The 72,089-nt window shown below is 36.7% G+C and overlaps 1 protein-coding gene across 2 annotated transcripts; it reads left to right on the forward strand.

Moving 5' to 3' along the window:
* The first annotated feature begins 6,336 nt into the window (after positions 1–6,336).
* mei-P26 (meiotic P26) lies at positions 6,337–44,248 on the forward strand. 2 transcript variants are annotated; one of them, XM_071597097.1, is made up of 15 exons: positions 6,337–6,420; positions 7,085–7,281; positions 7,380–7,524; positions 20,899–21,078; positions 22,365–22,505; positions 24,815–25,042; positions 25,133–25,233; positions 25,445–25,649; positions 26,524–27,118; positions 28,610–28,798; positions 30,619–30,863; positions 33,442–33,635; positions 34,307–34,470; positions 34,779–35,011; positions 37,718–44,248. In XM_071597097.1, the coding sequence occupies exons 2-15, from the start codon at positions 7,169–7,171 to the stop codon at positions 37,820–37,822; spliced, it is 2,838 nt and encodes a 945-aa protein (XP_071453198.1). In that variant the 5' UTR covers positions 6,337–6,420; positions 7,085–7,168; the 3' UTR covers positions 37,823–44,248. The 2 variants fall into 2 exon arrangements, with proteins under 2 accessions (XP_071453198.1, XP_071453197.1); XM_071597096.1 differs by lacking the exon at positions 6,337–6,420 and adding an exon at positions 6,621–6,783.
* Positions 44,249–72,089: the final 27,841 nt, after the last annotated feature.

Below are 72,089 nucleotides of genomic sequence, written 5' to 3' on the forward strand. Positions count from 1 at the left end.
TAAAATATTAAATTTAAAAAACACGATAGTACAACCAAATATTAGTTTTAAAAAATTTACGACTCATTTCAAACACGTACAACTTATCTAACTTTCAAATGCTTCTTTTGGACTTTTCCGAAATAATATTTTATATTCCTTTGCTTGGATGCCTTCCCTCGCTTTCTTGCGGTTATTTTCCGAAGGTGCCTTTGTGAGATGAGATCAGGAAGTTGTGTCTTCAAGCTGTTTGACATATTAAAGGGCTGTTTCAATACCTTTTACACCTTCCGTTTGAGATATTTCGTATATGTATACTTCGTCGTCTCTACCATCACTTTCATCTCTCCCTTGATTCAATAATATCGCTAACATAACATTGCTTTCAGGTGCCATATCGTTCGTATATTATTATGCAGTATAAAGTAAGGTATGTAGAAATGCATTTTATGTTCCTTTCACTCTCCAACATTTCAAGATAACCGTTGTTTACCGGAGGCTATGTACCTATTGGTGTAGTCCTCACTACCTCTAGATTTCCCTTGCCAGCAGAGTCAAAATTACTCTCGTCTCAAAATATTCGTGATCATCACAACTCATTGCAAGTTCAACAATTTTTTTAATTTTCTTTCTATTATTGATATTTTGATATGTTAGTGCCCTGCAAGCCACCGTTATGGTGTATGGCAGGGAGTGAATATAAACCAGACTAATTTTGACCCGAATATGGCCCTACCGCGGTCGGACAGTGCTATTCTGATCCCTTATCGTTCGTGGTAAAAATGACATCTGAAATCTATCTGTTCTACTCTTGATCTCTAATTTTATTGACATGATCTCTCCAGACATTTTATTAACATGATTTTCCACTGATTTTGGAGTCAACCCACGAACCCTTTACCTGATAGACGAATGCTTGAAATGCTATTTTACCGGGACAATTTTATTCCAGGCAATATTTACAGTATGAATAAACATAATAACCTGTATTAATAAACATAATAATCAACCCGAAGGTCGATTTGGTAGGCAATGGTAAAATTCACCCAGGACTAAGACCGACGGCGTGTGAAATTCACACATCAGGGTAGGGGGGCCAGTTCCTTTCCCTGTGCCGGTTATGGTATCCCAGGAACTTCTAGTATCCGAAAAATCACACAGCTTGGGTAAAGCTGAAGGCACCCGGGGGGGTTTGTCCGTCCTCCGGTCAGTAGTCCAACGCTCTACCCTTGTACTGCCGCGACCCATCAAGGCAAAATTAAATGGGGTTAATAAATTTCGCCAAAGATGTTTTTTTCCGATTGTTAACGCAAACTTAGTTTTCTTTAATTAAAAAAAAACATTTTCAGCCAGAAGTGGCGATAATTGAATAAAAAATATGCATAAACTCCCTTCCAAATTTTAGACTCTATGCATATTTTTAGTAGAAACTTTAAAACCAAATTTTTAGGGGCAATCGACCTCAGTCATAATATAAAAATTAGAACACAAAAAAACGTATTAAAAAATTTTCATTCTTAAACAATATTATTGTGGAATGGGACCAACTACCTGGAGAGTTGTTTGAGCTCTTTCCAACAAATGTTAGGAGTTTTAAGAATAGGAGTCAAGTAGCCATTAGGGAAAGGACCGAGTGATAAAGTCTACAGAGGCTAAGTGCGATATTTTTGTGCAAGTGATGTGGACGAAGTGAGAAGTTGGACTGTAAGATTGGATTGTATTTGACGATGAGTGATTTTGGACGGGGTGTGATGTTGGTCTGCATGATTTTGACCGAGAGGTAATGTAGGGCAGTGCATTATATTGAATGGGATCTTATACTGGACCACTTGTGGTGTTACTTTGCAGCGTCCTTGATTTCTTTCCTTTGTAGGGTTTTAGTTTTGATTTTTTGATGATTGTGTGAATGGTTGCTTTTTTAATGATCGCTTTTGTTATTGACTGTGTAAAATAAATAACAATTTCAGGGAAATGTGTGCTACCTGACCAGTCTTATATGTATCTACTTTATATAATAATAATAAATCAACATTTTTCAATGTCATAATTGGGTCACTCTATTCTAACTGGCTCTTGAATGATGTGCAAAAATTTTATCATTATAATGATACGTTGCGAGGTTCTTGTATTTATCCTCTCATAAAATAAATAGATATATTTATTCTGCAAACACATGAGGACGATTAATTGATTAAGTAAGTACCCAACCCGCATAAAAGGTTTTAATTTTACCGCGAAAGCCAGTCTGATAGTTCAAGTATTTCCCGCAAGTGTCGCATATGATCAACGACAACCATAGTTGGCATTTGCGGGTAATATTCGAAAATGTGTGCTAACATATTATTGTCCTCATAAAACGTATATGTATATATATACACCCATATCATATGCAAATACAGTTAAATATTGAGGTAACTCTTGCATGACTTGACTGCATGTGAATTTTCAATAGCATTAATTCCCATCCCAAAAGTTTCACGAGACTCATGCTATCTTATGATCTTGTTTCAAATATTTTGAATTCTTCAAATTCAAATCCCCCATGAAAAAGGCATAAAAATTAGACCTAGAATGCCCGTTAGATATGTGGAGGTATGCATGCTGACATAACTTTATGAGGCCATTGCCTCCAAGACAACTGTAGCCTAACCACCGTCAATTAGTTTGTCCTAACTCTACAGTATAAAATTCTGCTCCTCTTCCTTCATGTATGCTTCGAGGCGAAACAAATTGGCCACCCAATGAGGTATTTGTAAATATACGAGCCAAGGCAGAGAATATCCATTTCAGAGTCAAATACTCTATCTTAATGGAAATATGGATAGGTAAAGCGCGTGAAGTACGTGAAATCAAATTCAATTCGCCAATTTAAACCGTGGTATTTAAAATAACAACTCTGATAAGCTGTTACGAATCACAATTAGAATATTACCATTGTCAATATTACTAACGTAGCGTTAACACGTATAACTACAGTTTACATGTACGTGTATATCCCCCATGACGTCCACTTTCTCTTTGACTAGGTCGACCAAAAGGCTGATTTTAAGTTACTTCGGGAAATCTTCCTTCTCTACCATATTTTATCCGTACATACCTTTCCCTGGTATCTTTGACCTCGGTCATATCATCTTACCTTAAACAAAAGTTGCCGAATTTCCTAAATTTTGCTCATCATCCATCTAAATTTTTCACAAACACTGGCTAAAAACATTTGTGCATTATATTTATGTATGCTAAGTGTTGCACGAGCTTTATAATTCAAGCATGGACTTTTGTAAGAGGTGCATAGGTAATTATTATTGTAGCAATAAATAATATTATACCTACAAGTAATTCAAATATGTGTTTCACAGACTTACGAGAATTCCCAAAATGTTAGTTAATTGAAATTTTCTACGGAGACAGAGAAAGGACGAATGATGATCGACGACGGTATTAACTAACACACGACTACACATGTGTTTTCTAACCAATTCTGCTTCAATGCGGAATTAACATTGTTGCGTCATTAACAAATTATTGATGTGAAGAAACAATGTTTCCCAACATCCTGAGTCATTAAGTTAACTATTGTAATTTTATAGGAACAATTGACGTTCTCCTTAAATCAAGATTCTATTCCAGAGCATATGTGGTAAACATTCTCTTCTGGATCGAAATGGGTTTCTGCATTGAAGCGGTGCTCCATTTTCACTATTTTGAAATTCTTTGAATATATCTAATAACACAGGTATGTACGCCATGAGATCCCAACGATTTTGTGTGTTGGATGTTTTTACCATAGCAATAAAGCCAACTAAATTGGCTTTGGAAATCAATTTTCAAATGGAGCAACCATTACTTTCTTTTCGGCTAGGATGGTCGATGCCAGTCCAGTGAAATATGTTTTTCTAGTTATAAGGGTGAGATGACTTTAGAGTCCAAATTACATTTATAAAATTAAAAGCATATTTCGTTCATATGAGGAATTGTTTTCCATTATCCATGAAAATAGAGCTAACAGCACAGGCTATATCGTAAATGCATATTGAATTCTGTTTCTTAAAATATTAGCTGAAGTCAGCATGAAAATGTTCTAGGTAATCATTTGTCGATTCACGCACGAATTCCACAAATTTTAATGGTTTCAAAAATTGCCTGTCTTGTATAGCTCCTTTAACACGTTAAATTAATACAGCATTCAAGATTTTTCAATGATTCAGTGACTGATAAAATATTGAATCATGGTTTTTCTTTCACCTGACTAGCTTTGCACTTGTGTACGAGTAGCACTAACAACCTTGCCTGAGTGCCAACGGAGTGGGAGAACTATGTTGAATTTCACCTTCGCTGTTCTCGACCTTACAGATATGAGAATGGTAAAATGAATTGTCATTGGTAAATATTAATATTTTTCTATTCATTATGCATGCTTATATCTTTCGTGACTTTAATTTAAAATTGCTAGGTCAAATAGATATGTATATATTAATATACAATTGCTTATATCTAGGTGTTTTTCAAAACGGCTTGCGGTTCAAAACCAAATAATAGCACTTTGCCGCAGATTTATTTGTAACGTATGACGCGTTTCAGTTCATCGATCCATCTTCAGGTACAAAACAAGTCTTGTACGTGAATATGGTTCGATGAACTGAAACGCCTAGGACGTCACAAATAAATCTGTGGAAAAGTGCAAATTTTGTTTTTCTCATACTGACGAACTTCCACTACATCTCGCCCAAATGTGTTCAACAAATAATAGCCTTTTTTGACAAGATAAAAATTACACTTTCTTCAGGCAGACGAGTATAAATGCCTTCTTGCATGCCTTTTATTGGAGAGATGGAAGGAAACAGGGTTGGATCGTTGAGGTGTAATTGTGGTAGGAAGTAGGGATGGGTGTGAGTGCGTTTGAAAACTGGCCGGAAAAACATTTATTCGTTGGAAAATCCAGTTTGGTCATTTTGCTCCTATTCAAACATATCACGCTTGAAACTAATTAAATCATAGCTTGTAGTTTAGTACATGTTTTACGTTATAGTAGTTGCCCCGAGGGATCCGGGACGGTTTCCATACATTCAATAAAAGAACGTATGATTGGTAAGAATTATTAACACAAGCAAATAAGTTTTATACAATTTTTTGAACTATCGCAAAACGTTGTTTTGGTTAAAAAACATAAAAACAGTAATTAACTCGAAGGTCGGTTTGATACATGATAGTAGCGTTCACCTAGTGCCAAGCCCGACGGTGTGTGAAATTCAAACGTAAGATTAGGGGAGCCAGTTTATTTCCCTGTGCCATTTATGATTTCCCAGGAATATCTGGTACTCGAAAAATCATTTCGCTTGGGTGGTTCTGTAGGTGCCCGGGAATCGAACCCGGGCCCTCCTGTCAGGAGCACAACGCTCTACCCCTGGACTACCGCCAATAAATACTTATATAAATTGAAGATACGACCGAATGTATATTTACTCAAGAAACAGGAATCCAACAAGAAAACGTATAATACAAGCTAATTGAGGGTCCTTGCCTCCGTCATCGACATTGGAAAAGCTGCGAATCATACGGATTTTTTTTAAATTGAAAACACATTCGTTACTAAGTATATAAGTCAGTCATTCCCTTTATTTTCATTAATTCTCATATCTTCAATTATTTATTCAAATTAAAGTATAAGAGCTGCCACCTTGCCATGCATGCTGCCTGCTGTCAATTACCATGTTAATGAATTACATTTTCAAGCCAAACCTTCCAAAGAGATTTGAATGGAAGCGCCAATTTGTCGTATGATGTAAGGCTCTCTGGTATTGGTTATTCTGCCATTTCGGATTCTTACTTTTCCTTGTTATACAATCAGTTAAATAATTAAAATGGTTCCTTTATTGGAACAAATTATTACCAGTAGCTATTTTTAAATTTTATTTGAGAAATTCAGTCCGTTCTGCCCTCATTTCTTGCTAAACCATCGTCATATAATTTTTGATGGTGATCGATATGTCAACTAGCGTACCTCCTGGGTTCAATCGGCAGCTCTAAAAACTTTCATTGTCTAAGCGATGGTTATTGCAATATTTGATACATTTGTAATAAAATTCATTTGTTTTTCTAATTAAATAAGATAATAATTTTACTTTTGTAACACACTATGCAATAAAATCCCTAGATCGACATTTTTGTAGTCATGCAGCCTCCACAGCTTACGCCATCTTTTGATGAATATTTTGTACTATCTGAAAGTAGGCTTTTGCTGAAGATTAAGCTGCTGTTGTAACTTTACAGAAAATCATATTTCTCCCTGATGATGGACCATGAATTTTTATTAGTGTATTATTCTTTTGATTAAATGCCTTTTTGAACGTCAAACAGTGCCGTAAGGCATGAAAATTGAAAACCAACGATAAATTGTATATTTGATATATTCCCGCCATTTTATTTGCGTTCAACATGGCCGAGGTGAGTGAGGATGAGCTCCAGATGTATCACCTGAACTAATTAATGATTTTATTCTTGGTTTTTGTTGTTTCAGAGTATTTGTTTTTTATTTGTGCTCTATGTGTTTGCATTTATAATGATGGAATATTTTAGGCGATTCATTAGACTGAGTACGACATTCGATGGAATAAGTGCTCGGATGCCTAATATGTCAACAACAGCGTAACTTCACCGTAATGCTAGGCTTAGCCCACAACCTTTAAAATCAACGGTTCGCTGTGTATAGTGGTTAATTTCGAACTTGGAATGTGCATGTCTTTATAAAATTTGTGTTACTGCATCCACGTTCTATAATACTGCATTGCGGCGGTGTAATTGTGTAATGTAAGTGAAGTCCAAGGACGTTTTTCCAGGACTAATTTGTGTCACATTTAGATTATAAAATTCTGTTGAAATATTGATGCTGAATTCCTTATTGTATTTTTGGATGCTATTTGATGTCGTAATTACGCATTATCAGTTAAAGATCATTCAGTCTTTAATAGATGTTTCGCATCATCACAGAAGCACTACAGCACGACTATTCGCCGATGTATAAACCGATCTTACATCATTGTGCTTGGCATGTGCAAGCATCTGAATTATTTCTGGTTATGCAATTGAATATATATTTCTTTATTTTAAGGTTGAATGTTGGAAAATTGAGACTGAAGTTGTGACTTAAGGAGTTCTGTGGAGTAAATTCCTACTTCAAGCATTTTTGGCCAACATGGCTTCAAGTGATGAAACTGAGCTCTTTGGTGAAGGTTTTAAAGGGCGTAGTCCTTGCCCTTTAGAAGAATCTAGTCCTGCCGAGCAAGAGTACGTGTGCAATCTATGCAGGTTAGTATTGAAGTTCTTATTATTTTGTCAGATCAATTCTATGAAAGATGTAAATTAAGCTTTCACATTGAAACTCTGAAATCTTTGAAATTTTTTAGCAACAAATACACTGAACCCAGAGTGCTGTCTTGCTTGCACGTATATTGCGAAGCTTGTCTTGAGAAGCTCGTCGTCAACGAAGCTGGAGACACAGGGGGCCGTAATACAGTCATCGTGTGCCCCGATTGTAAACAGGAGACTAAGGTATTTTAATTACTGTACTCCTTAATTAAGTACACTCGTTAAATGAATGCAAATGGTTTTATTTAATTCACGATCTTAGAATTAGTGTGTGAAAGGTTAATATAGTAGGGAAGGAAGCATTTTAAACTGATAACCATCAACTATTGAATATTTCCATTTTTTTGGAAAGTATTACTCCCTTAATTAAAAATCTTAACCAAATCATAGGTGAATTCAGGTTACAAACCAGTGTCTTTTGGTAAACTATATTATTGTAATGTGCAAGTGGTACTTCGATTGAACAATATTGGAATTTGCCCAAACGTGCATGCATGCCATTTTCTGTGCATTAATTACCAACTATGATAGTTGATTTTGTTTACCTATGTACCAAAGGTTGAGAGTGAAATAGACAACTTCAAAAATAAAAGAAGCTGGTTTTTTTCAGGTTCTCCTCCAGCTGAAAATGTTGTTTTTGCTTTAAAAATAAATTGGTATGTTATAGTTTACCCAGTTCAGGAATTTTATCTATCAGTAATATGCTATTGAGTAAGTTTTTTGTGTTTCCTGAGCCAAATCTAATTTTGATGTACAGATATAAAGTGATGAAATTTCTCTAAATCTGCAGGCATCCTTTTTTTTAATTTGCCACTGATATTTAAACACATGTTAAAAAAATAACTGCTATTCCATGCAAAAATATGGCTTAACTCTCTTTTAACACTATTCTTGGTTAATTCATGACATTGCGATATAAGTATAGATATGAACCATTTTTCATTTTGTGGGATGTAAGAACTTTATCACCACATTTGTTCAATGCTGCCAAATTAAATTTTATAATGTGTTTTAAATACTTCCTGAAACAAAAGCTAAAAATTATATTTTTCCTTGTGACAAAGAATAAGTAAAAAAACAATTATTCTGCCTTTATAGTCCAATGAAATTTCATGTTAACTTTGAATGTTCCTTCACAAAATGTCAAATACCTTTCCTTGGAATTTCTTTGGTTTGTATAGACCCATGTTCGTACACCAAGAGAGATTCATAACTTGCGTTACTTTGGAGGGAGTTCCATTTCAATGGTTTGAAAAATATTGGTTTGCAGAAGAAATTGCAAGTGTTGAGTGATTAAATATAATGGTGATTATTGCTCAGTTGAATGTTAGTAATTGTTTTTTGCTACTGTTGGATGATAGATAGCTATTTTATTGTAAATTTAATTGCATTGCTCCAAATATCAAATGATTGTAAATAAGCCAGATTTTTTTAGGCAGTTAATGGTGAGTGTCACATTTTAATTGCCTATTGCAAAATCTACTTGTCGGTTCGCTTAGTTTTGGGTGGACTAGTGGGTATGAGTGGTATTGCCTGAACTATCCCTCTTCATGCTTTTGTTATATGATAAGCAAAGAATAGAGAGAAATAGCATGCAGGTGAGACCAGTTAATGTGTTGACAGATGAAAACTAAGTCAAAAATAGAATTCACTGGAAGAATTTTGAATATGGCTATAATTGATGTATTTGCCTAATCTGCCAAAGCATTAAAGATATTCCTGGTTTGCCTTTTGATTTATTGCTGAAAGTCTTAAAATTTTCGTAACTAATTGTATTGATGATGATTTGCTTTAAGTTAATGATTGTAATAAGAATTTCCTTGCACATCAGCTGGTGGGGAAATGTGTATTATAAGTTAGCCTTTCAACAGTTTAAAGGTTTATCATAATGACCTACATTCTTTTTAATCCACTAATTTTAGTTGGAAGTGTTATGTTTTACTATGATACAGTATCATTAGAGCCATGTGATATTCCTTTTTGAAATTTAATTTTGATTACTCAAGGCAAGCCCTTTTGCACATTAACTTGCAATAGGATGGCAATAACTATCAAAAGTACAAAATTGATCTCGCATTCATTGTTCATTTCAATTCATTTTAATAAGGCCAATTATTTTGATGAAAGTTTCACCTAAAAAACAAATATAAAATCAAAAGGTGAGGCAAAATAGTTCTACCTTATTTTTATGATTATATAGGAGAAATTAGGTTAGACATTTGTATTTTAAATTATTTGGATTATGGTTGGGGCAGTGCAGTAATAGCTCCCACTACCCTCAAGATATGCCCCTTAGCAAAAGATTCTAAGTGTCATATTTCCAGTGTAAAACAGCATTGTTGTGTAATGCTGCAGAATAGTGAGTTACATGGTGACATGGTTGACCAGTGTGCTTCCACCTGAATTCCTCTTCCCCATCCCTTCCTCTTCCAGATTGATTCATGCGGTACCTTATTTCGATATTCCTTGTTTTGGGTTTCTAATCATTTAGAATGGTTTGGAATCAAAATGCCTATTTTGAACTTGTATGAAAGTATCATCTAGCAGGAACTTGTGAATTTAGAGGAAAAAAGTGTCTAAAATTTGAGTCCTTACCAAGGTTATTGCTTCTGGAAAGATTCAAAAAGGGGTCGTGAAAAGTGAAATTAGAACTGCATTACTAAGTTCAATGCTTTGTTGAACTCCATTAGAAATTCTGGCTGTTAGGCTAAATGTTACCGTTAATTCTCATTATAAGTATCCATCTCTGTTAATTAATCATTTCAAAATGTCTGCTTCATTGGGTATTGATTATTTGAGCATTGATTTTATTATTCCTTATTTAAGCTGGATGGGCTTTTGATAATTTGAATTGTCTTATCCTTTGGAATTTAACTCACTTGTTTGGAAAGAAAACACCATTATCCTTTTCTAATTAATATCTCTTGTTTATAAGGTAGAGGTTTGCCTGATAAGACAACAATGGGTTCTGTATTTACCTTATAATGTCTTTTGCGAATCACAGAATCTTATGATTTGATTGTGCTATTTGGTAATTAAATTGTTCCTACCTGTTTCAATGGAGAGTAAGATGTGATTATTTCTGAAATTTAAAGCTTGTAGTTTTTGTATTAACTAATTTATGCAAATATTGCTTTGCATTATGTATTTTTGAATCAAGAAACAGTTTTTTGGAGCAGACGTATGTCCAGGTGTTTTTTACCTACAGGAATTGGATTATCCCCTTAACATCTTGTAATTGGTGTAGGAGAAGGCCACTATTGACAAAATCAGCTAGATTATGAGCTGACTTTATATGGCACTTTGTAGATAATGTTGGAAAATCATGAATCATGGAGACCCTATTTGCTACAGCAATTTTCAACTTATATCAGAGTCCGTAAGGAATAAACCAAAGCTGGTGGTATTTGCCCATTTCAGAAGGAAGATCTGAAGACACCTAAGTGGGTGAAAGGGTGGGTTTATGTTTTTGTGGATCCCTTTTTGGTAAAAAGTTTGTCTGAGGCCATCTTGGAAGTATTGCTTAAGAGTCATAGGAATTGGGGGAAGCAACCAATGCAAGAATTAGGCAGGGATGTGAACCAAAATTGCGAGAAGTTCACAGGCATGTGACCCAGCAAGGTTTTCTCTGATTGTACCTTTGCTGGTTGTTTGCCCTTAACTTCTCTAATCCGTGCCTCTCAATGCCTTGTTCACCTGTTTTCCATTCTCCTTAGCCGATCAGAGTGCAAAAGGTATGATTTCACCTTATTTTTGTTATTCCTTTTCTTAATATTTAAAAGCCTTTGGTCATGATTTGCTTATGTGTTAAACCAGTTTTTGGGACAAAATATATAAGCCTCCCTTAAGGTGCCTCCTATCAATTACAAAATAAATTGTAAGCAATGCCCCCCTCTTTTCTTATTATATATTTATATATATATATATATATATACATTCAAACACGAAATCCCGCCAAACGGCGAATAAATACTCATATATACAGAAACAGATATAAGGAAAAGGGATAGGAACACATATAAAGGACGAACACAATAGAGGTGGGGAAGGCGGAATCGAACGGATCACAAGAGTAAAAATATCTCCTCAACCGGGACTCGAACACCGGATCTTTCCACTTGCCGGGCGGATGCTCTTAACCACTTGAGCTATCGAGGATATGTAATTTACCCTGAGATCCGTGGGTCTTATATGTCGCCAAGCGCCCCGATTCTTTCAGCCAAGAGATGGCGTCAGGGGGCAGTTTCACCCACCAAAGGAGAAATAGACAATACACAAGGAAAGGAAAGGACAGTGGGTTAGAATTCATACAACATCATACAGGAAAGGAACAGTGCGTTTCGTGGCACGCATAGCCAGAAGAAAGAGATGAGCCACATTGGCCAAATACACATTCAAACACGAAATCCCGCCAAACGGCGAATAAATACTCATATATACAGAAACAGATATAAGGAAAAGGGATAGGAACACATATAAAGGACGAACACAATAGAGGTGGGGAAGGCGGAATCGAACGGATCACAAGAGTAAAAATATCTCTTTCTTCTGGCTATGCGTGCCACGAAACGCACTGTTCCTTTCCTGTATGATGTTGTATGAATTCTAACCCACTGTCCTTTCCTTTCCTTGTGTATTGTCTATTTCTCCTTTGGTGGGTGAAACTGCCCCCTGACGCCATCTCTTGGCTGAAAGAATCAGGGCGCTTGGCGACATATAAGACCCACGGATCTCAGGGTAAATTACATATCCTCGATAGCTCAAGTGGTTAAGAGCATCCGCCCGGCAAGTGGAAAGATCCGGTGTTCGAGTCCCGGTTGAGGAGATATTTTTACTCTTGTGATCCGTTCGATTCCGCCTTCCCCACCTCTATTGTGTTCGTCCTTTATATGTGTTCCTATCCCTTTTCCTTATATCTGTTTCTGTATATATGAGTATATATATATATATATATATATATATATATATATATATATATATATATATATATATATATATATATATATATATATATGTATGTATTTATATAAATGCTCTCACAATTTTAACTCGACCAAGTAGTAGTTGACGTCTTTCTGTGCCAAATAAGTGTTTACATGTGCAATAAACCCCTCATTCAATGAAAATCTCTGTTTTCCAAGAGAAACCTAGACATTAAGAAACAGGAAAAAGTTACTAGGGCTTAGGAGATCTGGTGGAAACTGTGTTTGGTCAATCAATTTGGAGTGCAATTTGTGAATTTTAACATTTTTAGAATTATTTGTAATTTCTGCCTTCAGCTTGTCAAGTAATGATGCACTCCCATAGTTGTTTTCCCTTTTTGAAGATAATAAATGAGCACCATACCATGACTATCCCAAAAAACAGTTTACATCACTTTCCTGGCCAATTAAACCATGTTCATCTTTTTCAGAACAGGTTCACCCTTTGCAGTGCACTGATTTGACTTCTTTTATTTAAGTAGTGTGGTGGTGGATCTAAGTTTCATCTACAGTTATGAATGATTGCAAAATATATGACTCACTTGCCATAGACTGCTCCAGCAGGGCCGTAGAAATGTTCATTAGACTTATGTTTTTGGTCCAAAGCGAGCAAGCACAGAACTAAATGTATGGATAGATTACCCATATCCAATTCTTCAGTCAATAAATGACTGCATTCTTTCGATATGCCCATAGCTCTGGTATCTCTATGACATTAATTTGACGGTCATTCAGTAGCATTTGGTGACCTTTTTTGATGTTATCAGTGGTTGTCACAGTTTTTGGCTGTACTGAAGGCTCATCATCAGCCAAGCTGGTAGAGCCACATTTAAATTCAACTTCCCAAAATTTCAGTCTTAAATGATGCTGCAAAGTCACCATGCAAAGCGTCCAACTCCTCTTGGTGATTGTGTAGGAGTATTGTCTTTCCAAAACAAGTATTCAATAGCAGCTCAATACTCAAATTTTTTCCATTTTCACGAAAAGCCTCACAATGACTCACTCAAGTGATTGTCAAACAATAACTGAGTATTCAAAATGGCTGACATTTTGGTGAGTACCTTACAATGCATGCGCTAGAATTCCCCATCTTTTGTTGAAGAGTGCTGCCATCTTCATGTTGAGGTCAGAAACTTTTCAGGCAGCCCTTGTGTATCTTTTTGAACTGGTTAATTAATTTGTGCATTTTCTGAACCAGTGATAACGTACCAGTGATACCATACTAGGCATGCAGAGCCCAACCTCTTGCGCAAACCTCCATGGAAGACAAAGACTTCATTAGAAGAAATAAATATGGTCTCCATGCATTTTGACTCCCTTTTCATGGAACCTCCCCAAAGTGAATATCACTTTTGAATGAAATGATTTTCATCCTAAACATGATTCTTAATCTCATATGAAAGTTAAATAGTTTGGCATTGCATCTGAATCCCCAGTTTTTTGGTATAACAGTCGTATAAAAAACATTTTTGTAATTGGTGTAATCTATTGATCAGTTCTCAATGTGGCGCATTGTATTAATTACTGATATTACATAATTGATCACTTTGGATTTTCAAGCAATTTATAAAGAGGTTTCATTCTTTCATTTGGTCATGTTTCCTTTTGTGACTTACCGTGGTCACATGTTTTAGAGTACCTCTTAGAATCACAAATGTTTTCCTGGTCCCAAGGATTTTGTTATAGAGAGGTTTTATGATTATTTGTTTCATTGAATATGGTAGTTGGAATGTTATGGGAAAACTAAATTCTTTATCATTCATTAATTTACTGAGTACAAAAGATGATAGAGACTTGAATATGTGATTTTATTTCCAGTTGATATAATATGTAATGTATTAAATTTTTCTTTTAAAATAATCAAAATTTCCTTGTTTTGTTAGAAATGATATGAACAATTATTATTTTGAAATGGCCCAAGGACCAGTGCAATACAATTTAAATCACTGATATAAGAATGCCCCTTTTCTAAATTTGTTCTCATTGCAGTAATTTATAAAAGGCACAGTAAAATGGTAAAAAAATGAAAATGATTTAAGCTTTATCTTTTGATAATTATGTATGGTTTTGGTGATGATTCATTTCCAATGGTCATTCTTCTCAAGGAGAAAATTTCAATTCTGTGCTTCCTTGACAATTATTTATCTTGTACAGTATATTACCTCGTACAATTTCTCATACTTTCCAGAATAGGATTATCTATTTACATTAATTTGTGTTTTTTTAATCAACTAATAATAAAACCTATGATTGGTGAAAACTACTTATTATGATTTAAAAATTATTTCTATGTGCTGACATTTTCATTTGCAAATTAAGTTTTGGTAGTACTGAATAATATGGCAAGTTCTTTCCATGCTTTGTTACATTTCATTTGAAACAATTTTTCTTACTTTCGATAATATGATAGTAATCACTGATCAGAAGTATCAATCTAAACTTTTTAAAGCTTAGTGTTTTTTACACATTGTTGAAACTCCATTAACGACAGGTAAGTAAATACATAATGGTTGCATTATTTTGACCACCAGTGAGAAGTGAAGTTTGCAAAACCATGGAAGTCAATTACAGTACACCATAACCAATTTACTGATCAAAGCAAGACTGGTGAAACAGAGCATGTTGTACTACCCTCATGTGAAATGCTGTGTGATTGTGCCTTATGCCATATCTGCTCAAATCAAAGCAGGCCCTCAAAAATCTCGCAACATTTATGATAAAAGTAATATTTAAAGATTTACGCTGAAGCATTCCAGACATGCTTTAGCAGCCTATGATACCTTATTCTTTGTTAAAGCAAGAATAGTGATATTATTATCTGATCTGAGCGTATAGATTAATTTTTAAAATATTTTCTTTCCTTACACTTACTGGGACTATCCAAACTTGTAGTCAGCAGGTAGGGTCTGCCAGTTTGTTTTCAATAATATTGTAATGAATTGCTTTAAGGTGCACAATATTTTAATTAGCCTCCTAGACTGCTGTACTTGGAGAGGTACATACTTTTTGGAAGCAATTCAAAAACAGAAGGGAATTTGTCCTGAGTATGTTGGATGTGTCATGGTTTCCCATCGCCACCTTGATTTTGATTCAGGAGCATCTTTTCTACCTTTGAAAATATCGAAGGGCACTCTTTATTTGGTAAATAAATGGCTTTACTTCATGCTGTCCTCTATCCATCATTGAGATTCATGATATATGATATCCTACTCCAGGAATTGGTTGTGTTAAGTCAAATATAATGCAAGCAAATACATTCTCAATGCTCTTTGCTTTTTAAAATGTAGTTTTGTCACCACTTTTCAATCACCCCTTCTATAATTTACCAAATGCATTGCCTGAAATTTTTTCCGCTCCATATCAAATGATTAATATGCACCATTTTTCATGAAATTGTTGGAAAATGTAACTCTTGATGTGTTTTATGGTATATGTTCCAAAATGATTAGTTAACATGCCGAATTTTAATACAGCTTGGGACAATATTTTTTATTATCATTAAAATACATTTTAAATGAAGTATAGAAAATGGAGCTGGTCTTGAATAATTCACTGAATATCACGGAGCACGATAACAATGACTGAAATGAGTGTCATGGTATCAGTTCATTTAATTGTGCTTAATTGTTTCCATTTTTGAAATAGCAGAATTTTATATCCGCTGGAATATGTTAAACTGATTTGAAGTAATTATTCAAAGTTATCAATTATTTGTTTATGTTTACCATTCATAATATGCACTCACTTTGCCTTACTAGGTCCTTATGTTAAGTTTAATATTATAAAAAAAAGTTTAATTTGGCAAATGAAGAAAGTAACTCCAGTAATGGTCACGCTTAAACCAACTTTCCCCCCAAATTGATCTAGGATTTAGGCAGAGCCATTCTTTGAAGAGAGACTTGTGTGCAAGTGCCACCAATTTTATTATCCCTGTGCAGTAATTTTTAAATTTAACAATGAGGATAAGCTAAAAGTAATATATAATGAGTGAGTTCCACCCTTTCATAAAGGTCTGCCTTTGAGAAAAGTGCTTACACCTAAACAGCCGTAAATTTTGAAAGATAGTGTGAAAAGCCATAGCATTAGGTTCCCACATTGATGTGTCCCGAAATGATTGCCAATACCCTCTAAAGTGCACTGCCTTTTTGTGGACAATGTGCATGCTTACCTCCCATTTCCGTTTCACATTCACACAGCATAAGTCAGGTATTTAGAATTTCATAGGATTTATTATTCAATTAAAGGTTTTGGAATTGTGCCCTAATGATGTAATTGTAAGGGTTATAATATGTATTCGCATGTTTAATTCCTGTGCACTTCCAGTTACTTTTAACCAGGAAAAGTTTCTTCTTCACCTTCATGGTAATGGTCTTCGTTGATTTTGAGGCCTATGACCATGTTTTGGTGACTTAGAAATTTTAGCAATGCTGTATGACTGGGATTTCAAGGGTGGTCCTACCATTTTCATTTAGAATCTTCGGCAGATTGTGTTTTTAAGTATAGGAAATAGAATTACCAGATTATCTAAGTACTTAGGAATGGAAAATTGTTTCTCATGGCTGTTTTGATTGCAACATACTAAGCCATTTCTGTTAGTGATGTCAAAATATGGATTCAAGCTCTTGTAATTGGTTCCGTCCATGGCTATTTTTGTCATGACTCTTGATGTGGCAAAGCAAGTTGGACCTTTGAGCAAACCAGGTTAGAAGTTAAGACTAAATGGCTTTTGTTTCTCCTCTCAGATACCAAGTATATATGCGGATTGTGGCAATCTGCCTTTGATCACCTGGCACCCAATACTGTGTACAGTTAATGCACAACTTTTCTCTTTTCCTCAAATTAAGAGAATTTCCCTGTTTAGGAAGGAAATTGCTGTGTTCTTAATGTGGATTCATGGACACAAAGATTTTAGACTTCAGTTAAGTGGCATAGTTCCAATGTACTGAGCGAGGGGTAGTCCTCATCTATGCTGGGCCAGCTCAAAATGTAATATTTTTATTGGAGAAATAGCTAGTAATCTATATAATGAATATCGATGTGCCCTTATAAAGAAAAAACTGCATCCTATGAAATTGGATACATAGCATGGTCCTCTGGAGTTGTATCTTGATGGGGTATTATGTGTACCAGGTTTAGTGGAAGAGGCAAAATGTTAGGAGATAACTAGGTGAAATTCTAGGTCCTGACAAAAAATCTCTGACAAATGATGTGGGCTGTTCAATACCCTATGATGATCAGATGTAATTTTTTTGGAAACAGTAATTATTCATGTTTTTCATTACTTATTGCTAGTGCATCTCCCTTAGAGTTGATATGGATTATGCATGGTGAAAATGGCCCGTCATTGACACACCCAATAAAGCCCAAAATTACGACTAATTTGTAATAATTTTGGATAACAATGGGAATAGAATAAGGTATTATCTAGAAATGCAGGTTCTCATTTTCATCCTGCTTAATTATGTATTATGTCTGCAGAAGAAGATACATACTTTGTCAAATAATGTATTTTTGTGATATTTAATGAATGTCATCTATGAAATCATTCCTTCAAGAATAAACTGTTAAATGTTAGGAAAAATTCTGTTGTATACATGGTCATATATTGACCAAAATATTTTGTTTAAGAGCCATTTTAGAATCAAAAGTTAGGCTAAGCTTATCTCATAGTTGAAGGATTTCCTTCTGGGACTTAAATCACCATTTTCAATTCATCAGTGAATAAAAATAGTGATGATTGGTTGAAGGTCTGCAAACTTAATAATCATTATATTAAATTTATGCCTTCTGTTAGAATGGTTTGTCAGGCAGTTCAGAATTTGCAGAGTGACCATTAGTGGTGCCGATCATTCTTGGTACCCTTTTGAGGTCATTAATGCGAAAATAGTTGTTACAATGCAATAATTTTAGAGTAAAAATCATTCACCTTGACTGGCATTCGAACCTTGATCCCTCGATGTCCGGCCAAGTGCTTTAGCCAGTTAAACTATCGAGGAGTCCTCTTAAACTCTGAAATTTTAGAGACTTTAAAGGAACAAGATGTTAAATAGTATGGTAGTTCACCAAAAACATCTTGTTCCTTAAAACCCCCCAAAATTTCCCAGTTTAAGAGGACACCTCGATAGCTTAACTGGCTAAAGCACTTAGCCGGATATTTAGGGATCAGAATTTGAATTCCAGTCAAGGTGAATGATTTTTAATTTGAAATTGTTGCATTGTGATACATATTTTCAGATGACTCCATCAAAAGTTACTGTCGCAGAATTTCCCGCAGTTTCTTGGAATTTCTGAAACAGTTAAATCAATGGTGTGGTGATGAATGGTACATGAAGTGAAGGTTACATTAGTTTGCTAATGCTTAAGGGATCTCAAGTGATTAGATGCATAATATTTTGCATCAGCACTTGGAAAGGAGGAAACTATCCACAAAATGGATTCTACTGTTGTTCACAGATGGCCAAAAACAACATCGTGTGTGGCATGTTTCCAGTCAGGTTTGCAGCTATTTTTAGTGAAATGCGCAGGACTTCAGGTATTGTTTTGTCACGGGAATGCAACATTTATGAAAGAGAGGGTAGTTTACAAAGTTCTCGGAATGGAATAGAATAAAACAACTTAATCTCTGTGAAGTTTTTTTTATTTTTCAGTGTAGTCTCCCTTTACACTAATGCACTTGGTCTGGCGATGTTCGAATGTCTTTATCCCATCTCAAAAATAAGATTCTTTCAGGCCTGAAAAATATCAGTATACCTAGGCTGTTAATTCTTAGTTTGAAGAGAATCTCCATCCTACGAGGAACATGTTGAGCTTGGGGAAGATGTGGAAATCTGATGGAGCCAGGTCAGGCAAATAAAGAGAGTGTGGTAGCAATTCGTATCTCAGTTCACGTATTTATGCAATGGTAAGGACGCTAGTGTGTGGGCGTGAATTGCCTTGATGAAAGATGATTTTCTTCTTTGCCAAACCTTGTCTTTTTTCGTGTATCTTTTGTTGTAGTTGGTCCAGGAGGTTAGTGTAGTATTGCCTAGTAATTGTTTAACCAGTGGAAGATAATCTACTTGCAAAATCCCTTCTGCATCCCAGAAAGCAGCAGTCTTTTTCAGGCTGACAGTAATGTCTCTGCTTTTTTTGATGTCACTACTTTGTCTTGACCATTTAATGCACTTCTGCAATAATTTCTGAAGTAGTGGCGCATTATGGCCAACCACTATGTTGATCATAATTTAAGTTCTCACAACGAAACTTAGGCTCATTAGTCCACTTGGCAACAGTTTGATATGAAGGAGCAGAGTTACCCAGTGTGTTCTGAAAGTCAGTAAAAATTTCCTTTGCTTTCATGCCTCTCTTTACTAAGTATTTAATCATCACTTGAATCTCAATTTTTTCAATCTTCACAAATCAATGCACAGGTACAAAAACAGAGAAGAAGCCACACCATAGATTATCCTCCTTGAGTACTAATACATTCTATGTTTACTCGTAAAGGATTACCTATTACTATGCGGTAAACTCCTTGCGCTAGTGCTGACCTCTGGTTGTGATTCCAAGAACGTTTCTAACTACCCTCATACTACTGTATTTCTAATACCAAGGAACAGTCCAAGAAATTAGTTGCTAGTGGGTAAAATAATCTGCATCAAGAAAGGTAAAGACAATCCTTCATCAAAGAAGGTAACTGTGAATGCTTATTAAAGATTTGCCCGGAATAATCATCATTGGCCATTAGAAAATGTTTCAAACTATTGCAGGTGCATTTTATGAACCTGTAAATTTTATGACTATTTCAAAGCAAGTGGGGTTTTTGTTACTAGTTAAAAATGTCTTAGAATGATTCTTTTGGTGCATTAAATTATAAGTAGCTGCAGAGAAGTGTGTTGGAGTAGTATTGTGGGTGGGTTTACCCTTGCTTCCAGAATCATTCGTTGAGCAGGAAATGTCTGTTCTAATCCTCTAACCCTTGGATATGTTTGACAAACCATTGATATTAACCAAAGTTTAATAACCATCAATGTTTATGACATCATTAAATTGAAAGTCTAATAGTTTTTAATATTCATTAGGACGGTTCTTTCCTATGAGATGTGATGTGATTATCATTGTTGCCACAATGTAGAATTGCAGGATATATTGTTTTTAAATTATGGTATATTTTAACCTGGCTCAATTTGATGTAGGCTCTCCGGAAGGATTAGCCCTAATAATCTTTGTTGCTATTTTTTTATGATTATCATACCTTAAGTAAAAGTAGGGGTGTGGTAGTCCAGTGGGTTGTAGACCTCAGGGTTATTAACGATTAGATGTGATTTCATTGTGCCATTTTTTGATAGGGACATGGTAGTCCAGTGGGTAGAGTGATTGGCTTCAGGCCAATTCCTTGGGTTTCTTCGGGCATCCTAAGTTTTAGTATGTGGTTTTTTGGGTACCAAATCTTCTTGAAAAATCACAGGTGGCTCAGGGAAAGTATTTGGCCCCCTTTCCTAGATATGTGAATGTCACATGCTGTTGGGCTTAGTATTGAATGAGCCATATGCTCACTTATTTAACCACTCTTTGGGTTTCATCACTTTTTTGACAGGTTGGTGTTCGTGGGATATCATCTCTTCCCAGCGACCATGTTGCTGCCAACATTTTGGACATGGCTGCCATTGAGAGCACCGCTGTTCTCTGCACAAGCTGTAAGACCAAGGAAAAAGCAGTTGCTCGCTGCTCAGACTGTGCCCACTTCCTTTGCCCCAACTGTAATTCTGCTCATCAGGTTAGTCTCAATTAATCAATTTTATTTGGGCTTCCCTTTGAAAACAATAAGCTTTTGTTTCATTCAAAATTTCATGTTGTACAAATATGAGAAATGTTTATGTCCTCAAAATTGAATTGGCATGAAATAATACTTCACTTTTTGCAGTTATTTTCACCTAAACATGTTTCAATTTATTTAATTTCCTGGGATTTCTTGATCGACTACTTTCTCAATATGAGGAAGTTGCAATATGATGCAAAAATGTGTGCAAAGTTATGACTTGAAAATGCTCTTGTGATCATCTCAGATATGTAATGAAAATATTAAAATTCCTCACAAGTTGCCTGCATTCAAATAATGTATTTCAGAATTTTCTGACTCTGCTTGAATTTAGAAAAAAATTCAATTTTGATACTTTACTATGGAATATGATGCTACTTTCCTAAAGAAATTATATTGAACTGCACTGACATGAGATTCATGCATACTCTATAAAGAGAGCAAGTGGCTATCATTATACATGGTAAAAGGAGGAAACCATAATTAAGGAAGAATCAAAGCAAGGTTGATCCTTATCACCCTTTATATTTTATGTGTAACTACGAAGACAATTAATGAGGCAATGAAAAAAGGTGAAGAGGTGGCATACAAATACTCCCAGAAAGGATATGCATGCTGCAATTTGTAGGCAACATGATTCTGCTCGCAGAGAAGAAAGAAGGCATTACAGGAGTGCTTTTATTGTCAACCATAAAGATGGCTTGATAGGTGATGGTAGAGAGTTCACCCAATAATAAGCACACTATTTTGAGATTGTATTAGATTTATTACACAATCAATACAGAAATATTTACTGTTGTTGAGAGAATTGTCAGGTTTAATAGAAGGTGAATGGAGTAATGTGAGGTCTGAAGCATTAAAAAATTTCCAATATGAAATTTTATCCAGGCTATGAGATACACATTGTTATTTCTATGCATGTTTATGCATTTTTGTTTGCTGTTTTGCTTTTATATACAATAAAATAAATGGGAACCAAAACCATGGTTTATGGAATTGTTCAATCATAGTTGCATCATTTTGAATAATAAGATGAATACAATCATGCATCTTTGTGCAAAACATGCCTTTGAGCTTTGCTTGAAAACTTAATCAAAATCAAATTTTTCTTGAAATCAGTCTACATAAAATTAAAATTCCTCAGTATTAAGTTCTTTAAAATGAATATAATCAATCGACATTTTATCCAGCCATACTGATTCATTTCGTAGCTAGATACTAATTGTTTAAAACTCTATTTTTAGTTCATGCGCTGCTTCGAAAACCATCAGGTGGTTGCATTTGAAGAACTGAAGAAATCTGGTGAGGCAGTTCCAATTCATAAGCCAATTTTCTGCATCACTCATCCCTCAGAGAATGTGCAGTACTATTGTGAACCATGCCAGGTAAATGAATCTTGTGATTTTTGTCATTTGTTCTTGGTAATCATGGCTAATTAGGAAAGTTTTTTGTTCACATATTATATATTTTCTTATTAGAATGAGAACTGTTGGTGATACTTATATTGGAAAATTAAAAATAAAATTCATTCTATACCTACATGGTAGGCCACCTACAATCAATAATTTAGCAGCTTTAAAAAAAGTAATTTTTTTATACATACATTATTCATAATATAACATAAGAAGTTCAACATCTAGTAATTTTAAGTCTTTGCATGCAGGCCAAAATTCTGCAGCAGATAATTTTTTTAAGTAAGTAATCTACCAGTTAAGGTAGGTTTTTGGATGGACACAACTGCCAAATAAATGTTTTGTGACTCTTAACAAAACAAAATCCGGCAACCTCTTCTACATCAGGTCCTTTTATCTCCGAGTACTTCCTTCCTCCCTTCATCCCATCTAACATCCCTATCCTGTTCCTGCCCTTTCCTCATTTGCCTAACATTCTCTCTATTACAGTCTTCAACATCCCACTGCCAGTCAGTATGCCCTTCATCCATTTTTCCTGCCTCCATAGGATTGCTGCCAACCAACCCCTCTCTTCTCCCACAATGCCAAGCACTTCCTCTTTCGTTTTCCTTTTGGTCTATTTCACCTTCTTCATTCTTCTCCAAACCCGTATTTCAAAAGCCTCCCATCTAAGTCTATCCTCCAGCTTCAATGACCACGTTTCCGCGCCGTACATAGCTATGCTCCATATTAAAGTTTTTACCAGTCTTTTCTTAATATCCTTGCTCAACGTCCCTGTCATCAACTCCCACCTCCTCGTGAAAGCCTTTTTGTCTTGCGCAATTCTTCTCCTTACGTCCCTACTACTTTGACCGTGTTGTTCCAAAACACTTCCAAGATGCGTAAATTGTTCTACCTGCTCTAGTTTTTGCCCTCCTGTTTTAATGTTTAGCTTAAGCCTTTTTTTTCTTGAAAGTCGTGTAACCTTTGTTTTATTAATATTGATTCTCATCCCATATATGTCGCATTGATTTCCAATTCACTCAGCAATGCTTGCAACCCCTTGTCTGATTGACTAACTAAAGCTTGGTCATCAGCAAACCTAACTGATTTTTTAGACAGCAGATGTAAGTAATCTATATTGCCATAGCACAGTAAGATTATGCCTTAGATGTATTAGTTGATCTCCATGAAATTTATTTGTAGTAGGGTCTTAAATTCATGGTTCTGAAAGGTCAAAATTCTTCAGTGAAGTAAGAAGAATTTTTTTTCTCATGCATATGTTCTAAGAACCTAATCAGGAAGCTTTTTGAGACCATTTATTTAGTAGTTAACTCATAAGTTAAAATCCAATCATTGTTATCTGAACCTTTGCAAAGGATTTAAACATTTAAAAATTAGATGTTGAAAAAGTCTGGTATCACACTGAATGAAAACTAAAAATGACTTGCCAGTATAGCAAAAAAGTTATTGCTGAAAACTTAACAGTAAAAACATTCTTTAAGGGTTAGGTAATTTTTAATGTAAAATATGCTTCCTAATAACAGAGACGAAAGCTCTTGCAATTTTCGACCCATTAAAGATCTATTATCGACTTGTTTCAATGTACTACATCAGAGTTTAATATAGTAATAGTTTTTTCATCCCTGTCATTATGGAACGGTTCCATCACATTACACCTAAATTGTAATTTGTGTGTGCTCCCTGTTTTTCAGCGCTGAAATGAAGGAAAAGTTGGAAATTCTGCAAAATTGACAAATGATTTTAATGAAAGTAAAAACATTTGTTTTTTTTATGGTTTGAATAGAAGTTTCTTTGACACTTGTAAACAAATGGCTGACAAAATAGCAAAATCATTGTCATCCAGAAAATGTCAAGTCACTGCCATTTTTGTTGATATTACGTAACCTCATTGTCATCTATTACTCCTTTATGTATCCTCAGTCATTGTTCAAGGGTGGTATTACCCACAGATTTCCCCTTAAAGCGTCTTCTGCCCTAATTAGTTCTAAGAAACTCAAACATGTCCTACACCGTGATCCTTGCACAAGATTACAGCACATTGTACATTATACTTTTATACTGCTGATGGATTTCCTATTTCATCAGTGGCTGTCATTCATTTTCATTTTTCATTAGCCGTAAAATAGCTTACCTTTTGCATCAACTCATCATAAAATTTATACTGAACTACAGTATACTGTATACTTAATCTATTTCACCAGAAATTCATTTTCATGTATTTTATTATGGTACAATATGTGTATTCATGTACTGTGTAATGACTGAGGCATCTGTAACAGGTACTGATGTGTAAGGAGTGTGTAGTGGAGCACAGTGGGTCATCACATGACTGGGAGAAGGCTAGTGAAGTGGAAGGTCGCCTCCGAGAGGAGCTGGTCTCCTTAATGGCTCAGAGCAAGGCACAGGTGGGACTCTGTGAAGAGGCATCCACACTGCTGGAGAATGCTCTTGGGGAACTCCAGTTACAACATGATAATGCACGTGCATTCATTCAAGAGACTTTTCAGGTAATATCGATGTTTGCATTATATCACTTCCCTGTTGAGAGGAAAAAAATGATCAATTCTGTTAATAATTTTTTTTCATTCACTTTTCAGAGTTATAAAGCCATTTTGGAGAATTGCCGGGATAAAGTTTTAAATGATTTAGAGTCTCTACACTCCAAAAGCGAGCTGAAAATAATGGATACATTTCACAAGTAAGGGGTTATGCATGCATTATTACTATTTTTGATAAATAGTCTTCTTTATTTTAATATTTTTGCTGTTATATGCAGTATCTCAATTAATAAGGTCAATTTTAATTTGAGGATGATTAATAATTAGCCTTTGAAACGTGTCAATATCATGTGATATAATGTTTCAAAAGTGTATTTGAATGACTAGTAATGAGTGTATATGTTTACTCAGTGTGGAAAAGACCATGGATAAAATTGAAGATGCTTGTAAGTTCACATCAAGACTTTTGGAGCATGGAAATTCAGTGGAAATCCTATCCCTGAAAGGAGTGGTTGGAGCACAGCTGAATAATTTAATCAACAACACACCTAAACCAGATGTCAGTGTTTCTTTAGAATTTGAGACAGACATAAAGAAGTTTGAAGCTGCAGCTAAGGTAAGTATACATATTGCTCGTAAAAACTTCCTAACCTAGAAAATAAGAATAAATCATTATGGCTCAAAAAGAAATTAAGAAGTTGGCTTTACATTTTAATTGTTTCATTTCATGATTGCCTCTGTATTTCAGCTACAGGGAAGTTAGTTGTATCTTTAACTTTCAACAAGTTTGTGAAATTGTCCATGTAAGTCAAACAGTTATGGTGTTAATTGGTAAAGAAAGAAATTAAAATTCGGAAAATTTTAGCATTTTAAAAGGACTCAGTAAAGCTAATGTATGGTCAGAGAATTCAGTCTTATCAAATGCATGAATACCAAGGGCTTGAAGGGATATACTACAGAGTGGAATGGGATGGCAATGAAAAACTATTTTTGAATGTCACATTAAGACCACAGACATGATGCAAGAGGACCTGCACATCCAATGAGGGAGTTAAGACACCCTTCATGTGATGATGTTTTGCAAAAATTTAAAAGCAACTGCCATTGACATAGTGCCATATGATTTTCCGTATTTATAATATTCAATATCTAGTATTTCTCTTCAAATTTTGTAATGCTAGCTAATTGTGGTAAAACTCATTGAATGCTATCAACTGTGTTTGTTCCATCGTACTTTTGATTTATATTTAGAGATATCATGAACTTTTAAATTGGTCAAAATTACAGTTAAGAACAGTAAGGCAGAGATCATTACTGTGCATTAGTAGAGTGGAAAAAGTGATCTTGAACTGGTGAAAAGTTAAGTTTGTTCACTGAGTTTCGTACTCTCTGGTTTTGCATGATAAGAGCCGCTGTTAATTTAAATGAAGCCACAAATCATATATCTGTCTATTTATGTAACTTTCTGACTGCTGCCTCTTGTTTTGCAGGCCACATTTGGGAACCTGAAACGTGAGGTACCAGGGACGCCTAAGGGAGTGAGCCCACCTCCTTCACTCTCCGACCAACAGTCCCCACCCAACCCTAGTCCAGCCTCCCTTCCAACCTCCACGCAGTCCTCATTTGAAGGTGAGCCTCCATTCCCACCAATTGCCCCTCCTCAACCCCCTCTTGCCCCTCCACTACCACCTCCACCCTCCACAGCACTGCCACCACCCCCTACCCAAACCGCGGCTCCCCTAAGCACCCCTCCTCCTCCACCCTCATCATCCGGACCCCTCTCTCCCCCTGGGACTGTTGCTCCCCCTCCCCTCCAGCTCACCAGTATCCAGGAGTACAACCTCCAGCAACTGGCTTCACTGGCCGAGACAGTGGAAAGGGAACAGGCTGCAGCAGTTCGTGCCGCAGCCCGTTCTTCTGTTCCCCCGGTCCAACCCCCCACTGCCCCCAGTTCTAATCCCAGCCCCACACCATCATCCTTCTCTCTTGCAGACCTCCTCTCTGGAGACCTAAATTCTACCAGCAATGCCATCAACAATCTGCATGCGCTTGCCAAGCTGGGAAGCGTGTCACTGGGTACCCCAGGTTAGTTTGGAAGTCGGTGGAATGACAGGCACTTAATCATTGGTATTTGCTTATTTATGTGATAATTTTCACTTTGGTTTAGCCCAGTATATAATTCCTGCACTTAAATACCCAAAATCTAGAGGTTTCATTCTTAATTGTGTCATAAAGATAGGGTTCATCACCTGCAATTTGGCTAATAATATTCTAAGAGGCCTTAGAGCTGGCTAAGCTTTTTAGCATTCCAATTAGTGTCATGGAATATTCAGTCAACATCATAATATCTCTTGAAACTGTTTTTTGTTAGACTAAAAAAATGTTGCATTAGTTAACCATGTTTATTTGTGGGGAAGGTTTCCTTGATGAGGTAAGAACACTATCCTCAAGGACATGCTTAATACCCTTACCTTCGAGTATGCCATATATTTTTCCTGTAATTACTTCAAAGGTATACAGGAAGGGGTGCTTGAGTAAAATCACTAACTTGGTAATTTCAGTCCTTAAACCAAGAGGATAAGAGTACTGTTAACTGTGGACTGTCATTAGGACTCTCCTTGGTAGTCCATTTTCCTTGTTACTACACCTGTTCCCTCAGGTCCTGGTGCTAATCCATAATTATTTTATCTCATTTTGGTGACATCTTTTGTATGTCATGATGAAAGACCACAATTCAAATTTCTTTATGCATAAGTAGACTACCCAAAGGCAAATTAACGAAACATAAAGATTGTTTCTTGTTTATAAAGATCAAAACCTCTTCTTATAATTTGTTTTTGTGAATAGATGAAAAAATTGTCTTAGTTGGTGATTAAGAAGAAATAATCATGAAGATATGAATGCTCTTTTTATTTTTTGTGATGCCATCTCAACATGTTTATTTATGGCCATTGTGGTTTGTTTTAAAAATTTTCGTGGCAATGTTATGAAAATGGCACAACCACAAGTAATTTGGATTGTTAATAGATAAGTTTATGGAGAAGATAAGGAGATACACGCTAGAATATCAGCTGTGGAGAAACATTGCCAAAAGCCAAATGGTGACTGAAGAAATATTGAATGTCTCCAAAGAGTTGACTAAAATCCTCTGATGAAACATGTAGAATTAGCAGTGGTTCAGTATTAGCTCTTCCTGCCAAGAACATTCAAATGTCTCTGGCATTATTATACAATACAGGGTAGGTAATGGAAAGTAATGGAGCTGTTTTTGGGGTGAAAAAATGTGTCAGAACTATGATGCAAACCATGGATCAACTTCTTCAGAAGGGTGAATAATTTTAACTTTAACAACAATAGGAATGCCTGCAGAGTAGTGTTAACTCATGTTCATTCTTGTTACACTTCAATGATTGAATTTTTTGTAGATTTCAAGTATAAATTCGTATCTACTCTATATATGAATCGTATATAATCCATCTGCTCTTTGCCAATCAGAATGAGACTAGTATGTGTTCCAGTGATTCAGAAGATTTTATATATTTGGTACTAGGAGTTACCTTATTTATTACTCTTTAGATGTGGCCAATGGAACCCTCAATGGAGGCCCTGCAAGGGCTGCCTTGGCCCTTGGGCGTGTGTCCTCTCCAACATTGGACTCAGGCCCTTCAGCTCTTCTGGCCAATGCGCATTCCTCCATGAGCTCCCTCAATGGTGCAGCATTTCAACCCATATCATCCTCTACGTCGCCAATACTTTCTCAACCAGGTATTGCACCCAGCATTCTTGAGATACACATTTATAATTAATGGCATGTATTTACTTTTATGAGATAAAAAATTTTGAGCAGCCATATCAGCTGAAATTAGCATTTAAAACAATAGAAATCGCATGATTTTCTACATTCAGTGTGATTTGTCTAATATAGATTTTGTTGTGGTACAGCATGATCTTAAAGGTGAGCCTTGACGGTTAATATACAATAAAACCTCTATGCAACAACGTCACGGGACCAAAGAATGGGTGTTCATTGTTCGGAGGTTAAGGTTTGGCTAATCATAGGAGCGGCCCATCCATGTGCAAGTGAGGCAATTAATTATCAGGATTATGTAATGTCGTATATCCAGTGCAGTAAATAAATGTGCAAGTTTCAGCATGAAAAGATGGTCAGTAAGCATTATTCTCGTCATGTCTGTAATGCATGCTTTCAAACATTGCTAAACAGCATCACCCATTGAATTAAATTTGAGCTTTTAAAAAAATTCTTTTCCAAGCTCTCTTCCAAAAAGCTAAAATATTTTCATCCTCTGAAATAAACATCGGTAGCAGTTCACAAGTCTGTAGATTTTTTTCATAGACACAATCACTTCTTGATCCATTGGTTGAAGAATAGTAGTCACAATTGGCTGCAAAAAAGTGATGAAATATCTCCATCATTTCTGATACTGAAATGATCTCAACAGGGTGAGTAAGGGCATTATATTACAAATTGATGACTGTCTTGAACCTGTCTTTAAAGAAATCAAAATTAATCCAAGTGCTTCCAGGTGCACTTTAATTGTGAACTTTCCTATTCTTTAAGATGCATAGTTTTTATGCTCCTTTCCTATCATTAGATATTACATTCTTTTACCTCCTGAATCAGTGCTAACACACAGAATTGTAACTTCTCTTTATTTATCTTGTGCCCAGGAACAAATTTTTCATTTTCTGCTGTGAGGAAATGTTATGAGAGGCCCTTCCAATACAGGCTGGATTCATTGGTATTAGAGATTACATATGGAAGTAGATTTTTTCTTGTATTAACTCTGAAATTGTCAAAAATGTCATTTACTTTCGTAAAAACAATGTAATGCTTCCTTCAGGGATCAAAATAATGTAACATAAATTTGTTAAATCCCATTTTTGTAATTTCAAATGATTATTCCATGAGAATACTTTAGAAATCAGCTATGACAGCTCATTCTCTTGCATGTAATGAAATTTTTTGCAGGATGTATTAAATCAAAGTTCTATTGGTTATGCGACCCAATTGTAATTAATTTATATCCATGTCTCATGCAATTTGTTTCAATTTGACAGATTAATTACTATGCCCATACTTCTTTGCGACCTTGCAATGATGTTTAATTGCTGAAGTTTGCAATCTAAAAATTTGTTTTAGCAATAAAACCAGATATTATATAAGACCATTAAATCTTGTGAAAGTGGGTTGGGAAAGATAAACCATGTCTTCATAAAATCACTGAATTGCATAATTGTATTGCACATGATGATACAGTGTGGCGAAACTAGTCGTCAATAATAAATTCTTACCTGTGGAAACGCAGAGTTTCTGATTCTTTTTTGGTGCTTTGCAAATGGATTTTCACTAAGTGCTTTAGCTATTTCTCAAGTATAAATTTGCGTATGTGATGATTTAATATGAAGATGCTCAATGACATATTGAAGTAATTTATTACAATTGAATTAATGAGCGGTATATTGTTCTTTTTTAATATAAAAAGAATAATTAAAAAACTATTATTAAAGTAGTAGTTGCAATTTGAATGTGACCTAACTAGTGATGTTTTATTCTTGTGGAACAGATGAGATTCTGGGAGATGGAAGCACAGTAGGGCAAGGGGTTGCTGGTGCTGGTGGCAGTAGCACTGGGAGCGGTGGTGCTTACCCTCAGCCTCGGTCAGCAACAACTAAGTTGGCTCCGATGCAGATCCGCTGCAAGTTTGGACAGTTGGGACCTGGTAAAGGCCAGTTCAACTCCCCCCACGGCTTTTGCCTGGGAATAGAGGAGGACATTATTGTGGCAGACACCAACAATCACAGAATTCAAGTGCGTATTTAGGCCAGAGTGCTATTTCAGTTAAAATGGGAGTATTTTCCTGTTTAGACAATTGCCTGTAATGGTTTGAAAGTGTCGGAATTGAATCGTGTGTTTTCACAATTGTGTTCAGTATGGAGGCCTGTAATTTTATGTTTCACCAGATACATCATGAGAATCAACTTGTTTCAGAATTTTTATTATGCCCTCGAAATTGTTTTTTGCCTTGTATTTCGATTGTTAAGTAGAATAAAATTTACATTCCCAAGTAATTGCAGAGAACTTAGCCCATGAGGGTCTGAGCTTCCTTGCCCTTCTATTTGTGCAAACAGTTGTCCAATTTCAAAATTGTTTGAAGAAAATATAATTATATTTGATTCAGGGTAGTTTTGATGCGATCAATCAAGTTTCAATAACTTTTTAATATCTAGGATTTCATCATATCATATCATCAGGATTCGATCATATTCCATATCTGTTACATCAAGGCAGTGCAAATTGTCTCAAATGTCAGTCACCAGTTCTTGCATTTTTTTTGCGTTTCATCATGTTTGGGTCAAAGTCATTTTAATCCCTCATAATTTCAGCTTATTGCAATTATTAAACTTTTAGATATAACAAAAACTAACCTTGAACTTAAAATTAAACCACTTGGCTTTTCCACTTAGAAAAAGTTTATTTACTACCTAGGTTTCGTTATGGTATAATCAGGTAAAAATATTATTTTTATTACTTGTTATTTACCCAGAGATTCCAATACAAAAATACCAGGTGGCTGGTGTATGTCCATGATATAAGGCATGTCAAAAAGGATCAAAGACGCGGGCTCAATTAAGATGCATAAAAGAAATGATAGTCATAGTTACATAAAAGTTTGGCACAAACCGATGAACATAGGCTGTAACATGCACATGCAATATCAAATTCAGAAAACTCATTGATCACCAACATGAATCAGATCGTGAACATTGCTAGAAACTAAAACTATGAACTTACTGGTCGGGAATATTGTTAAGATATTCATCAACCAAGTAGAACATATATATTTAGAAAACCAGGATCTTCAAAGGTCACTAAATGTATTGCATCAAGTTCTGCAAAGATACAACATGAACATAAACAAGGCGAAGACTAAAATTCTAGTGCATGGAAGAGAGAAGTGGAATACAGTAGTCACACTGAAAGGACAAATATTGGAGCGAGTAGATTCCTTTGCCTCTCTCGGAAGTACCATCACATGGGACGGAAGAAGTACTATAGAAATCAAGTGAAGAATAGCTCAAGCTGAGAGAGCATTCGCAATGAAAAGACAACTGCTGTGTTCAAAGAAGATAGAATTACAGATGAGGAAACAATGCGTGAAAACATTTGCATGGGGCGTGGCACTCTATGGATCAGAAGCATGGGTCACCAGAAAATTAGACCAAAAAAGACTAGAAACATAAGAAACTTGGTGCTAGAGGAGGAGGCTTAAGATCAAATGGACGAATAAAGTAAGAAATTAAGAAATGTCCAGATGAGTAGACGAAGAACAGACCTCATGAAACACCATAGAGAAAAGAACTAGATGGATTGGCCACACCCTGAGGCACAATGGATTCGTGAAGAATATAAAAGAAGGACAAATAAAGGGAAAAGTCCCTAGAGGAAGGCCAAGGGATAAATATGTACATTGGGCAAATGAAAAAGAAAGTGCATTGCAAAAAATACCAGGAAGTAAGCCAATTAGCTTCAGAAGGGTAGGTTGGAGGGCTGCAGTCAACCAATCTTAGGATTAAAAGACCAATGATGATGATGATGATAAAAAACAATAATGCCTGTGAAATCTCAATGTGTTCACCAATGATCGGTGTCTCCCTTATTTGGATTCTTAAATTACAACTGTTGATTGATTGCTTGATACCTAAATCAATCAGAAGAATAGGAACCAAAGCTACCAACATGTCCAGCACTAGGACTAAAAGAAAGTGAAAGTGGCCTATCATTAAATTCAGTCCAACCCCATATTTGCATTATCAGAATATTTTAATTGCAATTTACTACATTTTTATCGTGTCCAGTACAATTTTCTATTTTTCGAACATTTGTGGATCCAATATTTACATTCTCAGTTTCAGTTCAGATTTCATTTTCAGTTTTAATCGTGGTAATTCTTTTTTCCTGCCATTTGCATTATCCCCCATTTTACACTTTTCCTGGGGTCCCGTGAAGTGTGCAAATAAAGGCTTTTCTTGTGTTATGTTAAGCAAAATTAGACACCATTTAAAAATCCACTATGTGTACGCCAGGAAACTTGACAATTCACTAAATACTATCTCAAAGTTTCTTTTTATCATTGCCTGCATATAGCAGAAAAAATTGAATTTTTTGATGTTTCACAGATTCAATGTCAAATTGCTCAGTAGCCCTTACATAAGTCTATTGTCAGTCATATTTTTTTTCCTGTCTTGTCCAAAGCAATAATTATTACTTTCAACTGCTAATATATTGTTAATTTCAAATTTTGCAATGCATCTACACCAAAGCATTTAAAATCGGCAGGTGACTGGCTGCTTTTAATGCAATAACTAATTTGTCTTTTTTATTGCAGGTATTTGAAAAGACTGGCACGTTCAAGTTTCAATTTGGAATACCTGGGAAGGAAGAAGGACAGCTGTGGTATCCTCGTAAAGTTGCAGTGATGAGGAATTCTGGGAAGTTTGTGGTGTGCGATCGAGGGAATGAGAGGTCCCGCATGCAGATATTCACCAAAAATGGCCATTTCATCAAAAAAATTGCCATAAGGTGATAGCAGAAATATTAATACACCCAGCTTATTTAAATTATTCATCCTTTAATAACTAATTTTAAGTACCTTTTGCATAGGAATGAATGAGTTTGTTGAGAAGGTGAGCATGATGTAAATTCGGAATCACAGGTGAAAATCTTTCGTATGATATAGTCTTCAAAATTTTCTTGTTAATCAAAACCATTTCTCTGACTTAAGGTAACCAATAATTTAGTGGGTATTATACTTATTATAAAGTGCTTAAAATTTTGGTTATCATTCATGCCACTCTGGGAATAAATATGTTCTCATGATGAACCAAGGGAGACAGACCACTTGATGACTTAGATGGTTTGAGGCTCCACTATTTTAGGAGGCTCTTTAATTTTAACTTCAATGTCTTAAAAATCATTCATTTTTAAGACAATTTAAAATTTAGATTAATGCTTGTAGTAATTATGGTTGGTGTTTGTATCATAAATCAGTTTCTCACGTGCTGTGGTATGTTAGTTTATCTCATTCACGACTATATAAAAAATATACCCACCTACAAAATGGACAAAAAGCAAAGGAGAAACTTGTTCCATGTGCTCTTGCAAGTCCTCTTTTAAGAGGAGCTAGTTTTTATGTATTGGAATCTAAAGCTACTATATTCAATTATTTTTTCTCCTATATAAACTTGAAACAGATACATCGACATAGTGGCTGGGCTGGCAGTTACTACCCAGGGTCACATTGTGGCAGTTGACAGTGTGTCACCTACTGTCTTTGTGATATCAGAAAGTGGGGACCTGGTGCGTTGGCTTGACTGCAGTGACTTTATGAGAGAACCTTCAGACATTGCCATCAGTGGTGAGAAATTTTTTATCTTTAATTTTTGCTCGATGAGAATTTTTCCTGCTGAGTGACATTCCACTTTCAGTGAAATTGAGAGTGACAAAGAGGCAGAATTTTTCCTTGCCTACTTTCAAAGTTCTTTGTAAAATAAAAAGAGAGATCTTAACTAGCATGCTAATGAAATTATTTTTTATGAACAATTTCGAATTTATCCAATTTTTCCTTCTGTAATTCATGACTTGATTTTATGCATCCTTGAGTTTTTAGTATTTCTCTTAAATTGGAAATAATTCCTACTTATTCATTCCTATCTTCTCATTCAGGAAAGGAGTATTTTGTGTGCGACTTCAAGGGGCATTGCGTTGTTGTATTCAACGAAGAAGGTCGCTTTCTGCGTAGGATAGGCTGTGAAAACATCACTAATTTCCCCAATGGCATTGATATTTCTGATGCTGGGGATGTTTTGGTGGGCGATTCACATGGCAACAGATTCCATGTTGCCGTTTTCTCCCGTGTAGGATCATTGCTTTCAGAGTTCGAATGCCCATATGTAAAGGTATGTTTTTTCTTTTCCTTCTTTTTTTGGTAATATCTTGCCTCATGTTAAGGATAAGTTTGTTTGGAGAAATGGTGAATGCAATACTTTGTGATTTAATTATCTTTAGATATCATCCTTGAAAGGAATTTTAGTTTTATGGTGAAACATGTACCATGTTATTAATTTATTTCATGCTTATTTAAAATTATTTTTTCTTTTGGTAATGTTCCTAAGTAAATATTATTACCTAATTTTATGCTTAAATTTTGTGAATATTGAAATTTTAAAGTTTGAATTATTTAAATTTGAACTTTTCACCATAAGCCATTATTATTTCCCACCCATTTTGATCTATTAAATTATATTTCACTCCTTGCATTTTAATTGAGAATGCTCCCATCAGTAATCAGAAATTTAAATGGCATTTAATGAAACCTCTCAGACATGTAAACTATACTCCATTGCATGCAAAAGAATAATTTAAAGTTTTTTCACTAAAAATGTTTATTTAAGAGGATGAACTATTTATAATGTGAGAATTTATGTAGATGTTTTCATTCTTGATTAGTGTATTTACTTAAAACATTGCATGGGTTTGTAATTCTGAATCTGGCTTGCTGAGTAAATAAAAAATACTGGGGATATTAATTATGGTTGCCACCTGTTGGGAAAACTGAAAAATCTGCAAAAGTCAAGAAGTAGTCACTTGGAACTGTAAAAGTTGGGGAATTTGCAGATTTTTACAGGATGTTTTATTACTAATAAAAAAAGACAATTGTAAGCAGAATTTATATGGGATTGTAGAATTAATATTCTTTCCACAGTGAGAAAAGAAGGTACTGGTTTACCAGGCTTGCAAAATTGATATATTTAAACCCCTTTCAATTCTTGGGTATTACTCTGTTCACATTTTACCTTTGAATAGAATTTACCATTGAATAAAATCTCCTGTCCTTTATTAAGAAGTGAGAATTTTAGATAAATTCATATCCTAAATAAGTTTGCCGGCAAATATGGCCCAGTTAAATTTTTAAATTGAGTAGTCAATTGAATGAGCTCAGTCATTTTTATTTTATTTATCTATTGATAAGAAAAATCCTTTTTGTTCAGATAAATGTAATCTTTGAAAGGAGAATGTTGTTAATGAATTGCTTGAGTTCTGATGAGCAATCATTTATGGCATTGATACTTTTCATTGGTTCTGTTCACTTAAAGTGTCACAATTTAAATATTTTGTATCTGTGAGGTAAACTTCAGAAAGAGCATGTAAAATAAAAAATTTTTCCTTACATCGCATATAATCTTTATCTCCTTAGATTCTGTTGTTACTTTCCTATTTTTATCTGTAATCTCTTAATGCTTGCTTGCTTTTTTGATGCTTTTACCAGTCTTCGCATCTTATATGCATATGTATCCTCCAAATTCCTGACCATATTCGATCCACAATTTGATATTAGCCTTTTATTCCTTGTACATCCCGCTGAGTCTTCATTCATCACCCTTCTCATATTAATCAGCTGCTTGTGCTACCTTCTCGCATGTTCTGTACTTTCATGTATCTACCCTCTTTCCCTCCAATTGTCTTTTTCCTAACAACCATTCTTTCTTTTTCATTCTTCTCTCTAGCCATACTAACTTCTATTATCTCTGTAATGCTGCTTTTTATATCTTTCCGTTCCTTACTAAGGTTTAAATGTTTTTCCTATGACTAGTGGAATTTTATTGCCTAGAATTACCTGGATGTCTGTTATCATATTACTATTACTTTCATTGCCATTAATAATATTGCAGCTTTCAACTACATAGGAATGAAATTAAAAAATTATGATTCACAACTATTACGCATTAAAGCAAAGATATCAGCTATTGTATCATAATAAATTAATGCACTTTGTAGCTTCTGCACGAATATATATTTGTAACGACCATGGTTTCGTTGCCAGGCAACATCTTCAGGTGACAAGTAGGAATACAGAACAAGTATATATGTATATCAATCACTGGAGGGGGATGAGGGATAGATAGGGAAAGACCCCGCTCATCCCCCTCCAGTGATTGATGCATATACTTGTTCTGTATTGTTACTTGTCACCTGAAGATGTTGCCTGCCGATTAAACCATGGTCGTGCCAAATAGATATTCATGTGGAAGCTGCAAAGTGCATTAATTTATTATGAAAGACTTCCACCGAGTCACGCCTGAGATTGTGTAAGCTATTGTATCATTTCTTTTATTAGATTAGATATGATTAGGCGTATTATAATTATGACCATTATTATTTTTATAGTTTTTATAGATATTTATGGTTATGTAGATTATTCAATTGATATGAATTGTAATAATTATATATTCTCCAAAATATGAAGACCAGAGTGATATTGTGCAGTGAAGAATAAAGGAAGACATAAAATAGGTAAAATGGAGGATTTAGGAAACCACCAAGCTGGAAAAATGGTTTTATCCACTAAGTTATTAAGTATATTTCTTGATAAGGACCATCATTGCAAAACCAATTAAGGTAGTTAACGTGGATTAATTTTTAACCTAATTTTCTGAATTTATGATTTGAACTCATAAAATTGATAAGGTAAAAGCAATCAACTAGAGTGAATAAATCTGTCTCAATAGTGGCCAAATTTCTGCGTACTGATTGCTCATCATTATTGCTCTTTATTTGTCACGTTTTTTAAAAAGTATAATAATTTTCTTTTTGCCTGTTTTTAGGTGTCACGATGCTGTGGACTGAAGATAACCTCAGAAGGTTATGTCGTGACTCTGGCCAAAAACAACCACCATGTGCTGGTTTTAAATACACTCTACATAGTCTAAGGCGCAGTAGGCAAATATTTTTTTGATCTCGGTACTGGTGTGACTTCAAATGCTTCAACTAGTTGAAGAAAGTATTTCTTCAATTCACAAGCAGAAGTTACGTCATGAGTACATTTGCCCACATCAAAGTAACAAATAGGTTTAAAAAACTAGTAGCATGCACTAAATTATTGGTTGGCACATGGTTCCTAATGTGGAGGAAATGCTTTTGGGGTGATACAGACTGCGTTGTTGCTTGAGTCTGTGTAAATGTTGTTGAAATTGACGTGCGTTCGATTGGCGACTGAGACACAGGGTAAGAGCGTATGCATGTGATGAGTGAATGGAGAAGGGTACGTTGTTACGTGTTTCCCAAATGGATTAAATGGTAATTTTAAATATAATTCTAATTACAATACTTACTCAGGTTGGATTATTTTTCTTTATATAAATATATATATATAGCATTATTGCAATTATTTACTCTGCAAAGCAATGAGCTCTTGATATTGTACATGCTGAATATTCCAAGATTTAAGAGACAGAAAGCGTGTAATCTATGAATATATTCCCAGTGCCATTAATGTAAAGTTAATTTTGGCTTGTCTCATGATTGCAGAAGCCTGTAGAACAGGAATTATTTTGCCAGGACTTGTTAATTTTTTCAGTCAGTGTAATGCCTTCTTGTAGTGTAATTTACTGACTTGTTGCATTTTATTGTAAAAATTTTAGCAAAAAAAACACAAAAAGAAAAGGAAAATGTTAAATTTATATATACATTAACTTCATGAGGCAAGTTAGATAAAAGTGTATTATTATTACTAAACCAGGGTGCTGTAATTTGCACAATGGCCATGTTCATCTCATTTCAAGTGCCTGTATGGTAGTAACTGTTCTGGTCAGTGTGCCAACCAGCTTTGGTTTGACTCCTCCCTTTTTATCAGAAGTAAAGAGAGCTTTAGGCCAGTGGCCAATCTTTTGAAAAAGGTGGCTTCTAATCGGACTGGTGTGTGGCACGTCGCTCGGTGGGGCAATGTTAGTTTCAAGGAAAGCTTGCCATCCACAAAAAAATAAGAAACCTCGTACTTGCCTTGTGGAAACCCATTCATTTTGGATAGGTTACACTCTGTTCCTGCTATTAGGATGAAAAGAGCAGTCACAGATTTTAAAGCCGGGTTAATTCTCGACTTGCGTGGAGCTGTGAACATTGTTTATCCATTTCTTCTTGGTAAACTACCATTGGAAAATGCCTGTGATAATAGTATCTTCAGGATGAGTTGTGACCTTATTCTCTGTTGTTATTTTATGTACAATGTTAGGGCTGTCTATTATCAGCAAAATTTAGAGAGTAAGGTTTAGCATAAATTTCTACAAGACAAAATTCTTGCATGTTATTCAAAGGCCAGATACATCTATTGTACTCACTTCACGACTGGTTTTAGAGTCTCTCTACTGAGACATGAAATTGTATGTTGCATGGGCTGCGTCTCAAAGAAAATGAAAAAAAAATAGTTTTTCATGGGAAGTTTTTTCATCTGTTTTGGGTTTGTTTGAAAAAAAACAGGATGATTTAAACCATATATTTTTGTTATTGCCTTGAGTGATGATGCAAAATTTTACACATACTTATATCTGCTCACATTGAAACATACTTATACAAGTTTTGAGTAAAAATATATATACATATATACATATATTTACACAACTTTTTACCCCAGGGTGGGTGTGATGGCCCCACTATCCCCTCTTGGCCTGACCCCTGACTGCAGTTACTTCCTCCAGTGGTGACTGTGGTGTTAGGTGGAAGGTACCTGGGGCTATGCCTCCCACCCCTTTTACCCACTTTGATTTACCTCGATAGAATATTGTGGTAATTGTGATAGAATTTTTGATGATTTTTACAATCACCATTCTTGCATGTGTACAAAATCGTTCTAGGAAATGTGTACTAGTAATCATTTTCATACCCCCAATTACAAAAAAAAATTTTACTAAGACCTCTGCTAATGTGGGAGCACTGTTGAAGTTTTTGGGAGCATAGGGATCACATCATCGTATGCGACTGGTTTTTTCCCACCTCTTATTATTCACTAGCAATAAGTGTTGTTAGTTTTGTCAGTATTGAAACATCAAAACGCTCCCGTCACCAAGTTTATCTCTGTGCGTGAGCGTCTTTTGGAATAACTGTCGTGTATCATTCCATCCAAAGAGGGAATTAGCTGCGAGGGATGCTTGTTTTGGGAATCCATTTATTTCACATTTGTATGTTGTGATTTTATCCAGCCGTTTTGTAGGAGCATCCCAACTCACTCTCGACTTCCCTCGCACCTACTTCCTTGCAGCCCATCACTTTTGAAGCGAGAAACACCCAAGACTGGCTCGGTATGTTTTGACGAGCCTGCCTTAGATGCTTCTCCTTTTCTTCCCTTGATTTAGTACGCTTAACAAGGTGTATTGCCTTGCTCTTGCATCCCTGTGCTATTGCACTGGGATGTGTTAACCAAACCCCAAAATCTTTGGTGAATGAAGAAGCTATCTAGCAGTTGCAAGGGCAACTTCATGTCTTCCTAGTTGCTGTAGGTTTTGTTTGCTGTTGCGGAAAGAAATGTCATCTCAATGGACACCTCTGTTTTAGGGGTTGTTAATTTTCTCTTGTAGGTTTAGTAGTGAGTTGCAAACTCAGTTCTTGTTTGCATTTCTTGTTTGGTATTCATTATTATTTTTTAAAAGTATTTACTTTTAATTAAATTTTTCATATTACTATATTTAATATTTTTCTTTGTTATTTTATGTAAGCATTACATTCTACTCTTTTTTTTTGGGGAGATAAAGAGAACCAGTCATAATATGTGCCATGTTTCTTAGGAGGTGACCTGCGAGTTTTTCAGACCCTTTTAAGGAATTACAATCAGAATACTCTTTTTCATCTATTGAAATTATAATGAAAAATGTGAACCATAAGTGCACACTAGTAGGTCATTTCCAATGAAGCAGGGGCACAACTCTCCTCCCCGGCACCTTATGCAATTTCTCTGGAAAACATAAGTAAATGTTTTGGCGGCAGTCATATTGCTGTTTGCGATACATTTTTTAAAATGTTAATTGTGAATGGGAGTCAGTCTATAAAGAAAAGTTTGCTTATTTTTTAAAAACAAAAAAACATGCCATAACATTAAAAAGTTTCATTGTATTGATTAGTAAACTTGTTAGCATAATTCACATTGTTGCTTTACTGGCGTGGCCCATTAGCCCAAGAAGATGTGCAAACATGGAAGAGAGATGGGGTGAGTTTGAGGGACATTTGGAAGGGTTTTTCAAGACAAGCAAATCTCAGCCCAGACCCTTAAGCATTTTTATCCTTTGACTATCTTGCCTTCCTTCCATTGTTGCATCTCTCCACTCGCTTCCATGTTTGACCATTGGAATGCGCCAAATAATGCTAGTAGTCCTGTAGGACTGGCACAGAAAAGGTTGTGAATGTGTTTTAGTTGAAAATTTGTTCTGTCTCACCCATGCGTTTGTGCAATAATAATGTGACAGAATTAAGGTAAACCAATTAAACATGATGTATAGGAAAGATAAAAGTTTGTGTATGTATGTATAAGAATATATATATATATGTATATACTGATATATACCTGCTCATATGTGCGTGAGTACTTTATTTATTGATTAGTGGTCGTAGATTGTTGGCAAATTTAAGACAAAAACAGTAGACCGCTAAGAGGTCATTTCTAATGTTTGTGGTTAAAAAGAAAATATAGTGTTGAATGGGCGTTATTTCCACACCAGAAAGAAAATTTCTGCTACTAATATAAATATATATTCCCTGTGTTACTTCCTATACAATCTGTTGATCAGAATGCCTTTCATGAAATTAATGGTACTATATTCTTTTTAGTGCTGGTGATGATATTTGCCCATTAAATTTAATTCCTAGTTTAAGGGCCCAGTGTTCCTTAATTCCCATTTAACACGACTGCATCTAAATAAAATACGTACGTTTGCATGAGCATACTACAAACAATCAATGTTCGCTATTGCATTCCAAGCCTTGTAAATGATCAACTATATTACATGCAAATTGACAAAAGTGAGGTTGCACAGTTGATAAATATTGTTGCATAATATAATACCCTATTTTATTAGGAAATTATTCTTTCTTTAGTCAGTTCAAGTACAAATGTTTTAAAGTAACCAAAATCATAAAAAAATATATTATTCTTTTGTAAATGTAACACCATACAAGCATTGTTAATACATTTGTAACATATTATTCATTTTTTTTACAAATCCAGATTAACATATCATTAATCTCTAGTTGTTCCATTTTATTGTGATTTATTTGCTTTGGAATTTGAAAGCAGTTTTGCTATTGTCTGGATTTTGAAATCTTCCATGTATGTTTTGTTTGGCTTGTGTAACTCCCTTAATTTGTTTACAAAAGATTTTATCAAAATATTAAATTTTTAAATTTCATAGAAAGGACGTTTTATTTTTATTCCTAAATTGTCATGTTTGAAAGTTGTTATTCTTGGGACCTGGTACATTAGTATGTGTACATATTTCAATATACTATAAAAAAGTCAATCATATTTTAATGTGAAGGAACTTGAAAGCTGTGGCTAGTGTGGCAAATGGTGGACGTACTTGGGCAGAAGTTGAAGACTAATACTTGCCCAATAGTGTTGTTGGTGTTTGATTGCAACTTGTCGTCTTTGAATATTTTATGAGCAGTGCAGTGACATCTAGTTTTTAGTTATTCTAATCAACTTTTTGTTGAACTTTTAATAGATTGCTGTGTTTCATCTTCACATGCTTCCAAAGAGGTTTGATTGCTAGTCCATGAATAGGTGTGTGCCCGCTTTGACAACTGATAGCTAACATACTTCCTTTTGTGCCTAAAGGGAAATAAGGGCTTTTTTTGTTTAGCATTCAATATTCCATGTTCTTATCAGTGGCATATTTTTTGTGTGTTAATTCTGTCATATCCATAGAATTACACATTCTTATACACTTATTAATGCATACATTCTGAAAGACAATTGACTGTTATGTAGTGAGCATGAAAAGTTACTGTAAGTGTAGCTATCCCTTAAAAAAAAAACCAAGTTGTAAAATTGTCCCAGTATTTTGAGGAAAACATAAAAGAGGAGAATAGCTGAATTTTGGATTGACTTTTAACTCACATTTATATGACTGTTTGAAATTGATTGTATTAAACTTTTCATTTTCTGCTACAGAGATGTTGATTGTTCGTTAAATGTCATTTCTTTTCCTTGTAAAATGTATATGGGATAATTTTACTATTGTGTATTGTGTTCCTAAAATCTGGTAAGAGTTTGTGAAGCATTAAAAGAAATAAGTTGTATATGTGTTACTACTACTGTTTTTTACAATCTACATTTATCCCTCTGTTAAATCTTTGTGGAAATGCTTAAGGTATATTAAATGTGTACTCCAATGCTTACATATAATCAAGTTTAAGGCTTAAGTTGAGTATGGATTTCCTTCCGTGTATTGGGGGACAGGTTTTGCATTTTGTTTAAGGGTGTGTTACGAGTCTTCTATAAGACCAAAAAGATCAAGCAGGAGTCGCACACTTTAAAAGTGGCAATCACAAAGTTTTTAAGTGTTCTGGGTTCCTGTGAAAATTTTTAGCAATTTTGCTATTTTTGGAAAATGTTATGATTACAATTAAATGGACTTGAAAATGTTTGTGTATGGCTTGTTTTTTACTTACATTTGAACCAAAGTGAGTTTCTGCACATTGAAGTATTTCTCTTCAACAATGTTCAGTTATCATCCACATTTTAGTAATGTGTTGCTAATGAGTATTGAAAGAAACAAAAATCAATCTTTTGATTTTCTTGATTATGATGCGCCGTCACTTTAAATGTTCAAAATATTTTTACAGGCAATGGTTCCATTTAAGGACCAACTGTGTGTAAATGCTGTTGAGTCAATTTATATTGTTGGTGTATTACCACATGATTATTAGTTTGGAGAATATATTTTATAATTGCAGCATATTGTTAAAATCTTGAAGTATAGATGTGGGCATGAAGGCACTTGTTAATAAGAATCGAAGTTGATGATTTTTTCATTACACTATTTTTAAGTGCTTAGAATAAATGGTAGTTTCCTGCTGCAATCAAAAGTATGCAGTAGTATTGGAAGTGAATTTATGAATGGAAGATACACGACTCATTTTGCAAGTGTTTTTAGTGTGATCATCTTGAAATCTAAGTAATGTGACATTGAGATTGAATTCAGTACGTTGTATTATGGTCATCAATATTTAAGTAAGCTGTTGATGAAATTTATAATTTTTGTAATATTTTACCTGCTATATTCCATGTTTTGGTTTTGTTAAATATTAACTGGCATCAAAAATAGTAGTATGTTTTGAACTGACTTGTAGGTTATTCTTCATGAATAAATTTTTGCCAGGAACATCTCTTTTTTACCTTGCCTGTTTTATTTACCAAAATTCTCGCATCAGCAAGAAGATACTTATGATAATATGTAGAAAAATGTAAATTTTCTCTATGTAAGCAAATTAATTTTTGTAAGATTCATTTCTGTTGCCTGTTAAATTCATTAGTCAGAGAGACATTGGTTAGAAGTTTCAATTTCATGCTCAATATTACTGTGGTAACAAGTTACTAGCTGTAATAAATTTTGGAACCTATTCAATCTACATATTCATGTGCATTTGTACAAGTGCCCATGAATGCGTTAAAACAGGTAATTCAATTAGCTAAAACAATTAATAATTTTTATAAATATATATTAAGTATTGGAAACAATTGATGAAGAGACAATATATACGGAGATATCTTAGATGCATTCATTACAATATTAGGAAATTCATAAGTTTTATCTGAACACGGCATTTTCCAAGTAATTTCCCATACAAATGTGTTGTAAGTAAAATTTTTAAGCCAAAATCTGAATTAAATTTGGATGTGGAGTTCCGGTGACAATAATGATATTATCCTTAAAAAGTTAAATGTAGTAATAAATTAAGTATTTGAGCCGTTTATTTTGACAGTGACCTACAGGTAACTCCGTTTTTCAATTTTTTGCCGGTTACCATAATTAAATGTAGTATATATTAGTAAAGTATTTCAGGTTGCTTATATTCAGAGCAAATACGATAAATTTCTCACACAAGTTTTCAAAATTAATTAAATAACTGAGCCGTGTAGTTTGAAAGTGGCCCAACCTCATTTATACTTACATCAAGATATTTACTATTAATAATGTCGGAAATCAGTGATGAAGGTAATTTCAATTAATTAGTATTTCCAAGTTAACTTAATTTTTGGGGAAATTGCGTTAGTTGAATAACCCGTACGATTAATTAATGTAAAACTTAAAATTTAATATAAAATTTTAGAAATTATTTCACCCACGAGGAAAAACAGAACAAGACCATTAATTAGTTCAGATAGTGAAGAAGTAATAGTAACTAATAATTTTTACAAAATCGAAAAAGAAACAGACTTATAGAACAATATCGTCTTCAGAGGATGAGGATCCGAATAGCAATGAAGAAAAGATTGATGCATCATGCATCCAAAAAGTGCGAAAGATTAAACGGAATTCAGGAAAAAGATATTGCACTCATACCGGGATATATATATATATATACGTGTTCCTATCCTTTATACGTGTTCCTATCCCTTTTCCTTATATATGTTTCTGTATATATGAGTATTTATTCGCCGTTTGGCGGGATTTCGTGTTTGAATGTATATATATATATATATATATATATATATATATATATATATATATATATATATATATATTATATATATATATATAATATATATATATTATATATATATATATATATATATATATATATATATATATATATATATATATATATAAAACCTTCGGGTTGATTACTGTCTTTATGTTTTTTAAATAAATGAGTACATGCATTCAAACACGGAATTCCACCATACGGCAAACAAATATTCCTTCACGTGGTTCTTCAGGTCAGACTGAAAGGCCTCGGTCAGGGGGTTAATGGAGTCTTGGAGGCGCAGGGTTTGCTGGGAAGGGAATTAAAGATGGTGGATAAGGGTGGGAATTTCAAAAGATAGGAAAGCTAGTAAATATGAGGATTCTCAAGTTCTCACCTCAAAAACGGTAGCTGAATCGGGTAGGGATGCTAGGATGGTTATGGAGAAACACTGGTCAAAGGAAAGGTGGTGGGAATTCGCCTATGAAAATATAGAAAGAGAAGGGTTTGAGGCAGAATTACAGGAGTAGTGGTGATTGTTCTTTCGAATGGACAAGGGGTACATACATAGTGCTAAGGGGTGGTTGTAAGGAAGGAAAAGATGAGGAATTTTTTCAGGGGATTTTAGAATCTGACAATGTTTCTGAGATTGGGTCGTTTGTATGCGAGAGCAGGGGAATTGGGCAGTAAGGATGAGGTAGCATCATTATCGTGTAACATAGGAATCAGACTTGAAGAAAGGTTTTCAGTTTGTGGGATCTGGGGAAATACTGTAGGTGCTACAAAGGCTGAGTCATGAATCAGATATGGGGTTGTTTTTCAGTTGGGTGTGTGGTTGGGCTAAGAGATGGATTTGATTCTATAAGAGCTTTTCTGGGTAACCACTTTTGTGAAATGCATTGTGTAGATTGTGGAGGTATTTGTTGAGGGTGGCAGTGGTGTTGCAAATCTGGTGTCCGTGGATAGAGAGAGAGTTGGGAATTGAGTGTTTGGTGAGAGAGAGTGAAAAATTTGAGGAAAGAAAGTTGGCATTGATGTCACCGGTATTAATAGCATGGTCATAGTTCGGAAGAAAGGATCTTTATTAAACAGGTGGTGGGGAAATGTAATGAGAAAGTTAAAGAGAGGTGTTATTTCGCTCTAGTTAGACCTCAATTGGAATATGTCACAAGTATTTGGGATCCTTAGGAGAAAATTTGGCAAAAAGAATTAGATAAAGTGCAGAGAAAATCCGCCAGATTCGTTAAAAATTGTTGTAATAAGAACACAAGTGTGACAGGTCTCCTAGGGGAATTAGGCTGGAAACCACTTGAAAGAACAAGCGGGGCTTAGACTTTTAGAAAGTTTCAGAACAAACGAGTTTAACTATGAAACTGAAGGAATCATAATGGCCCCACACTACTTAGGTAGATCAGACCACAAAGATACAATAAGGGAGATATATTCCAGTGCAGATAGATACAAATACTCATTCTTTCCCCGAACAAATTAGGAATCATAAATTCAAGAAACTGAAGTTATTTTAGAAACATTAAAAACATTCAATGCACAAGTCGGAACAAAATTAAACATCGCAAAGACATCAGGTATATTTGTAGGTGCATGTGTGTGAGTTGTAAGGGTTTTTGCATGAAAGCATACCATATTTTGTTTGTGGATTGTACACATTTGTGGCTTTTGAATGCGATTTTTTTCTTAATTATGCGTGGTGCCCTAAGACCCCCGCCACACGCCCTTGCGGTGGCTTGCGGGGTATAAAGTAGATGTAGATTAGAATTATAGCGAGATATGACAGTGTGGAAACCTTTATTTAGAGAAACGAAGACTGGCATAAACTCCCCCTTTCATAGACCAGCACCATTTCGATGCAAGTGCTCTCGCAGATTTTGAAGGGGATCGGATGATTTCGAGAACAGCCACGACGTAAGTGAAACAACTTTGGCAAAAAGGTATCCGTCAGTAACCATAGGATAGGATGAATTACTTCATTCTATTGGTGGTCTTAGTTTATACATACTCATTTAGGGGTACCCCTATCCCCTTACATTTGTCCTTTCTCTAAGGGGAGTGGATTTCTGATCAACCCCTACCGGTTTTGCGGGATCACATTTAGATATTCCCCACAACATTTCACACGCACTTGTTCCACCAATATTTTTTCCATTTTCGATCCCCTTTATCGGCCATGCCTCTTTTTCATAGAAAGGTAAATCCCGAAGACGAATCCCATTTTAACGAACCATTTCCTATTATCATCACCAGAACTGTATGCTCTCAGCAATCGCTACTTCCGATAGGAGACTTCTTTTCTGTACAGCGCCTCCCGTCTTCCTCAGATTTCTTCTACTCTTCTAAACCTACCATACAAAATACGTCCTAAGGGAGAGTTATCGCTTTTGAAGAAACATATTTTTCAATGATGGACGATGGTTTCTTGAGTAAAAAAAATGACTTCTCGTAACGATAGGGAGTTCTGTCCTTCCGTTTCGTTGTAAAATTGTCTACTAGCAGAGATATTCCGGAAGGCAAGGGCATGGGTCTTGCTTGCCAAAGGGAACCATTTGCAACTTGACTCGGTCGTTCATGAACTTTGAACTTGCCTCGCATTTACCGCGTGTGTCACTGTTATGAACAGTAGATTCCCTCTTCATGACTTCCAGGTAAAGACCAAAAAATCCCAAGCCGTTGGTTGATAAGATAGGTGAGGGTGAAACTCAAGGTGTATGAATTTCACTTCCCGTATTGCGTTAGGAGGCGGGCCAGTCTTTTTAAATGTGCCCCCTGTGGTTTCTCAGGAAGTCTCGTACCCCAGTAAATCGCTTATTTTGGGTGAAGATGAGTCCCCAAAGTCACCGTCGAATCGAGCCCCGGCCCCTTCAACCCCAGTGAGTATCCAAATGCTCTGCACATCAGCACAACCCACCCCTATTTAAGTATTAAATCTCCAATATTATTTTATTTAAATAAATTGTAAACTTAAGTTGAATAATTATTTCTTGCTATTATTGTTAATGTGTCATGAAGTCAAGCAGCACGCGTTGATTTTCAGTCTCCGTAGCCAGCGACTAATCGTTTGAGTGCGTTTAGGATCCGCGAGTGTTCAGGCATGACCACCTCGATACTGAATCAGTTCAAATCGCTCGGGCCACGCCTCTACATCTTCATAATACCCCGCAATCCGCCGCAAGGGCGTGTGGCTGGGGGTCTAGGTCACCACATGTAAAAGGTAACAATACCACATGCAAAATCAACGCATCCATGCTAACCTCTTCCCACAGTGGCGTATACAATACGTTCCCTTATATACACGCCCTTTCCCCTCTGCCATTGGCTAATAGAGAACGAAGCGACCCAAACACACAAAACACCATCTTCGCCTTTCCATTTGCCGCTCTGGAGAGACACCCTCCTCCGCAACCATATACTATATGAATAATCTTCCGCTTCAAGATTAAAATTAAACTTTACTATCACCCACTTGCCTCCATTGAAACGCCATTTCTGTAATAAATTCAGATATATCCTTTCTCTTAGGAAGTAATAAGGGAAAATCGTTGCAAATAATCAAAGATAAGTCAGGAAAGATATTAGTTTAACCAGAAAATATCAAAGAGAAACGAAAGGAATGTATTAAAAGAACTATTTGGTAAAGGCATTATACCAGCACGGTAAGACAATGAAAGAGGATATGACATAGATGACGATAGCTTAGGTCTAGGCTTACTCGACGGTGAGATAGAAACGGCATTAATTAAGGGCAGTAAGGAAAATGAAATCAAATTGGGCCGTGGGGTTACAGCATTCCCGCGGAACTACTCAAAGGTTCGGGAAAATTTACGAGGAAGAATTTTTATGGATTACGTGGTAGCATTTATGAGAGAGGAATTTGGCCGGAAGATTTTGGCAGATCAACCTAAGTCCCGATCACAAAAAAGGGAAATCCAGCAATATGTGAGGAAAACAGAACAGTTGGCTTGATTTCGAACGCAGCTAAAGTGGTTCACAGGATCATCATAAGAGGTAGGAGAACTGAGTGAATAATTAATCAGAGGATCATCAGTTTGGGTCCAGAAAAGGGAGAGTCACGCGTGATGTCATAGCTGTAATAAGATCCACATTGAATACAATCAGGATGTATTTTTCTGTATCGTGGATTTCGAGAAAGTGGTTGATAGAGCGAATTGGGTGGCATGGTATTGGATTGATATGGAATTGGTAATGGATGTATTGCAGAGGATCTGTACTATGATCAGGATATGAATAAGATTAATCAAATGATCCGAGGGATAGGAGACTAATCAACTACCTACACTTGTTTCAGAATGCAGTTTGTGCGAGCAGCAGATGGAGAGCCTGAATGGGCAGTATTAGGAAGAGGAGAAAGACAAGGGTGTAATTATCACCCTTACTGTTGGACATTTATATGGAGGAATTGGTTGAAGAGGTATGGGAAGAATTGGATATAGGGATGAAAATCGGTTGGGAATTCACGAAATAATTTTGCGGATGACTAAGTTTTAGGTTGTCTAACGATGACGGTGTGAACTATTGCGTGTGAATCTTTAAATTGTCAATCCCATTGCCAATATACGTTTTAGAACTCTATACTGATATTTCGGTCAACAATTTGACCATTAATGAGAGTGAGAGAAGAAGATCCAAATATGGGTGTCTAACGAACTCGCTAAATATACACGATCAATACGGCGAAGTGTCCAAAGCGTATTTTATACCAATGCAATTATGGCTTAGAAATATTTTAAATGCGTCAATCAGAATATTGGTCATTGATTTCCTCTGTAAAAGCTTTCATTGACAAACTTGAAATTAGATCTCATTTGTCTCTTGACACTGCATAACAAGATAGCATCAACAAATTAAACGCAACCATGCAGATAAATGTCCTCAAAGTTCCTGATTAATCGAAGGATATGGGATGAAGATTTCCAGTCTTTACCTAATGAAATCGATAATCTAATGTGGTGCCTTCCTTGCACATAATTTCTATAAATTAGGGTTTACGTGGCAGCGCGTTCCTTTCTTAATAATGGTAGACTGGAATAATATTCACTTCAATCGATAACAGATCATTTTGAATTTTAAATTTCCAATTTGATTCTAATGGATAAATTGACATATACTGTAAATATTCATACGGTTTATTCATTTTTAAATCTAATTCGTACCGTTCATGCGCTCGAGGACCGTTATTGTATTTTGAAAATTGCTCATCACCAATATTTAATCGCTTATTCTACTGGACGCATTTGTTTCAAAATTATCCTAAAATCCCTCGCAGGAGGCATTGGGAATTCGTATTTAAATTATAACTAAAATGTTATCACTAAGTTAAAAACGAGTTGCTGTGAGAAATACATGAGAAAACGACTCGGTCCACTTAGCACGGTGGTTCTCGGGGATTCGTATGCATTTGAATCTCAGAATAATGGCGCGGCAGGGGTTTTAGAGATTTTTTACATTGTGGTGCTTGAGTAAGAACACATAATTTATTTCTGCCATCGTACTTTAACAACGGATGAGAGTTTTAAATGGGCTGAACTCGTCTTCGCGCGCTTAGTTTCAACTAATCTATTGGTAAGGGATGCGAGGCCGTAGCTCAGTTCTCACTTGTCTCTACAGATGGGGACGCTGGTAGGCTTTGGAATCCGAGACGTCTGCATAGAACATATCGAAGTGCTGCGAGTGCGTACTTCTACAAAATTGACGAAACGTCATTTCAAAGAAGGTTAAAATTCATCCCGTTAAAACGCGAAACTTTCAAATTTTTTCGTCGAACAAAATGTAAAGGAAAACGCCGTACTTCGGATTTTTAACACGATTTGATTTACATATTTACATAGACCAATTCAATTTTAATGAAATCCTTCGCAGAAATATTTTTCTCTGTTTGCATTCTAGTTCGATTCTTCCATTTTTCATGTAGTGAAATGAACAACGAACTGTGAAGTAGTTCAACAAGTGAAGTGTTAAACATTATAACCTTACACCTTAACTCGCATAAAGTCGGCATATGTATGTGTATATATAATATATATATATATATATATATATATATATATATATATATATATATATATATATATATATATATATATATATATATATATATATTCACATACGTACATACACACACACGCATATATAAATATATACATATACATACATACAGGTAAAAGCTTTTGATCTGCTCGATTCCGCTTTCCCCATCTCTCCTGTGTTCGTCCTTTATATGTTCCTATCCCTTTTCCTTATATCTATTTCGTTGTGACTGCATATTTGTTCACCATCGGGGTTTCGTGTTTGAATGTGTGTATACATATATGTATATATATATACATATATGTATATATATATACATATATATATATATATATATATATATTATTAGGTAATCTACCGGTTAAGGTAGGTTTTTGGATGGACGTAATTACTAATTAAATAATTTGTGACCCCTAGCAAAACACAACATCCTACTTTACATCAGGTCCCTCTTCAGCTCTGAGTACTTTCTTCCTCCGTTCATCCTGTCCAACATCCCTATCCTGGTCCTTCCCTTTCCTCTTTTGCCTAACATTCTCCCCTCAATTACAGTCTTCAACATCCCGCTGCCGGTCAACACCCCCTTCAGCCACTTTTCCTGCCTCCATAGGATTGCTCCCAACAAACCCCTCTCTTCGCCCACCATACCAAGTACTTCCTCGTTTTTTTCTTCTCTGTCCATTTCACCTTCTTCATTCTTCTCCACACCCACATTTCAAAAGCCTCCAGTCTACGTCTATCCTCCTGCTTCAATGACCACGTTTCCGCACCGTACATAGCTACGCTCCATATCAAAGTTTTTACGAGTCTTTTCTTAACATCCTTACTCAACGTCCCTGTCATCAACTCCCTCCTCCTTGTGAAAGCCTATTTGCCTAGCGCAATTCTTCTCCTTACGTCCCTATTATTTTGACCGTGTTGGTCCAAAACACTACCGAGATACGTAAACTGTTCTACCTGCTCTAGTTTTTGTCCTTCTACATGTATTTTTATGTTAAGCTTAGCCTTTCTCTTTCTGGAAAACCGCATAACCTTTATTTTTATTATTATAATTCTCATTCTATATCTATGACGCTAAATTTTGAATTCACTTAGCAATGCTTGCAACCTTATTTGCTCACTGACAACTGAGCGTGGTTATTAGCACACCTACCTGATTTTTCGAATTTCCCGCCGACTTTCATTCTTATCTCTAGTTCTTTCCAACACTCTTTTAATCATTTTCTTCACATAAACGTTGCACAGAACGGGTGATAATGGATAACCCAGCTTTACATCTCTTCCTAACACTACCCACCGAACTCTCCGCCCCCTTCACACCTGAACAGTCTGAGACATGTCCTGGCTGCGGATTAGCCTCCTGTTCCTCAAATCTATTCCTATTTCCTGCAGAATAGTCATTAATTTTTCCCAATCCACTCTATCAAACGACTTTTTGAAATCTGCGAAACAGGCAAATACGTCCTGATTGTATTCTGCATTCCTCTCGATTAGTGATATCATTACTGCAATGGCATCACGCGTACCTCACTCCTTCCGGAACCCAAACTGATCATCCCATAAGTAATAAAATGCCCTACCCCCTATCCTTTTGTTGATGATCTTGAGAACAACTTTAGCTGCGTGGGATATCAAACTTATTGTCCTGTAGTCCTCCTATGATATAGCATTTACCATCTTCAGAATTGGAACTAACACTGATCTCACAAAGTCTTCCGGCCAGATTCCTTCCTCATAGATACTACGAATCAGCCCATGTAGCCTCTTCCTCCCACATTTGCCTAAACATTTCAGTAGTTCCACAGGAATGCTATCCAACCCCACGGCCTTATTTAGCTTCATCTCCCTTAATGCCCTTTCTATCTCATCGTCGAGTATGCTTGGGTCTGAGCTATCTTCATCTACGTCATATTCTCTTTCTATGTCTAAGCTTGTTGGCTCAAGTTCTTTACCATTGAGTTCTTCTATACTACCTTGATCAAAAAGTTCCCGGAATAACCACCGTGTGGCGCTCCCATCGTTCCGATTTGAGTTCTGTTTTTTTTGTTAAATTGGTACATCTGTTGTTGATATTCCCTTTAAATCTTAGTGTCATAACTTGACATTTGCAAAAGTTACGTAGCCAAGAGTACATCTATCTCTGTGTGTGTTGGCGATTTTTTACAATTTCAGAAATGGATTTAAATTTGCAACAACGAACTTGTATTAAATTTTGCGTAAAAAACGGATTTAGTGGCGCACGGACGTTGGAAATGTTGGAAAAGTGTTTCGGCAACGATTCTCTAAAAAAAACGGTCGTTTACCAGTGGCACGAGCGGTTCAGAAGTGGTCGTGAGTCAATCGAAGATGATGAACGCAGTGGCAGACCATCGACATCGAAAGTCGGTGAAAAAATTGATAAAGTAAAAGAAATGTTGGTCAATAACCGCAAATTAACCATCAGAGAAATAGCGGAGGACTTGAACATTGCCTATGGATCCGCCCAAGACATTGTGGTTAATGATTTGGGTTTCCGTCGTGTAGCATGCCAAAAGACCTCAATTTCATGCAAAAAAGAGACCGTGTTGACGTCGCAAAAGACATGATTTGCGAGGCTGAATCCGATCCCACATTCATCAAAAGGATCATTACTGGAGACGAGACGTGGGTTTATGAGTACGACACGCAATCCAGACATCAGGCAAGTGAATGGCGTTCACCAAATGAGCCGAGACCAAAAAAACCACGTCGTTTTCAGTCAAAAAAGAAGGCAATGCTGACGGTTTTCATGGATTACAACGGTGTAGTGCATCATGAATTTTTGCCAGAAGGCCAGACAGTAAACAAAGAGTATTATTTGGGCGTTATGAGACGTTTGCGTGAAGCAATTCGCCGAAAGAGACCAGAAATGTGGGCAGAAAACTCGTGGATTTTGCACCATGATAACGCACCGTCGCACAGTGCTATCATTATTCGTAATTTTTTGACGAAAAATGCAACAAATACCATCCAACAGCCACCGAATTCACCTGATTTGGCTCCCTGTGACTTCTTTCTGTTCAATCGAGTTAAAAAACCATTACGGGGAACGCGTTTTAGCAGCCGAGAGGAAGTAATGGAAAAATCGCAGGAAGCACTGATGGACATACCGAAAACCGACCGTAACTTTTGCAAATGTCAAGTTATGACACTAAGATTTAAAGGGAATATCAACAACAGATGTACCAATTTAACAAAAAAAAACAGAACTCAAATCGGAACGATGGGAGCGCCACACGGTGGTTATTCCGGGAACTTTTTGATCAAGGTAGTATGTTCCTTCCATCTCTCTTGGACCTTTTCCGTGTCAACTGTTATCTTACCCGACATATATCTAACTATTAGCATATATAATCCCTTCTTACTTCCCGATAGTATTTTAACCTGTTTGTATAGTGCACCAATTTCGCCCTTCCTCTGCAAACTTTCCATTTCCTCGTACTGTCTTCTACCACGCTTCTTTTGCTCTACTTATTACCCGTGTCAACTTATTATTTAACTCTTTGTACTTCCTTCTGCCTAACTCTGGGTTTATATTCTTCCATTTCCTTATTTCATCTGTCTTTCTAATCAGCTCATTCGTGATCAATGGTTTCCTTGTCCAATTCATAATAACGGCTCCTATAGTTTCTTTTACGGCTTTCGATATCCCTTTTTTGATCTATTTCCATTTATCCTCGATACTCGTAGTACTCAGCTATGTTGCCTCACTCATGGCAATCTCTACAGCCTGCTGATACTACTTCTTTGTCTTTCCAGTTTATGCTTCTAAATTCCGTTTCCTTACCCGCCACCCCTGCCTTATCTTTTTTAATCTGACGATACACTTCATGAGTAATAAATTGCAATCAGAGTCAGTATTCCGGAAAACTGTGCTAATTGATCGCGCTCCTCCTAAATCTGTGCCTAATCATAATATAATCTAACTGATAAATTTCTGAGTCACCTGGCATTTTCCCTGTATACCTACGCTATTTGTGGTGCCTGCATCAAGTGTTGGTGATGACTAACCCCTGTTTCCTGCATAGCTCAATTGCTTTCTCCACGTGGTCAGTCCTCGTAGTTAAACCGAAGTCCCTCACCTAATCACCATCACTTCCTTCGCCTACCGTCGCATTCAAATCCCCCGTTGCTAGCAAATGTTTCCTAGCAGGAGCACTTGCGATTATGTCATCTAACTGATCTTATACCCTATCGACTCCTTCCTCCTTATGATTTCTCGGTGGCAATTATATCTGACCATTGTTCAAGCTCGTCGGATCCACTTTTATCTGTACTAGTGATATTCTTTTCGTTGCTTGTGCTATGTTGACTACGCTTCTTCCTACCTTTTTATCCAATATTAGGGCAACCCCTTGTTGGCTCACGCCCCCACCGCTATATATTATTCTGTAACTATCACCAATAATCCCCGCTATCCTTCCATCTCACCTCGCATAAACCTAAAATATCTATTTTTCCTCTTTCCATCTCTCGCTCAATATTGTCTTTTTTTCCAAGACCCTATTCTAACTAATTCGGTCTTCTTCTTCCGAATCTTCTGTTCTGCCGCTGTCGCTTTTCCTTTGCAAGGTTTTCGTGAGATGACGACCGCGGACGCCTTGCCTCTCTCGATTGGGCCCAGTTCCTTAGTTGCCAGGACTAATATTCTTTATACTATCCATCATGATATTCTTGGGAATGATGCTTGAGTTAGTTTCCCGTTGCCTTTCTCAATAGGGTTTTCAACATGACACCATGACTTAATGGCCGTCCCACTTGCGTCAGACGCCTTTGCAGCCGCCTCGCTGAAGAAGAGACACTGCGTGGACTACCTTTCGTCTGGCTCCTAACCATCGACCTATCTGGTATGGGTGATGCCTACAGGAGAAATTATTATCACCTACACCATCACAGCTCAAGGGGTCATCGGAACACACAGGCCCTTCCACCACGTTATTATAATGTTGCCAGAAGGATTTTAATCTTCGTCTTAAGCTCTTCACGATCACGTCAAAGAGGTCAATATTTTAGCATACTGACACCATTTAGGTGCTTCTTCAAGATTTATCTATGACTGATTTCCTTACACCTCTGCAGTGCCCGGGGTATCATGTTGATGATCCACCCAGTTGAAACTAATTTCGAAAATCTTCTCTGCGTCTGATTTTTCGTGTTTCTCACAAAAAGTAAGTACTTCCATATTCAGCGTTGGTGTTGGGAAATATTCTATTACTTAATAAATTAATTTGCTTCTGCAATATTTAATTTATATATATATATATATATATATATATATATATATATATATGTATATAATAGTGTAGGAAAGTTGCTTAGGGAGATTGCTGGCAATCTGATATCTGGCTGGCTTACAGTATAAACTGTACAATTGGCTTGTTTTCTCATTGAAATGCCTGCAAAACATTTTCTCAGTTTGCAGCTATTCTCGAAATTACATAAAGCATAAATGAAGTGACACCGGGCACAAATTCACAGCTGGCATCGCAATTATGTTATGCAATCAAGAACTATATGTATTCATCAACTCAATGCATCAAGTGCTATAAGATGACCGTATTGAATTTTGTAAATTAATTCGTTCGAAAACCCCGCCTATGTATGAATATGAGGAAAATTGATATAGCGCGGAGTTAATTTTATCCGTAATTATCGATTTTGAATACTTAACCAACATAGCTTTACGGTTGAATATTACCGTATTGATTCCGGTATTTGCAGCTACGTTTTCAATTAAACCTAGATAATTCGAAGATACTACAAGTCATAAGCATTTCTACATTTGAATCAGTCTCCATTATACATTATAGTTTCTTTCAATAAATTTTCTTCAAACTAAGTTGCATGTTATTTTCAAAATTTTTTGAAATTCACCGAAGCCAACATATTTATTTTAATAAACTCAGAAGCTCAGATTATACTCGTGCACTCTTCGTTCCAAGCTTTACTAGAAATATTGTATTTCTTCTCGATTATTTAAAATTGATGAAAAAAATTATTTCTCATGTTTCCTAGGTTTTAATAAGATATCAGAAAAATCGAAAACACTCGACGGCTCACAATCAGCTCTCCATCCAACCAATAGTTTTAAAATAAAAATCAACAGTAAGAATCCTGTTACGCGGAAGAGGTGGCACATGGTGCGTTCAGAGGAGAGTAAATAAATTAAGCGAAGTCTTTCACCTACCCGGAAAGTTTAACTTGGGACCTAAGTAGCTTAACAGGCATCAAGTGCAGAATAATTGGCTCAAGCCAATGTTTTCATGACGAAGGAAAGAGAAGAATGCTATGCTATGTACTATTGTAGAAATGGAAGCAGAAAGTGTAAAAATTCATTTTCAGTGCCCTGAAACTGGATCCCTCCCTGAAACGACTCTGAGGATCATAGAGATGAATGAATCATTGGAAAATCAGGCTAGACAAGTAGAGAGGCTTTCAAAACCTGTTGCTGAAGACGGATGGTGAAGGCCGAATGAGCAGGGAATGGGTGAAGAGTGAAACGAGGGAGCAGGCACAAACGGAAAAGTAGAAGAAAATGCCGCATGGATCACTAAACGGAGGAATGAAGGACCAGATGAATTGACTTGAGACACATTGATTTGGTTGGGTGCGCAGCAGCTCAAAAAATGAAAGGTAGGTCCTCTCGAAGAAGGTAAAGGGGCATGAAAGAAAACGAAGTGAAGAAGGAGATAGGGAAGAAGAGACGGAGGAAAGTAAAACTTAAGTCATTGTTATTTTTAAAGAAAAGTTCACGATAGAAGTCCTATACGGGAAAGAAAATTATCCGTTTTGGATGAGAAGTTTGAAGATATTTGGATTTAAAAAAATTCGATGTGCACAAAAACGAAAAAAAGTCATCCTTCCTGGACCATGGAGTGCCGGTGGAGCGAGATCGAATCCGAAGAAGCTTTGCCGTTGTGCCCAGGAGGTAAAATAATGGCTCTTTTTTATTTGCCCAGTGAGTCGAGGGCTCATTGATACGCAGGATATCTTCATCCGTGGCCAATCAAAAAGGGAAAATCCTCAGGGAAGGGAAGATGATGGAATCAGATGCCTCTAATTAGAACCCGGAATCGTGACGGTGGAGGATTCCGTGTAGTGGGAAACCTCAAGTGTCCTCAGCGATCGTATTGGCACTGTTGACGCGCGCGGGATAAGGAAATCTCTCTCCGTCTGGAAGTTGAGAGGCTCTTTTACATTCTCTTTCCCCACCATCCCTCCCATTTAAAACAGCGTATTTTTTCGCTCGCTGATTTCCTTTTGTCGAAGCGCCCGAGTATGCGCAAATTGTTGCGCATTCTCTTGGAGACGCTTCCCAGGTAAAAGTATTTTAAAAATTAAAATCCGACTTAATACTTATCCTGAAAACGCTGACGTTTGTTAAAAGTGAAGGTAGAAAATTTGTTTGTGGCCGCAGAATAGTAAATTTTCATCTTATCGTACAACCCACCGCAAGAGCGTTTACAAAGTGATATTAGATCACCACCAATATACAGGAAGTGTGATTTATAACATTGGGTAACGGTTTACTTTTAAATCTTTCAAATTGCGCGGTCCTTTCTTCTGCTGTAGTCAGGAATTAGGCGAGGTAAAATACGATAGATTATTACTATTCGGTTTTTCCGACAATATACTTATATGTCCTTAACTGTCGTTGTTGTGAGTCTTGATTTGACTTGTCGTTACTCGCCAAGCGATTGATTTTATGTGGAGTTAGAACCATTTCTTCTGTGATAGTATTAAACTCAAAAAGGATTTGTACATATTTGATAGTTAAAGTCGAGAATGTGCTTTTCATGCTTCCAGTGGTTTGAAACCCAGAATGTCAAAGTTATAAATCAAAGATATTTGGTACTTTCCAATCGATTATAGTGTCAAACGCGGTTTCAATATTTGTACGTCATTTCAAGACAATTTCTTAATTACTTTAGAATTACACCAAGTTAAGCCAAGTATTATAAACGCCAACTGCCATTCCAATAATAGTGTGGTGTTCGTTCATAACTATGTTTTACCAAAAAGCAGCTCTATTCTCTGTTTCTTGATTGGTTCGGACATTTGTTTATCCTGCACAGGGTCGTCATTGGGGACGCATGCATATTCAAGATTACTTTTGACCAACGCCAAATAACACCTCTCCTTTTCATGTTATTCTAGTATTTCCTCTCTGTTCTCTCGATAAAGCGAAGGTTTTGCAATATAGTTCCCCATGCATTTCGAAAATTTTTGCCCATATAATATCCGATGTCAGTTTGACTCACAAGTAATTTTCTTGGCTATGTATATGCTTATACTTACCACTCCGAGTCGATGGGTGTAAGGATGAGTGAGTTGTTTTAGCTGTAAATTATAGCTGGTGGCTATGAAGTTCTTGTGTAAGAGACCAGTGTACCGTTGAAATATAAAGGAAGGAAATATACGTAAGACTCACTCTATATCACGAATGAAACTCACAGGGGCTATTTGCAGTCAACTCAACTTTTCTCTCCCTGAAGGCCAACCATCGATAAGGGTAGGCTTGTTTCCCACGAGTGTTTCTGTACACCTGTTTCATTGCCCCATACTCCTATCGCCTGTATGTAAGTCTGTAGCTAGCTTATATTTGAAACAATAGAAACCAATGAGGGAAAACATAAGTACTGGATTCGTATTTTTATAGCACTTCGGTTATTATCTTCGTTCCAAGAGCATTGGAGTACTAAATACTTTCCCAACCTGGTTTCAAATACTATAAAAATAAAAATTAATGGCAGTAAATCGTTTTTCGCTAATGGCGTTAATAAATGTTACTCCTTAAGTTTGTTTTATCAGTGAACGCTTGTCTTGGCTCCTCGATCCTCTATTAAGGCTATCATGAATGTATCTGTCAAAAAAGTTCCTTTATAAATTTTACTATCCATAATTATGGAGTCATACGGATAGTTGAGGCTTTGTAGAGTAAACGTTGATCTTTTTAATTGTTCATAAAATGTGCAAGAATTGTTGATGCACAAAACAATTTCATGGGAATCACTTTTGGATGGGTATCCGTTGGTATAGGTTTTGAATGAAGTCAGATGTTAAGGCTAAAAATCGCACTTTTATTTTTTGAATAGATGTAGAATGGTCAGTGCACAAGGGAAACAAAAAATAGAATATTAAGGCTAGAAAAGCCTAGGATTCATGATTTTTCTCGATCTTCATCTCCTCTTGGCTGAACTTGTGTACGGATGGCGTGATAGCCCAGTGGGAAGAACCTTGGGCCTGAACTGGGGGACCTGGATTCAAATCCATAGTGATGTTTTTGGACAACCTCATATAAAAATTCAATCATTGTAATTTTTTGCTAAAGAAATTGATTGGGAAATGGAATGGCAGCGCGGAGAAAAAACTGTCCTCCGGACCCTTAAAGAATCTCCAACTTCACCTGTCAACTGCTAACCTTTTGAATGATTGCAGTAGATGGATTATATTGGGTATTGACTTGCTCAATGGAAAATCTTGCCGTTCATTTTCCATGCAAAAAGTAAGTTGTAACCTGCGGAAATTCGTTGGTGGCTTTTAATTTTCGCTCATCGGCACTGGTTTATTAATGAATATTTATTAAACTATTTTTTTAGATAAATTTAAAAATATTGTCGGAAAGTATATTGCGTGTTGAATATTTAAAATATTTGTTGACCTTTTACCAAAATTAATTTATATTAAAAACTGCAACTATACTAACACTTTCCTGGTTGACTTCTTTTTTTAGTCTGAGCGCTAAGATTTTGATTCCGGAATATCTCAGATTTTACGCTAATTTTTATATTTTATTTAGTTCAACTGCGACATTTTTACTAAATATGAACGGTTTCTTATCTTATTTAATATTTAGTTAAAATGATATCATTTTCCACCGCTACGTGATTATAATTTATCCCTACAATAAATAAAACTTTCACAAAAAGAAATATGTTTATTCATTCGCTGAGGACTTACCTTTTACAATCTGCCCGTTGTCACTAGTTAGGAGAATTGTCCTAAAAATAGTTGTTAGACAGCAGTCGCACTCTTTGCTTTCAGTTTATATTATTTCTAGTGCAGTCAGCCCAGTCGTGTCTATATTATCTCACACCTTTTCGTCGGGGTTTAGCTGATGGATTTGGGTGGTCAATACGTTTATCAAAAACTCCTTGAAAGATTTTTCGGTATGTTGGAAATTAGAGATTAATAACTCTCTGAATTATTTAGGCATTTGAATGCTCCTAAATTGAAAATAGATATGAACTTGCTTGATAAAGTATTTAATTTACTGGAGTATACCATTACTTCATCCCGCCGTAATGATAAACTCTGTAGGAAAGAAAACTGCGTCATGTATTATAAGGCATGATGACGCAATTTAAATGATCAGAATTATCCTTTGCTTTATTATTCATATTCGCCAGCAAATGTGTAACTTTGTGGTGTTATATAGTATAAATGAACATGTGAAATATATGTGTAAGTGTCATAGTTAATATCGAGCGCGTATGTAAAGTGCTGGGGAATGATGAATAACTGAATTAAAAAAGGTATTTGAATGAAAATCTGCACAAAATTATCCATTTTACACAAGGTTTACGGTCGAAGGGTTTGTACTCCACAGCGAATCTTTGCGTTGGCACAAGATATTTTTTATTCACGACTTGTAGAACTGGAATACAGCATGTTGTGGGTTATTGGTGGAAAAAATACCTTTATAAATTAGACGTCACTCAGAAATCTGGTAGTTTTGATTTAGACTCGACTGTTTGAACTGAACTAGCACCACGAGTTGAGAGATGACAACAGCTGCTATCTAGAACAAAAAATGACATTTTAAAAACGGTCACGCGTATACAATCACAATAATAGTTGAAGGAAAAGCATGAAACTTTAAGTAATGTTTTCTAAGTATTAAATAGCTCAAATTTGCTTTGAACATTCAACTTGTTACTTGAAAATAATTTGGGTGGAAGTGATGCGGCCAATACAAAGTTATACGCCTGATGCATTCTCTCAGCCCTTAACTCACATTTAGTGAAATGGTAGGGACAAAATTCGGAGCATTTATGTTTCTAACCGCGGAACCTATATCATAGGATATGACAAGTTCATTTAAGCAGGATGCAAAATGCAAGGAAATTGCCAATATTTAAACCAAAATTACTACTTTTAAAATTTCTGTTTCGATTGGCAGTTAACCAAGTAGATTTGATTTAATTTTGTAATTGCTTCTATCACTTTCTCTCTTCCAATTTTTAGACACAACCTGTGGAAATGTTGAGTGAAACTCTTAAATGAGATCTAATTGTCACGCGCAATCTTAGTTTAAAAAATTGAGTTTGCTGAGTGGTCTCGAAATTTTTTGTTCAAAGGTCCAAAACAATCGAGAATACTTTTGTCCCGTTGGTCACCGGATGTGGTGCCAATAGCCCGATGATATCTCCAGAATCTGGGAAGAGTTATTTTTTAGCAACATATTAACCAACACTTCTGAATGCTAAGAACAATAAGAGACCAGAATGCCTGTAGTCGAAATCCCCCAGGAGTCAGTTCGACACAATAAGTGAGGTTAGAGGTTATATAATATATATATATATATATATATATATATATATATATATATATATTTTTTTTTTTTGTTGTAGGTTCCCCCCACCTTCTCCCATCCATTTGAAAAACCCTAACCCCTTCATCCCTTACCCTTTCCTCCTGGTGATGTACCCCCTGCCACACACCTTTTTGGTGGCTTGCAGGGTATTAATGTAGATGTATGCCCAGAGTGCTCAGTCGCACTAGGCGATAATCCTTTCATATTGCCCAAAGACAATTGATTTTTTCCGTGCTTCTTCCAGAAACCGAACCCTGTTGCTTTTAACCTTACCCAGATTAAATTACCTGCTCGTAAAATAAAACTGAAATTATTTTTCTTTATCATTGACTGCAATTTTAAACTAACAATCATATATTTCGGTCACCATTGAAAGTTTTATCTAATTCATGGAAATAGAGATGTTTTGTGAGATACTAGCTTGATTGGGTTGGTTGTTAACTGAAAACTAGGCATACATCATGATACGAGGCGGGGACGTGTATAGGTATACTGGCATATGCTAAATTATAGATATCATTCTTGAATTGAGTGACTAAATTACTCACAGAAACAAGCAGAGGATAATCTAATGTAAAGAAACCGCAGGCGTTGAATTTCAGCGGTGTCAGATACAGCTGGGAAGAAAACAGTCGTAGCTGCAAGAGGCATTCAGGATTTCTTTATTCTACGTTAAATACGTTGTTTATTTTTAGTTTAAATTACAGTTACTCATTTCAAAACAGCAATCATATAAAGTTAGAAAATGCTATTCTTGTTATAATTCCTTAGAGCTACAGGTTTCCTTTATTTCCTTTGCATGCTGGATTTTGATTTTTCTTAAAATTTCAACACTAGAATGCAGTGTCAATTTGCAATTAATCCTCACCTTTCTGAGCAATTCCATTTTTTCAACTTTTGCAAGATAATCTGCCACCAATTGATGCATTTTCTCTTCCTGTAAAAAATCAAACATTTAAAATTACTTACCCGTTCAAAGTGCCTTTGCACTATATAGATATGAACATCTTTGGAGGAAAATACTTTTGCAATGATTCAAGGATAAGATGTATGAAGCTGCAATATTGTATAATCTCTCTCCAATAGCAAAAACATGAAACCTAGAAATCCAAAACTCTGCGGCCCATAACTTGGGGTACGACCTCAGTGCAAATGCGTCACGTCACCTGATTATGACGTAATATATCGAATTAATGGTAGAAATTAAATGAATATACTTTGAAAAATTAAAATTTGTTTATTTTTTGGGTACTCATAGTTTTCAAGCTGGAGCGGAACAAAAAGCGGTCGGAATACCCACGTTTCAAAAGGTGTCATCCCGTTCAAACTAAACGCTCAACCCTTAGCTCTTTGTCAGGTTAAGCACACCATATCAGAAACAACTCCGCTACTTTAAACAAACACCTAAACAACTGACACTGCCCTTTAAAGATGCGTTCACTCAGAAGAAATAATACCCTATTCTGTCTAGTAAACCACCTCTCACAAAATTCCTCATATTTCCAAGTCGAGCATGTCCTGAAATCTGTATTAAAGGAACTTAGGCAAACAATAAAGAAATGGTATCAGTTCCTCTCATTAAAATTCTTTGACACTTTCCCTTGACAACTTACTCCATTATGATTTAGAGGTCACCGGTACCATACTTGTACTTGCTATTCATTCTACTCCTCACCCCTTGCCACCCCCACACTATTTGCCACTATCCCGTCCACACCAATAGCATTTTCAGAAACATAGTGTCTATTATTACTTCCAGCCTCTTCCTTTCTTTGTAAATGCGTAACTCCAAAGAAAATGTTAATCAAATAATATTTTTTGGGGTCTTCATGGTCAAAATTGAGATGCCTGCCACATACAGGTATAAATGCTCATTTCTTACTATTCTCAACATATTGGCCTTCTCGTTACTCTGTAAATTTATAAATACTAGCGTGTTCAAAATGGTATGACGCTTTGAAATGGTCAATGATACTAATTTATAGTATAATGCCACTCTGCCAGATGCCAGTTTAGCTCCGTTATGCCCGCAAGCGAGCGAGAAGTTCTCATCTCAACCCCGACTTTTGAGTTTATTTCACCTGCACGGTCACTGCGTGACACGAGGAAATCACCGTACACAACCCGAACGCGTAGGACCCCGCCCACACCAGCAGCTCCGCCACGGTGAACAGCACGTTATCCAACCCCGCCACCCCCAGAAGGATTTCCGCGTAAGAGTACATGTGGAAGGTGAACTGGACCAGGTTCGAGGGCACCTGAACGAGAAGGAACGGGCCGAAGAGGCGGTTCACCTCGTCCACCAGTCGGCGCTGCTTCAGGCAGTGTTCGGCCAGACCCCCGATGACTTTGGAGGGTGACTCCCTCCTCGTCTGGGGCGGCGGTGACCTGGTGCCGACACTTGAGCCCCCGCCGCCCTTCCCCCTGGGGCGGCGGCGGCCTTCAATCCGCAGGGTCCTCCGGGCACGCTCTCCTAGCAACTTGAGATTTCGCACCAACAGGAGCGAGAGGTTGGAGAACTGGAGGTCCACCACGAGGGTGGTGATAAGCCAATAGATTCCGGCGACGTTGAGGACACCGTTGAACTCCTTGTGCTCGAACGTGACGGCGTAGACGTGGAGGACGACGGCCAGGGAGAACACCGTGGCCAGGAAGGCCCACTGGCGCACGATCCACACCCTGAGGTGCCTGTTCTCGCGGAGAATTGAAGCTCCTTCCTCGGGGACAACTTGAACAAGAAGGGCGGGCAGGGTGTCGAGGTCCATTAGAACCCTGGCGATCTTCGATCTGCCGAAGTGCAGCAGAGAGAAGCCCGCGGAGCCGAGGAGGGAGACCAGGACCCACCAGATGGTATTACTGCTCTCCCTGATGGGCAGGACCTGCGACTCCTGCTCCTCGGCTATGTCGGACGCGTAGGCGGGGAGGAAGGCGAGAGTGGCGGCGGTTGCGGAGATGAAGAGTAGCCAGGAGAGGGCGCGTTGGAGGCGGATGGGTGTCGGGTTTCCCTCTCCCTCAGGGACTGGGAGGCACAGAATCGGAGTGGACAGGAAAACGGAGCGAGAGGAGAGCATCGTAGTCGCAGGGATGGTTGAGAATGAAGGCGGAGAAAAGTGAGAAGCTTTGAAAGGCTTTTGAAGCCGTTATCGATTCCTAAATGGAAGTGCTATCAATCATTCACGAGTGAAGTGGTTCGTGTATCTCCCCTTTGATCACGAAGGGAGAATGGGACGGTTTTGAAGATTCAACAATGGGGTGACGTCCACAGAGAATGTGAAAATAAGGATGTGAATTACGGATTCGGGAAATAAGGACGGTAGTGCGCCATGTGGTGGGAGAAATCGTATCGAGCGATAACATTCATTGAACTTTTTTACACATAATTATTTAAGATAATTGTGTGATTAATCCTTTTTATTGTTTCTGCTGTGGCTCTATATAGATTATTGCCTAGACGTTAAAAATTAATTGCTGTTTTTCCCAATTTTTTAACAGCTGTTAATAAATATAATGCATTTAAAATAACAGAATACGAATGCCTTCCCTTCTGTCGAAAAAATGTAAACGATTATCTTTTTCAACAACTTTGTGCAGATAATCTCTCCTTATAATTTTAAGCATATAAAATTTTCTCATAAACAACGACTTCAGCATGATAGATATATATTTATTTGGAATAAACTGAATATTATAATTAACTATTAATATTTAGACATTTGAAATAAATCGTTGCCTAGTATAAGTTGTGGTTGAGCCCAAGAAATATTTTTATTTATTAAATTTGTAACTTTCATTGTTTTAACCTACCCCTCGTTTATAAATTTGGCATTTTCGATGGTATTAGGATGCTTCCAGTGGGTCTTCTGTCGCGATGCACGCCTGCACCGGTGAGTGCGTGACTCTAAGGGCCCATATCGCTGTTTTGGAGGGCATCGTGATTGAGCTTCGGATTAAGGTTGAGGGGAAGGTTGCTCTTCCGCATAAGGGCCAGACTGGGTGAAGTTGCTAAAACTCACCGCGCCAATGGGGCACTACGGATTCGTCCGATTGCAACATGCGGCTGAGTGACCGAGAGGCCGCCCGTAGTCCGATCCTTTGATGGGGGAGAGGGTTCATTCCGGAAACCGGAGGATCGGAAGGTTGTCTCGCGCAGCAGTGGAGGAAAGTTAAGGCTGCAGCGAATGATGGGAGATGCGAAGGCAAACCTCATCCCCGTCTCCAACAGGTATCAGGTGTTATCTGAGGATAGCCCAGTGGTATCTGCAGCTCCTACCTGCGCTCCTGTGAGAGCGCCACCCATAAGGAACCGTCAGAGTGGGAAGGGGGGATTCCAGTTATAGGCAGCAGTAACGTCAGACGTGTGATGGCCTCATTGCGGGAGAGGGCAGGCCATGAGGGTGTGAGCCAGCGCCTGACGGTATGGTGCATTCCTAGCGGCGACCTTCCTCAGGTGACGAAGGAGGTTGGAGCGGCAGCTGCGGGCAGGAAGTGTTCCAGGCTGCGGGTCGTGGCTCATGTTGGCGTCAACGATGCCGTCGACCGTGGATCTGAAGAGATTTTGAATTCCTTCAGGGAATTGAACTCGGAAGTGAAGCGGGTGGGCGGTGTCGAGGGGGTTGATATGACACTCTCGATCTGTAGCCTTGTCCCGATGATCGATCGTGAACCTTTGGTTTGGAGCCGAGTGGAATGCATCAATCAGAGGTTGTGTGCTTTCTGCAGGGATATCGGGGCGTCCTTCGTTGACCTTCATCGGGCGATCCAATCTTGTAGTAACCCCCTGAACCGTCCTGGTGTTCACTTCAAGTCTGCGGCTGCCAGGTGTGTAGCGGGTAGGATATTCGAGCACTACAGGGCCTTTTTTAGATTAAAATGCAGGTCAGCGTGTAGGTCAATTAGTGGGTCTCTAATGTCTTCTTTGCCAAATTATATAGCTTTAAATAAAGTCTTTTACACGAATTAGATAACATCAGGTGGAAAATTTTATAAGGAATGCAATATTAATTAGAAGACGATCCTCGTTAAAAATTCAAAAAATCGTAATGTCAAGGAAACTTCTGTATTGGTAGTAAATTGCCGAAGTTTGAAAAACAAAGTCGCAGAATATCATCACCTTATTCGAAGCAAAGGCGCAGATATAACCATTAGGATATAAAGCTGGTTATCCACTGATATTGCCGATGGTGAAATTTTCCCAAAATCCTTTCCCATTTACAGAAATGACAAAACAAATAGAATCGGGGGTGGTGTCTTTATTGCAGCCAATTCTTGCGTCAACAGGGCCGAGGTACTTTCGGCTAATGGTTTGGAAAACGTTTGGTGCTCATATAAAAGTCATCAATCCAAAAGAATTCATGAATGCGCATTTTATAGACCGCCAGTTGTCAGAGATAATTCAATACTAGAATTAGATTAGCAAATCAAGGGTTTCTTATCCCAACAAAATGATCTCGACGTTATAATCGGTGGAGATTTGAATGTCCCACCTATTGACTGGGGCACATAAAGTTTTAAAACGGGCGGTAAAGACAAATATATCTGCGAATCGCTATTGAATTATTTTATATTGAAGTCATTGCATCAACTTATCTCTTCAAAGACTAGGGGCGATAATAATCTTGACTTGTTAGCAATGAATTTTCCCGAAATGGTCTGAACTATAGAGACTATAAAAGGAATTAATAACCGCGGGACAGTAAATGCTAAGTTTTCACCACAAGGGGTCTCAAATAAGAAGCCTATGAGGAAAATTTACTTGTTCAAAGTAGGGGAATACAATAGTTTAAAGTGCTTGCTACGGAATATATTTTCTTGTTCTAAGAAAGATGGTAATCTCCGAAATACCGAGGATACGTGGAATCACTTCCTTGAGATCACGCGGAACTCAGCAGTCAACAAGTTCATTCCCAGTAATTTGTAAAAGATAACATGGAGCCTAGATGGTACAGTACGAATGTTAGAAATGCATTTCGACGTGAAAGGCCAAGTCACGCCAAGATGTAAAATATTAGGGATTATATCGCTAGCGACAAAAAGGATTAGATCACTTATGATTATAAAATATCCTTGACGAATACCAAGAATGTATTTCGGAAAGCGTTAAGTGAATTCAAAAGGAAAAGGTTAGCGGAAAATTTGAAAGTGAATCGCAGAGTAGCTAGATTTGTAAAACGTGGTTATGATAAACTTAGTAGTCTATCCAAAATACGAGGGTTATCCGAAAAGTACCCGACCCCTCAAAGAACACACAAAATGTTTGGAAAAAAATTTATTTATTTTTCCACATAATCTCCTTCCAGCTCTATACACTTCCCCAGCGATGTTCAATAATTTTGATACCCTTTTTATAAAAAGAACCGTCTTGGCGAAGAGGTAGCAATTCAAACTTTCATTCATGAATTTTGGCCATTGCAATAACGGATTTGTGAGCTGGTGCATTGCCTTGATGAAACAACACTCTTCGTAGCCAAATTTTTGAATTAATTTGTTTTATTTAATTAATTTGAAAGGAATCTATTTAGCAGTGATGTTGAAAATATATTATTACCGCCATCGTACTACGGTAGGAGAGATCATGTTAGTAAAATTAGAGATATTAAGTGTAGAATAGATAGATTTAAGATGCCATTTTTTCCACGAACGATAGGGGATCAAGAATAACGTTTCCCGACCGCGGTAGGGTCATATTTGGGTAAAAATTATTCTGATGTGTATTCACCCCCTGCCACTCCCTGCCACCTCCGGTGGGTTGCAGGTTACATAAATAAATAAATAAAGATGATGCCGCTAGTCGGTAAAACGCATTGGGCTGTGAAATAAAACCTGTGGAAAATTACAAACACCTTGAATATCGGCACCAAACAATTCCACGAAGTGAAGCCTAAAAATGTAAAACACCTTACCTTGTCTATCATCTATCCTCAGTGAATCTTAATCTTGAATTAAAAATCACTTTTTGTTTCCTGATGAGTGCTTGCATGAAATTTTTGCCCATCATACATTCATGAGCCACTGTTACTTTTGAATTGTTTTTTTAGATACTCATAAATCTTGTGAATTGGTTTTTTTTAGCAAATGATGGTTTATTCTATAGTAGTGCGAATATTGTCAAACTTTGTGTAGTACTCAAAGTGCTAATCTGAAATAACGTAATTCCAGCTTGCATTCTTTCATAAGGCAATATCATTTGTGTGTCATTCCGAGCGTAATTTTTTTTTATAAATAGCATATTTGAAAGTTGATTACTATTTGAATAAGGATTTCGTTAAGAGTTTTGTTAACAGTTTGGTGTCGGAGCTCAGCTTTGGAAGGCAGGCAATATTCAACGCGTTTTGATGCTTCGTTACTATGCTGCTCAATGATGTCCGGCTACCAGGATGACTCATCATGGTAGCCGGACCATAGATCTCCGATAGAAATATGGGTAGATGGGTATGGAAGAATACACACCAGGCTAATTTTGACCCGAATATGTCTTTTTCGCTGTCGGACAACGTTATTCTGATCCCTTATCGTTCGTGCAAAAAATTACATCTTTAATCTATTTGAGATAATTCCGAGACACGTGTGAGGATGAATAACAAGGAGAAAATAAGTAAAATCCAGCAAAACGAAATTGTTGAGGGTATTGAGACGGATCAATATTATGTTATTAGCGAGAATGACTCATAACGAAGTTTGAAAGACGTCGTGAGCTGTTGTAACAGACGTGGAAACGATTCAAGGTGAAATGTGAAGGAAGCTGAAAAAGTTGGCGAAGAAGAGATAGTTGGATGTTAAAGGGCGTGATACTCGTATAAGGAAGAATATTACAGGTGAAGACGATATAATCGAAAGGAAGTTTTAAGATGGCATTAGGGCAAGTGGGCAAAAAACTAAGAAAGAAAATAATATTGGGCAAATGAAAGGATACCCTCGCGATAAGTAACTCAACAGATCGAACGAGGATTCGACAGAGTTTTTTTTGAAAACATAGTTGCGTTCAAATTAACCTCCTTTGTTGGCTATAACTCGTCATACGTGGATGGCTTATGAGCATTTCCGAGGACAACAGATTCACAATCCTCTCCTCCGGCGAGCACAGTGGCGCCCAGAGGATGCTTGCATACGCCGGGTCGAGGGACGCCGACGGCCCTTCTCACGAGGCCCTCTCGAGTCGCTTCGCGGATGTTTCGTTGCGCGGATTGCCCGCCTCACCCATTAAAACTTTGGCCAATTAAAATATCCCTCATGAGAAAAATGAAAACACTGTCCGAATGAAGTAGCGGCGGAAGAGGGAAAAAAATAAAGAAAAGTAAATGAATTGATCAAAAAAAGGAGCGCACCCCGGGAGCTTTTAGGAGGGGAATTATGGGATGAAGGTTTAACGGCGCGAGAGGACTACGACGCTGCCACCCAGCGGCCTCGTCCCCGCGGCGAATCCTCTCATGCACCTCTTCGGGAACCAGTCAGTCGCGCCCTTTTCCAGGGGAAGCGTCCCCGGGCCCCAAAAGGGGCGCTTTGGTGCTCCTCCGAGCGGGGCCCCTCGAGTGTTTTTTGGTGGATGAATGTGGGGTTCACGGAGATGAGTCATAAGTGGGCTCTTGGAGCGGCGCTCAACTACGTCGTCACCCTCCCCCTCTTTCCCCTTCCCTTCTGCCCCCCCCCCAGTTTCCTCCCTCCCTCTCTTCCCACTCGCGAGAGAAACCGCGGACGCGCGAGCCGCGGCGGCTGAACAAATGAGTCGCACGCGGCACAGGAAGGCGCATTCGATGAGGTTTCTTCCTGTGGTGGTCTCTGGGCCCATTCCACGCGAGGCAGGGAATTAAAAATAAAATAAAATCAGCGTTTTTAAAGAGCCATAATTTCCTTCCAAC

This window comes from Hetaerina americana, unplaced genomic scaffold, assembly GCF_022747635.1.
Source record: "Hetaerina americana unplaced genomic scaffold, ioHetAmer1.1.p SCAF_8, whole genome shotgun sequence".
NCBI classification, from domain to species: Eukaryota; Metazoa; Arthropoda; class Insecta; order Odonata; family Calopterygidae; genus Hetaerina; species Hetaerina americana.

Excerpts from the sequence above, each read along its gene's own strand:
- mei-P26 (XM_071597097.1), top strand. The coding sequence starts at position 7,169 with ATGGCTTCAAGTGATGAAACTGAGCTCTTTGGTGAAGGTTTTAAAGGG. Across the intron at positions 25,043-25,132 it reads TCATTCAAGAGACTTTTCAG|AGTTATAAAGCCATTTTGGA; the intron begins GTAATATCGATG and ends TTCACTTTTCAG. Across the intron at positions 28,799-30,618 it reads GCCAATACTTTCTCAACCAG|ATGAGATTCTGGGAGATGGA; the intron begins GTATTGCACCCA and ends CTTGTGGAACAG.